The 72,089-nt window shown below is 41.4% G+C and overlaps 1 protein-coding gene and 1 pseudogene across 1 annotated transcript; both read left to right on the top strand.

Moving 5' to 3' along the window:
* Nucleotides 1-19,916: 19,916 nt before the first annotated feature.
* DCT (dopachrome tautomerase) lies at nt 19,917-57,628 on the top strand. The gene is made up of 8 exons (XM_068984639.1): nt 19,917-20,211; nt 29,423-29,722; nt 31,757-31,857; nt 31,986-32,152; nt 34,692-34,871; nt 36,467-36,602; nt 53,200-53,401; nt 57,435-57,628. The coding sequence occupies exons 1-8, from the start codon at nt 19,917-19,919 to the stop codon at nt 57,626-57,628; spliced, it is 1,575 nt and encodes a 524-aa protein (XP_068840740.1).
* Nucleotides 57,629-65,758: 8,130 nt separating this feature from the next.
* Nucleotides 65,759-65,975, top strand: LOC138089318 (protein kish-A pseudogene; annotated as a pseudogene).
* Nucleotides 65,976-72,089: the final 6,114 nt, after the last annotated feature.

Here is a 72,089-nt window from a genome sequence, read left to right as displayed (position 1 = left end):
CCCTTGGGAATGCTTGGGCTTCCCTGGTGGCTTAGATGGTAAAGAATCCTCCTGCAGTGCAGGAGACCCAGGTTCAATCCTTGGGTTGGGAAGATGCCCCGGAGAAGGGAATGGCCACCCCATCCAGTATTCTTGCCTGGAAAATCCCATGGACAGAGGAGCCTGGTGGGCTACAGTCCATGGCGTCTCAGAGAGTCAGGAGTCAGGCACGACTACATGACAGAGCGACTAACACTTTTACTTTTCACTTCCCTATGGTTGGCACACTCTTCCTCCCTCTTTACCCTCCAGTTTGGTTTGGTTTATATTCCCCCCAGTCTTGCCTTTTCTCTGCCTCAGTGTGCGCATGTGCCGTGAGCCTAGGCGCTGTGACTCTTTTCTTCCTCATTAACGTGATGCTCTGCCTCCAGTGCCCAGTGCAGTGCCTGGCACATAGCTGGTGCCTAGCAAACAAGTTTCTCAATGAATAAATCAACAAGGAAGGAAAGAAGCAAGGAAGGGCAGATGGAGGGTAGGAAGGTCAAGTAGGTGTGCTGATTTAGTTTTTCCAACAACCCGATCAGCTAGATCTTATGAACAGCATCTCCCTTCTATAGATGGTGAAAATAGAGGTTCAGAGAGATGTATGTGCCCAACTGCTTTAAAATCTCTCTGGAACAATTACTTAGAAAGAAAGAAGCTAAAAATATCTTGTGCAAGGATGGCCATGGTAGAAAAGTTGGGAAAGACAGCCACCGCGTGTTACTGGGGTTATTTCTGAGTGGTGGATAGTGCTCTTCTGTTTTGTTCTTCTTGTTTATCTGAATGGTTTTTAAAACAAAAATATATTGAAAAAGTGAAGACTGGCTGTGTTTTGGACTGGGCCACAGAGGGGTCTAATCATCCCCTATGGAAAGAGTGAGCGTCTGAAACACAGGATGGGTCAGAGTCGTAAGGGGAGATTAGTTTAATATTCTGCATGTCTTAGAGCTGGGAGTTAAATCCCAGAATCAAGTGATTTCTAACTTCATTTTCTGTTTAGAGTGTAAAATTGGAATGGTGTTTAGCCATTGATGATACATTTTGATTATTTATCCAAGAAGAATTGGAGATGTCCTGTTAGGCACTCTAATTCATGCAGCCAATTTTGCTTTGGAACGTCCTGAAGAGAACAGTATTCTCTCTCTTATATTGCCATCAACAGCCGATGTTTTGTACTTCAGAGGGAAAAAAATCCTTTCTCAATCCTCTTATTTGCTCCTGGAATAAGAACACATGTCTTTATGCTTTTTAGTGTTCTTTATGCTAAATTTTATTGTGAAGAATAAAGGTACAGCCCTCAAAGCTTTTCTGTTCAGCTCTGATTTCTTTATTTGTGTTTCTCTGTGTTCCACTGTCTGAAGGAAGCAGCGTTTGCCTCAAGTTTCTGCAGGGAAGCCAACTCACAGTCTCACAAAATTGAAGGATGCGAAGACTCAGAAGCTGGTCCTCAGCCCTAGGGGTTAAATATTTTCCCGGAATAGCCCAAAGATTGCTTGTGCGTGTGTGCTTAGTCGTGTCCAAGTCTTTGCGACCCCACGGACTGCAGCCTGCCAGGCTCCTCTGTCCGTGGGGAATTCTCCAGGCGAGAATACTGGAGTGGGTTGCCATGACTCCTCCAGGGGATCTTTCTGACCCAGGGATCAAATCCATGTCTCCTGCATTTCAGATGAGTTCTTTACCAGCTGAGCTACTTAGGGAAGCCCCTCTTTCACTATGGATAATCTCAGAATCATAACATCAGAGACTAAAAATGCCACCTCAGCCTGCTCTGAGAAAACAGTGTGTCTGTAATAACTGAATGCCTAATGTATGGGGGAGATACATGTATCCAAGGAAAGAGATATACATTGTTTATTGAGGGCTAGATGCATCACAAGACTGGGATATTATCTGTGAAACTACTAGTGTATTATCTGATCTTCTTAGAAATATGCCACACAATGTGTATCAAAAGCTAAGTCCATAGCTTTTTGCAGAAGAACACATTGTACTTCATAAAGGTAGAGCTCAATGGATTCCATGACTGGGTGTGGGAAGGCAAACTACAGGCATAGCTCAGAGACACCACTGCAAGTGTGGCTCCAGACCATGGCAATACAGTGAATATGCAGTAAAGCCAGTCACATGAATTTTGTGGTTTCCCGGTACATGGAAAATTTTTTCTACATAGCATTATGTCTCTAAAAACCATGCAACATCTTAATTAAAACACTTTATTGCCTTTGCACAGCATAAGAAACCACTGACAAAATGAAAAGAATGGGAGAAAATGGTTGCAAATGACATGACCTGTAAGGGGTCATAATCTATAATCATAATCAAAATCTGCAAACAGTTCAAACAACTCAGTATCAATAAAACAACAAAAATTGAAAAAGAAAACAAAAAAAAATTTTTTTAAATGGGCAGAAGACCTGAATAGATATTTTGCCAAAGAGGATATATGGATGGCCAGCAGGCACCTGAAAATATGCTCAACGTTGATAATCATAAAAAAAATGCAAATCAAAACCACAACGAGGTATCACTTCACACCTGTCAGAATGGCTATTGTCAAAAGACCACAAATAAATGTTGAGGATTTAGAGAAAAAGAAACCTTCGTACACTATTGGTGGGAATGCAAATTGATAAAGCCACTATGGAAAACAGTATGAAGCTTCTTCAGAAAGCAGAAAATGGAGCTACTATGAAAAGTTAAAGTGTTAGTTGCTCAGTCATATCTGACTCTTTGTGACCCCATGGATTGTAGCTCACCAGGCTCCTCTGTCCTTGGAATTTTCCAGGCAAGAACTAGAAGAAGTAGCCATTCCCTTCTCCAGGGGATCTTCCAGACCTAGGGATCAAACCTGGATTTCCTGAATTGCAGATAGATTCTTTACCATCTGAGCCACCCGGGAAGCCCATAGAGCTACCATATGATCCAGTAATTCCTGGAGATATGTATATATACATATTTGAAGAAAACAAAAACACTAATTTGAAATGATATGTGCACCCAATGTTCATTGCAGCATTGTTAGCCAAGATATGGACCAAGCTACTTATTTATTGACAGATGAGTGGATAAAGAAGATATGGTATGTGTGTGTGTGTATATATATATATATATATATATATATATATATGTATGTATGTATATATACACATCCATACATACAATGGAATATTACTCACTTATAAATGAAATTTTGCCATTTACAGCAACATGGATGGACCTAGAAGGTATTACGCTTAGTGAAATAAGTCAAACAGAGAAAGACAAAGCACTGTATGTTTTCCCTTATATATGAAATCTAAAAATTAAAACAAATGAATTAACAATCAGAAGCAGACTTTTAATGACAAGCTAGTTGTTACCAATGGGAAGAGGGAAGAGGTGAGGGGCAAGACAGGAATGGGGTTAAGAGGACCAAACTACTATGTATATAGTAAATAAGCTACAGGGATATACTATACAGCTAATGAATATAGCTGCTGCTGCTGCTGCTGTCGCTTCAGTCGTGTCTGACTCTGTCCGACCCCATAGATGGCAGCCTACCAGGCTCCCCCGTCCCTGGGATCTCCAGGCAAGAACACTGGAGTGGGTTGCCATTTCCTTCTCCAATGCATGAAAGTGAAAAGTGAAAGTGAAGGCGCTTAGTCGTGTCCGACTCTTAGCAACCCCATGGACTGCAGCCTAACAGGCTAATAGTTTTCAATAAAAACACTTTATTGCTAAAAAAATGTTAACCATCATCTGACAAGCAGGGTTTCCACAAACCTTCAATTTGTAGAACACAATACCTGTGAAATGCACTAAAACAAAGTGAGCCTGAGAAGAACCTTGTAAATGGTGGTTTAATTCTAAAGTTAGCCTAAGATATCTGCTTGCCATGGGGGTAAATAAGCATTTCCCCCTGAATTTTCCTGATTCAATATTTCTGACTACTGTTTCAAGTGAAACTTAATGCCACTAATCGGAGGTAGAGACAGGGGTTGGGGGAAAATGGCAAAACATGGGGGGTTGTTCCCTCTTCCCCTGGGCTCCCATCGCCCTCCCCAGGTCCTTCAACTTTAGGATCTTGCTGTCTCACTTTGTACTGTCACGTGCTTTTCTCTCTCATCAGCCCCATCATGGTACCTGGCACGTACCAGACTCTCTGTATGTGTTAGCTGACGGAATAAGTGAGTGAAGAGCTGAAAATAAAGTGTGACCAAGATATAGGATGAAGTTCTGTTGGACTTTAAGAAAGCAGATAGGTATTCCTTGCCTTTCCCTGGCTTGTGCATTGAGGTTGTTTTGATGTCTTGTGACAGGCTGTAATGAACTTCAGCTTTAGTTATGTTTGGGTCTGCCATTTCTCTTCACACATCACTAAGGGAGAAGATGGGTATAGAAAGGAGAAAGTTACTTAGGAAGCATTTCGTTAGAAGGGTATTCAGAAGGAAACATGTGACCGAAAGAAAAACGCAGGCAATGTGAAAGCCCAGCAGTTCCTTTCTTGAGATTTCTCATGCAGGATGATTTTCCGGGGGGCTGGCCTAACTTTGGTTTTTTTCTTCTTTTCTAATCAGATCTTCTGACACCTATGCAAGGTGGAATTCTTCCCAGGCAGCTTGGGAATTTTTATTTGTAAAATTTGGGAATCCAGCCCTGACTATAATCTGAAGGGTCCACCTGAGTTTTGGCAAACAGCATGTCAGCATTTGGCACGGGGGTTTTGAAGTTTGGCTGGCTGTCCCAGGACTCTCGATATCACGGTGATCTGGGATTGCTGGGAAACCATCCTGAGATGGTTTGGCTGGTGTACAGTCAATCGTTCCACTGAATTGATGACCTTTAGAAATCTCTTAGCAATCATAGGGAGCAGTAGGTCTTTGGTTCTGTTTTGATTTCACACAGTGTTTAATCTTAGTGCTTTGGCAGGTAAAAGGGATGCTCAGCATACCAAGTCCAAAACACAACACACATAAATATCTTTTCTCCTTCACTTCTATGCCTTAGCGCATCCCGGTCCTGTACCTTTCGACCAGTCCATACTTGAAGAAGATCGACAAGGTCTGTACCTGCCATTGTAAGATCTCTGAGATGGGTGGGAATGTTGAGGACATGCCAGAATCCGTTCCAAAGACAACTTGTATAGAACACACCTCTTAAGCTCCAAGTTGATTCATCTGGATTGCACTTAAGGGAGTTCAGAAGAAGATCAAAAGATAGAAGTGGGAAAGAGCAACCTGTCATTGAAGATAAAGTGAATGCTGACGATGGAGTGAACAGGGGATGAGAGAGGCATGGAGATGCGTCAGTTGGCAGTGCTCCGAAGCGTGCAGTGTACTGTTCCTGTCTGAGAAGAGCTAGTTGTCTGACTTCTTTTCTACAATAGATTCTCTTTGCCTTGCAGAGTAATCGTTGCATGAATTTTGAGGAGGTGCCATAGTAAGTTATGTATGCATGCTAAGTCGATTCAGTCATGTTCAACTCTTTGCGTTCCCATGGATTGTAGCCCACCAGGCTCCTCTGTCCATAGGATTCTCCAGTCAAGAATACTTGAGTGGGATGCCATGCCGTCCTCCAGGGGATCTTCTCGACCCAGGGATTGAATCCACCTCTCTTACCTTACGTCCCCTGCATTGGCAGGCAGGTTCTTTACCACTGGCGCCACCTGAGAAGCCCAAATGATGTATAACCAGATTTAAAAGAAATTTCTCATAATTGAAATGTGGAATCAAACATGATTAAATCAAATAAAACTTCTTATTACTCTGGAAAGGTTTATACAGTTAAACCATGTTTTCCTCTCCCCTGAGATACTTTCATATTCTCTCTCCTTTACAACTGTGGTGTGATTAATATAATTATTTTTAATTACAATAGTTAACAATGAATGTTTAACAGAAATCTTATGATATTGGTGTTATGAGATATTTCATGACATAAAATATCTCATGTGATATTCTTATTTTCACTTCAAACTTTTGCATCTTGCATTCTGACATGCAATTTCCAGCCCACTAAGATTTAAATTCTGATGATAATGTGTAATACATTTTTTCTTTAAGTTTTGGCCTTCATGATGAATTTATTTCTTGGATACTTCGCACGCTATGCTTTTTGGAAGTGCAAAAGAGTCTCCACTCTCTTTGGTCCACACATGAATTGTTTTTACAATCAGATGCATGAACATTCCAAGCACAATGCCCTTCCCCTGCCCCTTCCCTAACCATCGCTCTCTGTGACTGCTGTGTTTTTAGTATGACTGATGTGGTTTTGATGGAGTGAAGCTTTCAGGTTTTTTTTTTTTCAGCTTTCCTTTCAGCTCTCTGTTTTAACAGTGGCAAATTACAGAAAAGTGTTTTTCAGCATGTAATGAAATGTAGGATAGAAGTAGATTATAAAAATGTGTATTCTATAATTCCAGTTTAAGAAAAGACTGTTGAAGGAATGAATAATTACATTCATCTGGAATGATAAACAGCAAAAGAACAATGAGAATCATTTCTGGATGGTGAAATTATGAGTCATTTAGATTTTCTTCTCTGTACTTTTCTGTATTTTTCAAATTTTCTGCAGTGAATGTGTATATTGTTATCAGAAATAGTGTGAAAAAATTTATATTAAACCCCCAACTGGAGCTTTTGATTTGCAAGAAATTGCCAAGTTATTAGGAATAACTTCCTACCCCCAACTAACTAGAACATTAAGGCAACAATAGTCACTGTTCATCATTCATTATTCAATCATTCACTTAGTCCTTCAGCAACACTTACTATTCAGTTGTTACCTGTTAGGCTCTGTGTTAGATGCTGGATATAAAGATGAACACGATACCAGTCCCCCTCCCTTGGAAAGATTCGTCTTCAGTCCATCAGTTATTCAGGTTAGTTTACTGATTTGAAGAAGTCAGTCAAGGTGGGGGGCAGGGCTGGGTGGTGGTGGTATTGAAGAATTCAACTAGGAAGCCGGTTTTGATAGTAAAGGAGAAGTGTACTGCTCTGGTACCCAAGCGTATGGAATCCATTCTAATGACAAATGTCATTCAGCATGATGGTATTGGTGACTCCATCAGTGAACTGGAAGGGTCATTAAGTACTTGAATGCAGTAGCAACTATGAACATTCTACCAATGTGTTTGCTGATTCCATTAGTCTAGAGATTTTTGACAGTTAACTTCTTATTTTGCAATGATTTTATTCATTTGAAATTTTTAAATTTATATTTTACTGGAGGATAATTGCTTTACAATATTATATTGATTTCTGCCATGCAGCAACATGAATCAGCCACAGTTATACATATATCCCCTCCTTCTTTGCGGTGATTTGATTTGATTTGATTATTATTTTTTTGCAGTGATTTTAGATTCACAGGCAGTAGAGTCAGACACGACTGAGTGACTTCACTTTCACTTTTCACTTCCATGCACTGGAGAAGGAAGTGGCAACCCACTCCAGTGTTCTTGCCTGGAGAATCCCAGGGACGGGGGAGCCTGGTGGGCTGCCGTCTATGGGGTCGCACAGAGTCGGACATGACTGAAGTGACTTAGCAGCAGCAGCAGCAGCAGCAGCAAGAAATAGCACAGAGAAATCCTTGTGCCCTTTACACAATTTCCCCCAATGGTAACATCTTGCAAAACTATAGTACAATATCCTACATTCTAGAGATATTAATACCTAGGAAAATGAAGAAGAGGGAAGAACAACCTCACAACTTTGTATATAGCAGGTTTGTTGTTTAGTTGCTAAGTTGTGTCTGACTTTCTTGTGACCTCATGGAATGGCAGCTTGCCAGGCTCCTCTATCCACGTGATTTCTCAGGCAAGAATACTGGAGTGGGTTGCCATTTTCTTCTCCAGGAGTTCTTCTGGACCCAGGAATCGAACCTGCGTCTTCTGCCTTGGTAGGCAGATTCTTTACCAGTGAGCCACTAACGAAGCCAGATAGCAGGTACCCTACATTTCTTGGTGGGATTCTGCAACGTTGACTTTTTCTCTTATGTTTCTCTTATGTTCTCCCTTAAGGTAGATTTTTCTTATATCTTAAAAATATTCATTCTGTTAAGGATTACTTGGCAATCATCTTAAATTCAGATTATTTTCTTGACTGAAGTTAGTATACAAATGTGAAGGACCAGATTCTAGTCGTCAGGTTTTGGGAACTCTGTGAACAAAAAACTTAGCCTATGATCATTAAGGATGTTTGTAGTGGTGGGAAGGAGACTGATGGAAGGATTATTTCCAAAGGAGACTGCTGAGCAGTGCGCAGTCTCACAGGGGCCTCGACAGGGGCATCTGAAAGTGAATGTAACCTCCAGCCATGGAGCCATAGACAGAGAGGCTTCTATTTCTTCTACAACAAGACAAACAGCCATATTTTATTTACAGACTTAAAATCAAGGGAAAAATCTGAGAGGGGAAGAGATGGAGAGTTTTCCCAGGAGGAGCCTAACATACCTCCCAACCCAGAAGGAAGAAAAGGAGCTTCTTGGATCTTTCCTTAGAGATGGAGAGGTTGGTAAGTCAAAAGACCACCTGGTTATCCAGCTGAAAATTTTATCCTTAAAGGCACAGTGCTTCCCTGTTCTCATTCATAGATTCATTTAATAAATATTATTAGGCACTTTTTGTCTGTCCATCCCTAACTGTTGAGTTGGCAGAAAGATGGGAATTAAGAGTTACTTTTAGGGACTTCCCCGGTGGTCCAGTGGCTAAGACTTCATGCTTCCAGTGCAGGGGCCCAGGTTTGGCCCCTGGTCAGGGAACTAGATCCCACTTGCCTCAAATAAGACCCAGGGCAGCCAAATAAATAAATGAACAAACAAGCAGATTTTTTTTTTTCTAAAGAGTGACTTTTAAATATAAGACACTTGCGACAAAGATGAGAGGGAAAAAAGTATCCATATCAGGAAAGCGATATCTCACGTTTTACTCACCTTGGTTGCCTAGTGTCAGAAAAAAGCACTTTAACCATAAGTCACGAGACTGAGACTCTGTTAGTAACTAGCTCTGTGGTCTTGGGCAAGTTATTTTTGACTCTGGGTGAGCACTGTGTCTGACTCAGTCTTGTCTGACTCTTTGGGACCCCACAAACTGTAGCCCACAGGGCTCCTCTGCCCATGGAATTTTCCAGGCAAGAATACTGGCATGGGTCGCCATTTTCTTCTCCAGGGGATCTTCCTGACCTAGGGATCAAATCCACGTCTCTTGCACTGCCTACACTGGCAGGCAGATTTTTTTTTTGACCACTAGCGCCACCTGGGAAGCCCGTGGGCAGGCATGGTTTTCTCAAATGACTGATCCAGATAATTTTTGAATTTCTCATCAGATGAATAATTTATGAGATAGTGTGGCTCAAAGAGGCCTGTGTAGGACTAACTGTAGAATAATAGGAGCTCCTGGTACTGCCTGACAAATGCGAAGCTTTGCAGAAGTAGGCTGCCTTCACCCAATTTGGAATTCCCCATGAGAGGACACACAATTGTTCATGTCTGTAGAAAGCAGCTAAATCCTATGGCAGCGTCTCCTCAACACCTCTTCAGTGTCTCTCCCCCAACCACATGACCCACACCGATGGTCCTCCTAAAACCAAAAGTTTGAGGATGTGTTGAGGGTGACCTGCTTGTGAAAAGAGATTGAATTTATGAGTTTTGATGTCTAGTTTCAACATTTACCATCTGCTTTGAGTTGAAGCGTGTTCCCTCTGTGTTTCCCAACAAAACATACGCACTGAAGTGCTAATCCTAGTACTTCTGAATGTAAGCCTATTTGGAAATAGGATTGTTGCAAATTTAATCAAATGTAAGATGAGCTCATGGACTTCCCTGGTAGCTCAGATGGTAAAAGAGTCCTGCAATGCAGGAGACCTAGGTTCAATCCCTGGGTCAGGAAGATTTCCTGGAGAAGGAAATGGCTACCCACTCCAGTATTCTTGTTGGAGAATACCATGGACAGAGGAGACTGGTGGGCTATTGTCCATGGGGTCACAAAGAATCGGACATGACTGAGCAACTAACGCTTTGCTGGAAAGATGAGGTCATGCTGGAGTAGGGTGGACCCCTAGCTCAATATACCTGTGACCTTATAGAAAGGGATGTTTGGACGCAGAGGCACACAGACACAGAAGTAAGTAATTAGAGCCATGTGAGGACTGGAGTTGGGTTGCCACAAGTGAAAGTGAAAGTGAAGTCGCTCAGTCGTGTCCGACTCTTTGCGACCCCACGGACTGTAACCCACCAGTCTCCTCTGTCCATGGGATTCTCTAGCAAGAATACTGGAGTGGGTAGCCATTTAAGGAACTAGCTGAAGCTGGGAGAGAGTCTGCAAAACGTCTTTCCCTCTTGCTTTCAGAGGGAGCATGGCCCTACCGACACCCTGATCGTCACTTCAAGAACTGTGAGACAATACATTTCTGCCTCTCAGTTTGTGGTACTTCATATGAAAATACCAAACAAGGAGGCCATTGGTCTGAAGTGGCTCTAATGCTTTGGTCGTCTGTGAAAGCAAATCAAAACCCAAGCCAGGGTGAATTTCTGTAAAAGCCTCAAGGTTAAGGAACAACCAATCACAAAACAGCCAACTAGGCTTCCCCCCACAAACAAAACCACTTAAGCTCTAACCAATCAAGTAATTTCCTTGCTTTGCTTCCACAGCCTCTCTATAAAAACCTTGTTCTCAGCTCCTGTTCGTGGAGTACTCCTTATCACTTCTGGTTTGGGGCTACTCAATTCAAATTGATTTTTGCTTAAATAAACTCTTAAAAGTGTAATATGCTGGGACTTCCCTGCCTGTCCAGTGGTTAAGACTCAGCGCTTTGAATGCAGGAGGTGCAGTTTTGATCCCTGGTTGGAGAATAAGATCTCACACATGGCATGGCCAAAAAAGGAAAAAAAAAGTATTATGCTTTAGTCTATCTTTTAGCAGTTTCTTATGATAACAATAGCAAGCTAATATACCATTTGTGTGATGTTGAGCAACTCAGACAAATTCTATGAGCTCAAATTTCCGCAGCAGAAATTGAAGACATAGAGGGTGGTGTATTATTTTTTTTTAATGTAGATATTTTTTTGAAGTGTGTTTTACTCCCTAATGCTTCACCCTCTCTAGTTCCCAGGCCCCATGTCGCTATGACTTTGCGTGTTCGCTTACAGCTTTGTATTTCCTCAAGTCTTTGGTGAGGACAAACACATTTCCACCGAGAAAATCGTTCACTCCTCTGTTATTTCTGCATCTTCTGCTGACTTCTGACTTGGGCTTCAAATTGTCCTACTCAGGATGAAATTCATTTCTGTGGCATAAATAGACAGTCGGTGTTCATAAATTTCAGTTTAGATTTGTTAGTATAAAAATATGCTATCATAAGCACCTCTTATAATTGAAGTAAACTAAAATCTCCAAGAAATGATCTCGTTTTGCATACTTTTCAGTCTGTGCATCTTATGCTAGAACACTTTTTAGAAATGAAGAATTCACACCAGAAAAATTTACATTTAGTAGGTAGCTGTCTGCCATGATTTGTAAGAACATATTTCTTTTTTATAGCTTATAAAATGAATTGGAAGCTTAGAGTTATTCTTTTGGGCTGTGTGTGTGTCTGCACACACTTGGCCTGTTAAAAGTAACTGCATTAATTTAGATGAGATTAAACAAGAAGGAATCATTTCCAAAGACAGTGTCAAGCACCGTGGTTAGGTACTTTTTGACAGCGGTGATAAAATAATGAGCTTGGTATAAAACATCAGATTCAGGTCAAATATTTTTTTGAAGAAGATTTAATTTTTATTTTATGTTTCTTATTTTTAATGATAGAATTCATCTTTGTCAGCTCTTGAAATTAATGAGTTGCCTCAAATCTGGTTTACCCACAGTCTCCGGGGCTTATTTAACTTTTTGTCCACATTTCTGTTATAATTAAGGATGGAGATTCCTAAGTTCTCAGGCTAAGAAAGAATAGTGTACCTGAAAATACCACATCATCATTTAATTAATTCAGCAGAATCCAGATAAGAACGGTTAACCTCCATTTCTGGGTAGTAATTTGGGCTCCAAAATCACTGCAGATGGTGACTGCAGCCATGAAATTAAAAGACGCTTACTCCTTGGAAGGAAATTTATGACCAACTTAGATAGCATATTCAAAAGACATTACTTTGCCAACAAAGGTCCATTTAGTCAAGGCTATGGTTTTTCCAGTGGTCATGTATGGATGTGGGAGTTGGACTGTGAAGAAAGCTGAACGCTGAAGAATTGATGCTTTTGAACTGTGGTATTGGAGAAGACTCTTGAGAGTCCGTTGAACTGCAAGGAGATCCAACCAGTCCATTCTGAAGGAGATCAGTCCTGGGTCTTCTTTGGAAGGAGTGATGCTAAAGCTGAAACTCCAATACTTTGGTTACCTCATGCGAAGAGCTGACTCATTGGAAAAGATCCTGATGCTGGGAGGGATTAGGGGCAGGAGGAGAAGGGGACGACCGAGGATGAGATGGCTGGATGGCATCACTGACTCGATGGATATGAGTTTGAGTGAACTCCAGGAGTTGGTAATGAACAGGGAGGCCTGGCGTGCTGCGATTCATGGGGTCGCAAAGAGTCGGACACGACTGAGTGACTGAAATGAACTGAATTGAACTGAATGTTACATAAAGGTTAAGAATATTTTCCATGTACTGAAGTTAGAAGTACTGATTTGGTTTCCAGAAAGAAAACTACTTCTAATTAGATTGTTGGATTAGAAGTGTGTATGCGTGTGTGAAAAGGATATCACATTGTTCAAGGCTATTGAACTAGTATATAGCAGGACCAAGACCAAGAAAACAAATCTGAGTTGTGCCAAAATCATATTTTTTTTTAGTACTTACAGGAAGTTCCTTTGTATAATGTCAGTCTCATAAAGTACCCATCATTCTGAATTTTTAACTTAAATTTTTAAATTTATGAATAAAAATGAATACTCTATGTTCTCGGCTCATTGTTCAAGATGTGCAAAAATATAGAATAAAAATAGATCTTCTTTTTCCTCTAGTTCCCCAGATCTTTAGGCCCCCTTCCCAGAGCAGCCCCTCCACCAGTTTCCTGTATATATTCTAAGTGTTTACACATCCAGACAGGCAGGTGTGTGCACGTGTGCTTGCACTCCTTCACTATGTTAGCACAGGGAATTCACTGTCATGTACCTTATGTTTTTCTCTTGACATTACATTTTGGTGATCTTTCTAGACTCCAAACTTTTTAAGTTTATAAATTGCACATTTATAAACTCTGGTGGATCTGTGTGAGCATAGTGAATTCAGTTATGTATCTTGTCTTTCTCCTGACACTGTATTTTGGTGATCTTTCTAGGTGTGAAATTTTCTCTGGTACTTATTTATTTTTTTTAATATTTATTTATTTTTTATTTTTGGCTGTGCCGGGTCTTCGTTGCTGGGAGGGCTTTTCTCTAGTTGCTGCAAGCAGAGGCTGCTCTCGAGCTGCAGTTCACAGCTTCTCATCGCAGTGGCTTGTCTTGTTGTGGAGCGCAGGCTCTAGGCACACGGGCTGCAGTAGTTGTGGCCTGCAGGCTCTCGAGCACGGGCTCAGGAATTGTGCACACGGGCTTAGTCACTCTGTCGCCTATGGGATCTTCCTGGATCAGGGATTGAACCTGTGTCTCCTGCATTGGCAGGTGGACTCTACCACTGAGCCACCAGGGAAGCCCCCAGACGTTCTTAACTGCACAATTTATAAGCTCCGGTGGACTAAAATAGTCTAAAAATTACATTTTCAGGCCATACAACCTCTTTGTAAATGTATAGGTGATATTTACTAGGCTTGATCAGAAGTGGGTGGAGAGGGGAGTGAATTCCTCTCTTCCACAGATCTGTATTTTGACGTAGGAGTAACTATATTGTTTATCCAAGTCAGTCATTAAATTAGAGGGGTATGTATAAAAATTTCAAATTGAATACTCATGATCAGGAAGAAGGATAAAAACCAAAATGATAAAAATAAGAATCAGAAGGCTCAGGTGTGCATAACAAGCAACGAAGATGGATATAAAGCTCAGTGATGAAGAATCTGAAATTAAAATGGCTGTTTGATGTATAAACGCAGCCTTAAGAATAGACTATCAAAAAATGCGTGCAAGATGGAAAAAAATGGATCCAACTGAAATACCAGAAACTACACAACCTGTTCCTAACCCTTGATTCCTCTGAAGAACAATTCACAGCAACAAGAAGAGAAAAGCTCTTAGATGGAGAAAGCAAAACCCTTATCAGGACACATGCCCAGCATTTAGGAAACAATTTGGACACAAGGAAAAAGAATAATCTCTTTTTCCTATGATGTGAGTGCAGAGAATAGATCAAAAAGCATTGGACAGAGGAGTCCAGCAGGGGTAGAAACCAGGAGAGTTTTCACATTCAGAGGTATAGAGAAAAGAGCAGGAATTTGCTGAAAAGCAGAAGCAAGATGCAGATGATTGATTTCTGTGTATTACTTTTAGCAAGGGCTTTAAAATGTTTACCACCCCACTGGATTGCTTACCAGGCTCTGAGCCATCACTTCCTCCTTTGAAGGTAGGGTAGGCATGGCTGGCATCCTGCTTCCAAAGTTTTCCATGTCCACCCGGCATGGTCCCATCACAGATTCTCCAAAGAATTTCACACTGAATCCTTTTTGAAAGCAAGATGATACAAGATGCTGAGATGCAAAATCAAACTATACAGAACATCTCTTTTCATTCAGAATCTTTCCTCAAAGGTAAAAGGACAGGGTAGGATATATTGCTTTCTGATAAGGCACTTTTCTACTCCAGATTATTCTGCTCTGTGATACACATGTGCCTCTCTTTACTGGCTTTCAGAACATTCCTTAGAATAATAATCTTTGACCTTATGACTTCCATTGACAACGGTGGGCTTCCCTGGTGGCTCAGTGGTAAAGAACACGCCTGCCAAAGGAGGAGACGCAAGAGACACAGGCTCGAACCCCTGCGTTGAGAAGATCCATTGGAGGAGGAAATGGCAACACACTCCAGTATTCTTGCCTGGAAAATTCCATGAACAGAGAAGCCTGGTTGGATATAGTACAGGGGGTCTCAAAGAGTCAGACATGATGGAGCACGCATGCGCACACAAACACCCACACCCACACACACACTGACAACAAATGGTATTTCCTCCTGGATTCTGCTATTGGGTTTTTAGCAAAGACTTTCCCTTTCATAAACAAGCCAGTGTTTAATTATAGCCATAGTCATGATCTGAGATCCTCTAGGCTCATGTCTTTAGATTTCTGTTTACGCACACCAGCTTCTCAGAAATTCTTTTTGAATTCTTCTCTAAGCCCCAGCTTGCTTACAAACAATTTGGCTAGAAGTTTATTACTGCTGTACTTATGCAGAAATATATGTGTGCATGTATATATCTCTCTGTCTCCTTTTTCAAAGAATTTGAGATATATAAATACATAAATTCACAAAAGGATAAACTAAGAATTCCCAAATATAGGAACATGTGCTTAGATGCTCAGTCATGTCTGATTCTTTGTGACCCTATGGACAGTAACCAGCCAGGGTCCTCTGTCCATGGATTCTCCAGGAAGAATACTGGAGTGGGTTGCTGTTTCCTCCTCCAGGGAATCTCCTGAACCAGGGACTGGACCCTGGGTTCCTGCTTCTACTATGTTGGAAGGCAAATTCTTTACTGCTCGCGCCACCTGGGAAGCCCATCTAGGAACATTTGTAAGGCAAATATCAAACAAAACAATGTGTGAATCAGTTACTGGACATGGGGCTATGAATTTGGTTCCAAATGTCATAAATGGCCAAGGCCAAGAAAGAGACGCTGTCCTAAGATTCATAATATCTAGATGCTACGGGGGAGCACAGCTTTATGGATATTGAACTCTGAGAGAAATCTCTCCCCTGATTCCTCGTAAAAATGACATTGTGATGTATATTAGATGATATAAAAATGTCCAACAAGTTTCACATGATATTTCTCCATGACGTGCCTTAATGTAGGCTGATGGCTTGATACTAAAAGATAATTCCGTTAGTGTAAGGGGAGGAGGGACCCCAAATTATTACTTTAGCCAGCCTCCTATATCAAGATGGGGATTTCTTAACTCTATTCTGACCTGCTTAGGGCTTCCTCCTAGGGTAGCAATGTTAAAGCACAGAAAGGAGACGGCCACACACTGTGGCAGAGATTGGAATGATGTGGGCTCAAAGAGAGGAAGCTGAGAAATGGCTGCAGCCACTGGAAGCTAGAAGAGGCGAGAAGGTTCTCACCTAGAACCTTCAGAGGGGGCCCGGCCCTACCGATGACACACTGAGCTTGGACTTCTGCTCTTCAGAATAGTGAGAGAATACAAATCACCCAGTTAGTAGAAATTTGTTAAGGCAGCCTGAGGAAAGTGTTAAGTCTCTTTGCGATCCTAAGGACTGTAGCCCACTGGGCTCCTCTGTCCATGGGATTCTTCAGGTAAGAGTACTGGAGTGGGTTGCCATGCCCTCCTCCAGGGGATCTCCCCAACCCAGGGACTGAACCCTCATCTCTTATGTCTCCTGCCTTGGCCAGGTGGGTCCTTTACCACTAGCTGTACCTGGGAAGCCTAAGGAAACAAATACACATGGAATATTTCAGTTGACTTGATGCCAACATTTCCTTTGGATCCATGCTTTATCCTGACCCAGTGATTCTCACTTTGGACTGCCCATTAGAATGGCTTAGAAAGCTTAGAAAAAGGGCTGAAATCTGGGTCACATCCACAGAGATTCCACTTCAATAGGCTTGGGCTGTAGGCTGGCAATGGTGTACAGTCAGAGTTAAGTGCTGCCATTTAATTAGTCACAGCAATTTAATGTCATGAGGGTGACACAGAAATACATGTGGCTGGAACAGCAGCATAAAGAAATTTTTAAGTTAGGAATTTGCGTTGGAGCATAAAATTCTATATCTTTATGCTGAAATAGAAAGCATTCTTAGACACTGCCTGAAGCAGTTTTGCATCATCTATCTGCACTGACCTTATGACACTAAGAGAATCCTGTTTCCACCCTGAGAAAATATGGATGCTCTGACAGGTGAACCACTGTTGCTCATCTGGATATTTCCCAGAAGGACTGGGGAGGCATTGCTCTCTAGATTGAAGTTGGACACTGCTTAACTTTAACGTAAATCAAAAGATGTCACGTGTGGGCCCTCACTCCAAATTGTCCACCGCCTCTCGACAATTACATAATTACAACTTTGAATTCCTGGTGGCATGGTTTGTTGTTGTTGTTCAGTCACTAAGTCGTGTCCAACTCTTTGTGACCTCATGAACTGTAGCATGCCAGGCTCCTCTGTCCTCTACTGTTTTCTGGAGTTTGCTCAAGTTCATGTCCATTGAGTTGGTGGTGCTCTCTAACCATCTAATTTCTCCTTCTGCCCTCAATCTTTCCCATCATCAGGGTCTTTCCCAATGTGTTGGCTCTTCGCATCAGGTGGCTAAAGTATTGGAGCTTCAGCTTTGGCATCAGGCCTTCCAACGAATTGGGAAAAGAATACATCAAAGTTCCAAATTGAGAAAGGCTGTATGTTGTCACCCTGCTTACTTAACTTATATACAGAGTACATCATGCAAAATGCCTGGCTGGATGAAGCACAAGCTGAAATCAAGATTGCTGGGAGAAATATCAATAACCTCAGATAGGTAGATGATACCACCCTTATGGTAGAAAGTGAAGAGGAACTAAAGAGCCCCTTGATGAAAGTGAAAGAGGTGAGAGAAAAAGATCATGGCATCCGGTCCCATCACTTCATGGCAAATAGATGGAGAAACAGTGGAAACAGTGACAGGCTTTATTTTTGGTGGCTCCAAAATCACTGCAGATGGTGATTGCAGCTATGAAATTAAAAGACACTTGCTCCTTGGAAGAAAAGCTGTGACAAAACTAGACAGAATATTAAAAAGCAAAGACATTACTTTGCTGACAAAGGTCTGTCTAGTCAAAGCTATGGCTTTTCCAGTAGTCATGTATGGTTGTGAGAGTTGGACCATAAAGAAAGCTGAGCATCAAAGAACTGATGCTTTTGAACTGTGGTGTTGGAAAAGACTCTTGAGAGTCCCTTGGACTGCAAGGATATCAAACCAGTCAATCCTAAAGAAAGTCAACATTGAATATTCATTGGAAGGAGTGATGCTGAAGCTGAAGCTCCTATACTTTGGCCACTTGATACGAAGAACTGACTCATGAGAAAAGACCCTGTTGCTAAGAAAGATTGAGGTCAGGAGGAGAAGAGGATAACAGGATGAAATGGTTGGATGGCATCACTGACTCAATGGACAGGCTCTGGGAGTTGGTAATGGATGGGGAAGCCTGGTGTGCTTCAATCCATGGGGTTGCAAAGAGTCATACATGACTGAGAGACTGAACTGAACTTCCAGTGAATATTCAGTGTTGATTTGCTTTAGGATTGACTGGTTTTATTTCTGTTTGCAGTCCAAGGGACTCTCAGAAGTCTTCTCCAGCATCTCAGTTGGAAAGCATCAATTCTTTGGCACTCAGCCTTCCTTATATATAGTCTAACTCTCATATCCTCTGAACACTACTGCTGGAAAAACCATAGCTTTGACTATATGGACCTTTGTTGGCAAAGTAATGGCTCTGCTTTTTAGTACGCTGTCTAGGTTTGTCATAGCTTTCCTTCCAAGAAGCATGCGTGACATGGTACTTTATGTATTTAAGAAGAAAAACCTGCTGCAGAGATGCGCTGAATAGAATGGGTGCTAAGTCATTTCAGTCTGTCCAACCCTTTGTGACCCCGTGGACTGTAGCCCACCAGTCTCTTCTGTCCACAGGGTTCTCTAGGCAAGAGTACTGAAGCGGGTTGCCAATTCCTTCTCCAGGGGATCTTCCCAACCCAGGGATCAAACTCACTTCTCTTAAGTCTCCTGCATTGCTGGGCAGTTCTTTACCACTACCACCACCTGGGAAGCCCTGAATAGAATAGGACTTATTCTTTGGAGAGAAGAGGATCCCTCATTGTGAACTGTGAAACAAAGCAATTCCTTGTACGTCAGCCCTCAATAAGTGTCTCTTTATTTGTGAAGTTGTGTGACAGCCTGTAGTGGTCTTTGGAAGTACGTCAGGGAGCAGTCAGGAGTGAACGGCTGTTAGCAGTGGGGTTGATCTCTGAAGGGCTTTTGACGACAAGCTCACTGCATCTATTGACTCCCTAGGAAGTCTGAGGTCACAAGCTTGGCCAGAGCACGTAAGCCCAGATAATGAAGATGATTTTGCCCTCTTGAAACAAAGCCAGAAATTTTATCTACTTCATTGTGCGCTCTGGGTCATGTGCTAACGATGGGGATTTGTCTAATACTAATCCTGCTAATGAAGGCTTCTCCCAGCCCTTACACAAACCCCACCAGGCCCCGTGATTTGGCAAGCCAGGCAGAATAAAGGCAGCATGGCATTTGGCTTTTGAACTGAGTTCAAGGCAATTAAAGTCATGGACTAAGGAGGGAAGGAGGGGGTTCAGAAATACCAGAATAATAAGTAGTATGACTGGAGCGCTCCGTCAATTAACTCAATTAGACAAAGGCTGTTTTAACCGGGGAAGGCGGCGAGAAGCGCTCCCCTCATTAAATCTGGCTGTTAGAGGAGCTTCTGATGGAATGAAATTCGTTTTAGCGGTTTGCATCACATAAAGTCTTCTGTGTGTGTGCATGTACACACGAGCACACATGTGGGCTCTGTAATTTTTGTGGGTCTTTTTTTCAAGAGGGGAGGAATAGAAGGCAGATCCAAAATATACCCCCTAAAACGTAAATTTCCCCCAAATCAAAAAGCGGGTGAATGCTCAAGAGCCCGAGTGGAAGACCAGGAGAAAGCTGGAGAGAAGCAAGGAGTGGAAGGCGAGAGAGAGAGAGTTCTCCCGGTTCTAAAGCCATGAGCCCCCTTGGGTGGGGGCTTCTGCTCGGCTGTCTGGGCTGTGCGCTCCCGTCTGGGGCCCGGGCGCAGTTTCCCCGGGTCTGCATGACGGTGGGCAGCCTGCGGGCCAAGGAATGCTGCCCGCCGCTGGGCGCCGACCCCGCCAACGTCTGCGGCTCCCGGGAGGGCCGGGGCCAGTGCGCGGAGGTGCAGACCGACACCAGGCCCTGGAGCGGTCCTTACGTCCTGCGCAACCAGGACGACCGCGAGCGATGGCCCCGGAAGTTCTTCGACCGGACCTGCAGGTGCACAGGTGAGCAGGCAGGCGGATGTGCGCATGCGCCCAGTTGGGTGGGGCTGGCCCGCTGAGGGAGGAACCCCTTCCACGGCAGAGATGCTCAGCCTAGGCTTTGAAAGGCAACCCAAGTTGGTCCTTGGCATTGAGTAAGGCTGATGTCTGGGTATATTCTGCACACCCTTTAGTAGATCTAGTTATGAGAATTAAATAAATATTCTGTGGGACACGCTGGTTCTATGAACACGTGCCAGCACACCATGGACTTGTCTGTTGGCGAGGGAAGCCAAAGAGCCCCAGAGTCAGCTTTGAAACTCAGAGCAAGTCCTTTCAAGATGGATTCAGTGCCCTCTCCTTCTGAGATGGGTTTGCACTTGTTGAAGAGGGAGGGCGGGTGATTCTTGGCATCGGTAAGACGGACGTGGGGGGGTAGGTGTTCTGAAGTTCGAGTCTCAGCATTTCTGACGATCTGAACAGGTCTCAAGCAGGATATATCTTGCTCGTGAAGGTTATGACTGGCTTGTAACTTTGCCATCCTTGGTGAGGTGGACGGACAAAGCTGAAGAAGGGAGGCTAGTTTTTAGATAACAATGGCTTTTTTCACTCCTGTCTGGGTGTGATGTGAGCATTTCAGAATTTATGCAGTATCCCTCTTTCAGACCTTGGTCTCTCTTCTTACCTGTTTTTTTTTTTTTTTGAAATCTCTGTGCACTTCTTACTTCTTCCGCTCTTCTGAGCCTTCTCAAATCCTCTTTAGTGAGGCTCCCCTCCAGTGTTCAGCAAACATGCACAGCAGTGATAACACTCAAAGGCTGGCAGGGCATGTGAAACACACACACAAACATAGGCAGCAACTTTAGCAAAGTCTTTGGAAACTGTTCCACAGTGTCCAGCTGCCCAAGAGGTTTTCCTTTTAAATTATGTTTTTATTGATGTTATATGATGCTAGAACATGGGAGAATATAGATAACTGAGCTATGTAAGGACACAGAAAGGTAAACTAAGAAAATGTACAAAGAGCTGTGATGTTGATGCAAGAATGAGATCAGATTTCTAACTGAAAATTCTGAAGCTATTTTTTAAATATAGAATGGACAAGCAAGGCCCTTTGTATAGCACAGGGAACTATATTCAATATTGTATAATAAACCATAATGGAAAAGGAAAAAATCTGGCTTTATCATCATTATTTTATAGTCGTATTGTTAATTCTGTAATTCAAAGGACTTGTTAGTTTTGTCTTGGGGTATTAATTGTGACAAAATGTTTGTAATAGCATGTTGAATGTATACTATTCATTTTTTTCTAATCTAATTGAGCACTTGCTTCTGTAGACATTATCTCATAGATTCTCATTGTTTTTCAGTCTAATGAGTTGCAGCAGGTTTCATATTACTTGTGGGATTGGAAACCACACTACACAGTGACTTCTTTGTTGGTGACTAAAAAATTCTTCTAGAAAGCTTATTTCCAGGTCAGTCAATGATGGAGTGCCACAAGTTAGAAACTTTGGGAATCTCCATTTTATGGAATCCTGGCAGCAGAAGACATTAGGAACTCAGGTATAACCGTTAACTCTGCTTATTGCTGCCCATGCCTGGGGTTCCCAGGTGATGCAGTGATGAAGGATCACCTGCCAATGCAGGAGCCCCAGGTTTAATCCCTGGGTCAGGAAGATCCCCTGGAGAAGCAAATGGCAACCCATTCCAGTATTCTTGCCTGGGAAAACCATAGACAGAAGTAGGCTGGTAGGCTACAGTCCATGGGGTCCCAAAGGGTCGGTCAGAACTGAGCAACTGAGTACATGCACACACATCACTATCTGACCTGACTAGGAAGTTTTTTTTTAATTTTTAAAGTGAGATGGAAGGAATCAGGGGTGGCAGAATAGAAGAGATAATTGCAATCTCCTTGTCCCAAGGGAGTACTTACAAATATTCCCTCTAGAAGTGGCAGTAACTTAGGGTCACAGTGACCTACTTTCAAAATGTTCTCAGGAGGATGTGTGTGCTCAATCGCTCATTGGTGTCCAACTCTTTGCTACCCCATGGACTGTAGGAGCCACCAGGCTTCTCTGTCCATGGGATTTTCCAGGCAAGAATACTGGAGTGGGTTGCCATTTCCTACTTCAGGGGATCTTCTTGACCTAGGGATTGAACCCGTGTCTCCTGTGTCTCCTGCAATGACAGGCGGATTCTTTACCACTGTGCCACCTGAGCTTCTTAGGCAAACATACCTAAGAAGGCAGTGGGCCAGAAACAGGGCCTGACCTGTAAGTCCAGAAGGACATGTCATATCTGTAGACCATTCAAAGAAAGCAGGGTGTATGGTCTCCTTCTCCAGCCATAGTCAAGACCAGGACTGTCTCTTAGAACCCCTTGTCTCCCTCCTCCAGGATTTGATCTGTCTAGACTCATTCAGGACCATAGCTCTTTCCATCCCATCTTTGGATTGACTCCACTTATGTTGGCTAGATGGTCTTTTTCTTTGAGTCACAGGACACCAGACTAAGTCCTTAGTGATTGGGCTGGACAGGTATTTCGTATATCCAATAATCACTGTGATATGTCATATGCCCCAAAGCAAGACACATGTTTTTTCAGTTTATTCTCCCTGAAGAGTGAATTGCTTGCTTTCTTAGGCTAATTTCTTCATGATTTAGGAGGCAGTCTTCAGAAGTTAAACCTGATCTTCAGTGCCCAAAGTACACCCCCCACCACCGCCGTAACCTCAAAATTCTTTGGCAAGAGATTCTTCTAGTGTCACCTCAAATTTATTAATGAAATGCAGATTAGCAACAAGACTGTTGATGACCTTGGAATTTTGTTAATTCCATGGAAAGATAAACACACCATTCATCTTTAATGGACATTGAGATTGTTTCTTCATCTTGGTCATTGGGAATAATGCTGAAATCAACATAGGAATCTCAATATCTTTGTGAGATCCTGATTTACATTCTTTTGGATAAATACTCAGAAATTGGATTGCTGGATTGTATGGTAGCTTTATTTTTAATTTTTGAAGAACCTTCATAGTATTTTCCACAGCAGCTGCATCATGTTGCATTTCCATCAGTAGTGTGCAAGGGTTCCAATTTCTTTGCATCCTAGTCAGATGGTATGTATTTGCAATTTAATGCTATTCAACCCTAGAAAAGAAGGAAATTCGGCAGTATGCAACAACATGAATGAACCTTGAGGACATTGTGCTAAGAAGATAAGTCAGCCAGAGAAAGACAAATACTGGATAATTCTACGTATGTGAGGCATCTGAAATAGTCAAATTCATATAATCAAAGAACAGAATGGTAGTTACCAGGAGCTGGGAGGGAGGGGAAATAAAGATTTAGTAATCAGAGGCCATAAAGTTTCAGTTAATCAAGATGAATAAGATCTAGAGTTCTGTACGCTGTACGTAGAGTCAACAGTAATGTTTTAAACAATTAAACATGTGTTAAGAGGGTAGATCTCACGTAAAGTATTCTTAGCACAATTAAAAAAAAAAACAACACCCATAGTCTCCACGATCTTGAAGTTGGTAAAGGATTTTAGCTCAATAAAAATAAATAAATGCAAACTCAGATGGGAAAAAACCCCTAAATTATGTACTCAAATTCTCTAGAGAGAACTTTTGTATTCTCTGTGGGGATAATTTCAAACTGAAAAATTATTGAGCTTAATTTTCAAGAAGAGCTTAATTTCAGGAGATCTTGGCATCAGCGATTCACCTTCCAAATCTCACCTGCCAATTGGCATTCCTGAGAAAAGACTAGTTGCAGCTGTGTCTTTGGACTTTTGAAAAACATGTGCACCAAATGGTTTTTGAACAATTGTCTGAGAATTTCTTGTCGTACAACTAAGTGCCTCCATCTTCCAATCTCTAAAATGGGGATAATGATGAAACCACACTTGTAAAATTCTTTTGAGCTCTGTAGATGAAAGGCCTCATGTGAGTGCAAAGTATTGTTATTAATATAATAGAATCTCTAATTAAAAGGAATAGGCTATTTAGGCTCCTTGTAAATTCACTAATCGGTGGTCTTTAAACTTATTTAGTCTAATAGCCTTTGGAGGTTGAGCTGATGTGGTTCATGTGGGAACATGCACTGTTTCATTGTTCTCATTCTTTTTCCGTTTTTATCCTGGTCCTAGGTAGGTATAAGACTTTGTCTTTTTAAATTTCATTTTTGCTCAAAGACATACTAAATAACAGATAGACTAGTATCTAGGGATCTTTTACTTTTTCTCTCTCCATTCCACAGTGAGATAATGCAATCCTTCCTAAAGGGTCTCCTTTTTTTTTTTTCAGCTGTTGCTATTGGTGGATTAATGGAGAAACTCAACTCATTAAATTAATGTGAGGGACTGCTAGGAAATCTAAGTTAAAGAAATAAACATTTTGTGTGGTAAGGTTTTATGTTACTGCATTTTTCAGTTGTCTTCAATATTTTAACAAATTCTTTAGACCAGGGTTAGAAGCACAAATATGAAAGAGAGCTGACTGCAGAGCTGTGGGGTGTGTTTTCTCTGAGACATGCTGGGAAAGGGATTTTTAAAAAGTCAAATACATTTCTAGGTAATAGGTGAGCTCAAATCCACACAAACGCTTTCTTATTAGCATTTCCGCATTGCTTTTCGGGGGCAACTTTGGCTTTGTGAGAAGAGATGGCTTTGTTCAACACAATTGTGAACCATCTCTGATCTTCTGAGTCAGAATGAATCATTTCATCTTCTGTCATCCACGGTGCTCAGTTATTTCTTGTTTTCACGTTTCCCATCGTTAGGCTGGTGTTGATATTTCATCGCACTCATGTTCCTCATACCATTAGATGAAGGCACCGAGCCTGATTTATATTTATATCCTCTAGCACTTAATGCCTTTTATTCAGTTATTCATGACTCCTTCATCAACCACCTAACCAATGTTTATTTAGCACGAATTACGTTAGGTCCTTCAGATACTAAGGGGAAAACCGCAACGCGATTTTTGATAGTCCAAATGTGCTGCTTGAGTAAGACAGGTATGAAAACAAATACTTAAAGACTATGAGATTTGATCAGTAACTTGTAAAACTAGTAATGGTGATGCTTCATATAGAACTTACTATGTACCAGTACTGCTCTATGTTACCATGACTGCTTCCTGTAAGAACCCTTTATTCCAATAGGACAGGTTTTGAGAGGTCAAGTCCATAGTAATCAAGTGTGGCAGTTGTATGAATGTACATAAATATGTGGGTGCGCAGAGAAGGGACTGTTTAATTTTGACCTTTCTTTAGGTAATAGATGCTAATAAATTATTTCTTGAGTAAATGAATGAGGGAGACAGTTATTGGTAATTTAGTTTCTAGCAACCAAAATGAATATTGGTAGAGAAAATGCAGAGATCTTAAAACTCATGGCCTAGGTCATGAATTACTCAATTTTAATAATGAGATACCAAAATTCAAAGACAAATTTTATTCCTTTAAATCTAAAAATGTATTGAATTTATTATTTCAAAATTTGTGCATGCTATTTCTTAGCATTTAGAAGGAAGCAGTTGCTCTCCTGTTGTAGAGTTGTAACTGCATTTTCACGTCTAATCATCTGGCCTTAGGGAAACAACTGGAAGTTTGGGTATTTAGTATTCTTCACATGCATTTTGTTCAATCACTTCTCAAAAAATACTCTGCTCCTATGCCGCTGCTGTCACTTCAGTCATGTCCAACTCTTTGCAACCCCATGGACTGTAGTCTTTCAGGCTCCTCTGTCCATGGGGATTCTCTAGGCAAGAATACTGGGGTGGGTTGTCATGCCCTCCTCCAGGGGATCTTCCCGACCCAGGTATGGAAACTGCGTCTCCTGCATTGGCAGTCTCCTGCATTGGCAGGCAGGTTTTTTACCACTGACACCACCTGGGAAGTCCCTCTGTTCCATTAGAAACTGCGAAAGTGGAGGGAGGTATTTCAATTAAGATGTTTTAAAAATAGATATTATTCAATTATAGTAGGCACCCCAAGGGAAAATAGATAGACTCCAAGCTCCATGAAGACTGAAGTACCTTGCATAACATCTGATACTGTAGTAGCCATTGAATAAGTATTGATTAAATAATTTATATTTAATAGCTTCACCTAAGTGATCAACACAAATTTTAATGTTTAATGTAAACTGTTCAAAAACTTGATTTGCAGTATTGGGACTAGTAGAATTTTTCCTTTGAACTATTATTTTAAACTTATTTTTTCATTTGGTGTTGAAACAGGAAAATGCAAATAAAGCTAAGTAAGGGTAGGTAAGGGTCTTCCGTGGTGGCGCCAGTGGTAAAGGACCCGCCTGCCAGTGCAGGAGACATAAGAACTGTGGGTTCTGTCCCTGGCTTGGGAAGATCCCCTGGAGAAGGGCATGGCGACCCACTCCAGTATTCTTGCCTGAAGAATCCCATGGACAGAGGAGCCTGGTGGGCTACAGTCCATAGAGTCTCAACGAGTAGGACATGACTGAAGCGACTCAGCACGCACACACAAAAGGGTAGGTAAAATATTTTGTATATTACAAAGACCATCAGACTACCCCCCCTCAAATTCTTCCTACTTATGATATTTTAAAGGACATTTCTTTTAACCATCGAAAAATAGCAGACAGTATTTTTTTAATACAGGACACATGCTCATTTTGTTTTCATGCTGTTGGAAAATTTTCTTTTCCTTTAGAGATCCAAATAACCCTCTTTTCTATATTTTTATATATTTATTTGGCTGCGTTGGGTCTTAGTTGTGACTCTTCGCTGTGTCATGTGGGATCTTTCTTTATGGCAGCACAGACTCTCTAGTTATGCTACCGGAGAAGGCAATGACACCCCACTCCAGTACTCTTGCCTGGAAAATCCCATGGATGGAGGAGCCTGGTAGGCTGTAGTCCATGGGGTCACGAAGAGTTAGACACGACTGAGCAACTTCACTTTCACTTTTCACTTTCATGCATTGGAGAAGAAAATGGCAACCCACTCAGTGTTCTTGCCTGAAGAATCCCAGGGACGGGGGAGCCTTGTGGGCTGCTGTCTATGGGGTCGCACAGAGTTGGACACGACTGAAGCGACTTAGCAGCAGCATTTATGCTACACGGGCTTAGTTGCTCCTCGGTATGTGGGATCCTAGTTCCCCAAATAGGGATTGGACCTGTGTCCCCTGCATAGCAAGGAGGGTTCTGAGCCCTAACCCTCTCTTTACCATGGTCATAGTATATTTTACTTACATCTATTTTGGTCTTGCAATTTATCAAAATTACTTGCAGGGCCTGCTTTTCCTTCTGATTCACAAGGACAGGGAGAGAAAGGAAGAAGAAAATTGAGAATTATTGAATCCATCTGGTACATGCTTTTTATATCCTTTTTTTAATTAAAAAATTTTAAATTTCAACTTTATTGACGTATAAATGGCAAATAAAATTGTAAGATGTTTAAAGTATCCATTGAGATGATTTGGCTTTTTGCTCCTTTCATTCATTAAATGAAGATTCATTCATCCAAGGCCCAGCATAGGCCTAGGCAGCAGGATAATTGCCTTCTAGGTGCCTGTCGCTGAGCCAGTAGATGTGTACAATCGCCACAATTAATTCAATGAAAAAAGAAATAGGAGGTGTCATGGGAGCACAGCTTGGGGGTCATCTGACCCTGATGTGTGGGATCAGGGATGTCCTTGTAGAGAGCTCATTGTGCAGCTTAAAGGAGGAATAGTTAAACTGGGTGAAGAGGAAGGTAGGAAGACTGTGAGGGAAAAGTATTCAAAACGGAAGAGCAAGTAAAAAGATCTGGGAGGAAGAGGAGGAGGAGAAGACAGGGAGCTGATACATTAAATGTTTCCCACAACCCCTAGGAGATAAGTTATTGCTCTCTTTTGTTTCAATACACAAACAATATTTAAGTGTTTACTCTTTAACTTATCACTACCTAAGGAATGAGGTGCTGGTCATACCAAATGCAATGAAAGTGAAAATCAAAGTGTAGTTACTTAGTCATGTCTGACTCTTTGTGGCCCCATGGACTGTAGCCCACCAGGCTCCTCTGTCCACGGGCATTCTCCAGGCAAGAATACTGGAGTGGGTAGTCATTCCCTTCTCCAGGGGATCTTCCCGACCCAGGGGTTGAACTGTGGTCTCTCTGGCATTGCAGGCAGATTCTTTACTGTCTGAACCACCAGGGAAGCCCAAATGCAATAATCAAGGCTAAACAGGGAAAAATCACCCTAAAATAATTTCAATTTTAGATGCTAAACAGAAAGAGCTCTGGAGCTTGGTATGACTAGTACTTGGTCCCTGAGATGATGAAATGGAGGAGCAGTTAGTGCAGAGATGGGCAACCCTGCAGTGATTTGCACTTTCTGACACTAGGGCCACTAATTCACCTTTATGACCTGCCAGCCTCCATTGATTTTGTCTTAACTCTGTCTCCTTCGTAACATAAACCAGCTTTTTAAATGTTGGATTTCACCTAAATTCCTGGAAATCAGTTTATTTATTTTCATTCCCCCTTTAGCTTGGTGTATATTCTCTTCCTTCTGTAGATCAATAACCTTCTGCATGTCCTTCAGGGCAGAGGGGCCCAGCAGTGATGACATTTGAGGCTGCAGCTCCGCCCCAGGAAGGGACACCTGACATGACCCATGAGTGGAACAGATGGCAGCACTTGTCTTAGTCTCCCAGGGCTTCCGTAACAAAGGACCGTAGACTGGGTGGCACACAGAAACTCATTCTCTCTGGAGGACTGACATCCCAGATCAAGGTGTCAGCAGGGTGTACGTCTTGAGGTCTCTCTTGTTGGCTTGTTGTGTCCAGACACCCCTCTCTGTGTCCAAATTTCCTTTTCTTATGAGGACACCAGTCATGTTGGATCAACCACAACCCCCTCCCTGCCCCACCACAGTGTCTTCATTTTAACTTACTTTTTAAAAAGACCCTATCTCCAAAAATAGCCACCGAAGTGCTAGGGGTTAGGACGTCAGCATATGAATTTGGTGGGGATTCAATTCAGCGCATAACACCATGGAATTTGTTTCATGTCCTGTTTCTTTGCTGGGAATATTTCTAGAAACTCTCTGGTGTTCAGTCCCCTTGGAGAGACAAACATTTCAAGCAGAGCGCAAGGAAAGACAACTGACCTTCTGTTCCTTTCTACTCCAGAAATTTCTTCCAAGCTATATAAGCTTACTTCTTCTTCCATCTTTCCCTTAATTTCTCAAATGCACTAGGAAACTTCGCCGGCTATAACTGTGGAGACTGCAGGTTTGGCTGGACCGGCCCCAAATGCGATCAGAAGAAACCATTGGTTGTCCGGCAAGATGTCCATTCCTTGACCCCTCAAGAGAGGGAGCAGTTCTTGGGCGCCTTAGACCTCGCAAAGTACACTCCACACCCCGACTACGTGATCACCACGCAACACTGGCTGGGCCTCCTGGGGCCCAATGGGACCCAACCACAGATCGCCAACTGCAGCATTTACGATTTCTTTGTGTGGCTCCATTATTATTCCGTCAGAGATACATTATTAGGTGAGCTTTCCCCCCTTTACCTTAAGGAATCCTAGGGGCGTCCTAGGTAGCTCGGTGGTAAAGAATCTGCCTGCCAATGCAGGAGCCGCAGGAGACTCAGGCGTTCTGAAATCGTGCTCTATTTGCAATTATCCTCACTTTTGAGACTCCTCGTTGGGGTTAGGGTGAGTGAAGACAGAGAGCTCACTTTGAATAGTAAGATTCTCATTTGGAATCTGTCCTTGTGTTTGGGCTTCCCTGGTGGCTCAGCAGTAAAGAATTCGCTTGTAATGCAGGAGACTTGGGTTCCATCCCTAGGTTGGAAAGATCCCCTGGGGAGAGGATGGCAACCCACTCCAGTATGCTTGCCTGGAGAATTCCATGGACAAAGGAGCCTGGAGGGTTACAGTCCATGGCGTCACAAAGAGTCAGATGCTACTGAGCACAGCACAACCCTTGTGTTTACTGCTCATTCCCCCTCCTCATTTTGTTTTGAGAACTTTAAACTTTGTTCTGCGTTCAAACATTTACAAAGGGCTGCCTAGCCAACAGCAGCGACAGCAGTTTTTCCCCTCAGTGTGGGTCTTTTTAAAACTTGCCTCACAGGTAAGCATCTGTCTTTCTGTATCGACAGATACGGAGGCTCTTCTGGCTATAAACCTTTATAGTTTTCCTGTCATCACTCTGAAGAATTTTTGCTTTATGAGAGGGTAGTCTCTCAAGAGGAAAAGAAAACTATAGTTTCTGGTCGCATCTAGGAATTAAATTTATATTCATGTCTGTTCATCTCTCTGAAGTTATTATGGGGACTTTGAAAAAGAACTAAAGTTAGCTCAAGTTTCTACATAACCATCAAAAGCTGTTATGAGACGGAGAAGAAGGATTGGAAAGGCAGTAAGGAGGTCATTAAATCGCCCAAAGCTTTTCACTAAAATTGGCAGTTCCAGAGGCCAGCCAAATTGGTTTGAATGTATTTTTCCTCTCTTCTGGTCTCGGCAACCATGCTTGTCAGCTAATAGTTGTAACTGATTGATGGCTGAGGCAAAATCCGTGAAAGTTCCTTTTGGTTCCAAATGCTGAATTCAGACTAAGTGTAGTTGAAGTTCCTTTGTTATTCATTAATCCCTCCCTATAAATGCAGGCATTTGTAAGGAATAGGTTAGAAAAAGTCTTTAAAAAATATATTTCATTTAGATCTTAATGATCTGTTCTTTGGGATACTCTTATTTTATCTTCCTGAAGCACTGCTTCTAAATTAAATTTATAACAGGAGCTCTTAAGATAACCTGAGTTTCTCCGAATCTCTGCTGACCATCAGACTTTCAAGAGATGAAGGAGAATTTATCCTGAAAGTGCTATTTGCCTCTGAGATTGTTTTGTTGTGGTTGCTGTTTTCAGAGGAATAAATGACAAAAACAGCTGTTTTCCCTTATGGTTGAAGAAGAAAGGTGGGTGGGGAGATAAATTAGGAATTTGGAATTAACAGACACCCACTGCTGTATATAAAATATGAATAGATATACAATAAGATCCTATTGTATAGCCCAGGGAACTATATTCAATATCTTATAATAAACCACAACGAGAAAGAAGGAAAAAATATATATGTGCTTCCCAGGTGGTGCAGTGGTAAAGAATCTGCCAGTGTAAGAGACGTAGGTGCATTCCCTGAGTCAGGAAGATCCCCTGGAGAAGGAAATGGTAACCCACTCCAGTCTGCTTGCCTGGAGAATCCCATGGACAGAGGAGCCTGGCGGGCTGCAGTCCATGGGGTCCCAAAGAGTTGAATATGACTGAACGTGTGCATGCGTGTGTGCACGTGCACACGCGCGCACACACACACACACACACACGCATTCAGCAAACTGAATCACTTTGCTTTCCCTGAAACATTATAAATCAGCTATTGCTTCAGTAAAAATTAATTAATTAAAAAATCCAGTTGTTTTCCGACTAAAACATCATGGACTTACTGGCTCTCCAGCACATCCCAGGTAAGGTTCACATTAAAAAATTCTATTCTGTGACCTCTAACATGTTTCCCAATTGTTTTAGGACCAGGGCGCCCATACAAGGCTATAGATTTCTCACACCAAGGACCTGCCTTTGTTACCTGGCACCGGTACCACTTGTTATGGCTGGAAAGGGATCTCCAGGTTGGTCAAAAGTTTCTTTTAGTTTTGCTATGTATTTGGGCAAGACCCGTCTAAGTCTTTGCTTCCTTCATTTTGTTGTTGTTTCTGATGACATGAATTGAATGTCTGGTCATGCCCTTTGCTTTTAGCGCCTTACTGGCAATGAGTCCTTCGCTTTGCCCTACTGGAACTTTGCCACCGGCAGGAACGAGTGTGATGTGTGCACAGACCAGCTGCTTGGGGCAGCAAGGCAAGACGATCCGACTCTGATTAGTCAGAACTCTCGATTCTCCAGCTGGGAGATTGTCTGTGATAGGTAATGACATGGGTACCTGCTGTGGAAATCCAAGAGACCATATTTCCTCATGTCTGAGAGATGGACAGTCACTTTACAATTCTGTTTCTAATGTGTGTTGAATTCTGTTTGCATGTTTCTGAAAGTTATTTTCCTGCAGGAGGTAGGATTTTTAAAAATCCTGAGTCCTTTAGTAAAAAAAAAAAATAGAGGTAGGAAATCACACTTATAAAACTGAGCATGCCCCATCACTTTGAGATCCACTGTTTTAAAATGAGAAGTAGTTCCTATATTCAGCCATGTCTTGAGCTCCGATCATATTCTAAGCAGTTTAATAGTGCTGGGAATACATGGATGAATAAAATACAGCCTTCCTTTGGAATATTGTTTTATACTTACAAAGGTAGATGGCTGGTAAACAAATTACAGTAAAACGTGAGAAGTTATTTTAATAGGTGTGTGTGCAAAGCCAAGAAGAAAATCAGGGAAAGTCTTTAGGAGGTGGAGATGATTGTCCTGAGACTTCAAGGAGGCACAAACCTCTCAACCACAGGTGGGGGAGGGTGGTGTGTCCTCGGTTGGGGGAACATTACGTATGAAGCTAGAAAAGCCTCTAGAAGCTGTCTGGTATGGCTGGACCACAGCGTTCTGGGGAGTTGAGGAGAACAGAAAATGGGGTAGGGGTACAGATCTCTAAAGCACTAAAAGTGGGTCGTGTGCAGCTGCTGTAGGAACTTTTTTTCTACCATAAGTTATACCAACAAATGTTGGTTATTAAAAAAGTACAATACTCAAATACACACAAGCAGCCAGCAGCTCATGAAGAATCACTGTCCTCAGTGATTCCTTGAATATGTCTCTTTCTGAACGCACATCTCAGGAACAGATTCCCCAGGCAGCTCTTCTGTCTCTCTGTATGTGTTTGTTTCCTCCACAACCTGCTGTGCTCACGCTCTCGTCCTGTGTCTTTGGACTGCTCCATGGCGCAGAGCACTGCCGTCCACACCCCAGGCTGGGCATGCGCGGGTTTTCGGGGATCCAGCTCACAGGGACCCCATCTTCTCCATCCTGAGCTTTTCCTACAGCCTTCCAGGCAGTGTCCCTGGGGATGTAGTAAGTGCTGTGTATGTGACTCTGAGTCATTCCAGAAGGCTCCATTTCTCATAGTGTCCTGGGCTATTAGTCGGTGGTATGTGAAAAGAGATTTCTCTGATCAGATTAATTTAGAGAATTCTGAACTTAAAATGTCTTTAGAAGTTTTAGAATGTCTCAGAGCTTTTAAGTAACCATATTCTTATTTTTCAAGTGGGGCTTAAACTTACCTGACCCTGACACCCTTAATTTCACAGGCCGTCTCACTGGAATGCTCTGGGAAAGGCAGCTTTTAGAGGCTGTTTCTGCCTAGTTTTTAGGTACCAGCCTATTTCATCTTTCTGTGTGTGCTGATTCTGTTCTCACACACTCAGTAAGATCCCCTCATCCATTAAAATCCACACAGAATCATCTTTAAAAATTAATCTCTACTGAATGAAATACTGCTCTGATGGTGGAATTCCAGGCCACAACAGGCACGTGGGATATAATATTACGGGTAGGGGTCTCCAGCCTCTGGGATCTAATGCCTGATGATCTGAGGTGGAGTTGATGTAATAATAATAGAAATAAAGTGCACAAAAATATAATGCGCTTGAGTCATTCTGAAACCATCCCCCCACCCCCACCCCCCACCCCAGTCTGTAGAAACATTGTCTTCCTCGAAATCGGTCCCTGGTGCCAGAAAGGTTGGGGCCCACCTTCTCAGCCTCCATGTTTGCCAAGTAACCATCCCGACCTTAGAACATTTTCTAACATGGCATTTCTCCTAATTCCTCTCCTCCGTATAGTATCATCTGTTTTGATTCTGACCACCTCCATTTGTCTTCAGTTTGCCTGGAATGCTTTCCTAAGCTTCACTTCTGCCAAACTGGCTTAGTCAAAGTCTCTCAGTCGTGTCTGACTCTTTGTGACCCCAAGGACTATACAGACCATGAAATTCTCCAGGCCAGAACTGGAGTGGGTAGCCTTTCCCTTCTCCAGCGGATCTTTCCAACCCAGGGATCGAACCCACGTCTCCCACATTGTAGGCAGATTCTTTACCAGCTGAGCCACCAAGGAAGCACATGTGTGCTGGATGGTTGAATTTATCAGGTCAAACTGGCTTAGCTCAGTGTTAATACAGTCTACCCTGGTCTCTCTTCAGTTACTCGAGATTTAAATGCATGTACGGTACGATAGGAGTCACCATCTTGCCTAGTAAACCGTCTTACTGCCTTTCCAATGGAATGGTAATTTTCCTCGTTACTTATGTGTTGATTCATATTTCATGCATCTATGTTTTCAAAACTCCTTCATCCATAATTGCTTTTGGAAGCAGTTCTTTTACCACATATGTTTGACCCTTGTAAAGCAACTATAGCAAAGTTTTACCACAACTATGACCTTGATTGGTTTGTTGGGCTCAAAGTTATGATACTATCCGTGAACTAACAAGTATTATTTCTAACCTCCTTACACATTTTAGCTTGAATGACTACAACCGCCGAGTCACCTTGTGTAATGGAACCTATGAAGGTTTGTTGAAAAGAAATCAAATGGGAAGAAACAGTGAGAAGTTGCCAACTTTAAAAGACATACAAAATTGCCTGTCTCTCAATAAGTTTGACAGTCCTCCGTTCTTCCAGAACTCTACCCTCAGCTTCAGGTTGGCGCTCTGATATCTATATTTTACCGTCCTTTTTAGATTTACGTGCTTGTAGTTGTAATGAATGGGAAGGAAAGCTAGATGTTGGGAGACATCAAAGCTCAGTAATAGGGAAGTGCTTTGTAAGAGGATAGATAGCAAGGCATAGTGTTACCTATGTTATTTAGTTGCTCAGTCATGTCTGACTCTTTTCAACCCCATGAACTGCAGCATGCCAGGCTTCCCTGTCCCTCACTATCATTAAGAGCTTAGTTTTTATATCTTCTAACTCAGCTATTCAAAACCACCTTTTTGCATTTCTAATTTCTATACACAAATAAGTACAGTCTTCAGAACCACGGTACCTCACCAGTTAAATAGAGTATTTTAAAAATATTTTCTTGTGTTCTTTCTTATTCTTTTCTGCCTTAAGGAAATATCAGCCATAGACCTTAATGTTTGGTTCTGAGATCTTAGAGGAGTAAAAAATCCACCTGCCAACCCAAGAGACAGGAGATTCGGGTTTGGTCCCTGAGCTGGGGAGATTTCCTGGAGAAGGAAATGGCCACCCACTCCAGTATTGTTGCCTGGGGAATCCCCATGGACAGAGGAGCTTGGTAGACTATAGTCCGTGGGGCCACAAAGAGTTGGACACGACTGAATGGATGAGCACGTGCACACAGACTAAATGCTACTCAGATTACAGCACAGTAATGACATTAGGATACTTGAAACTTAAAGGTCAACTAATAATTTTCTCCCTCTAAAAAGATTGTAAGAATTATGAGAAATAATTATGTAAGAACAAATAAATAATTATGTAAGAATTAAGAGAAATGGCTATGGGCTTCCCTTATAGCTCAGTTGGTAAAGAGTCTGCCTTCAAGGCAGGAGACCAGGGTTTGATCCCTGGGTTGGGAACATACCCTGGAGACAGAAATGGCACTCCACTCCAGTATCCTTGCCTGGAGAATCCCATGGACAAAGAAGCCTGGCAGGTTACAGTCTATGGGGTGGCAAAAGTAGCACCCGACTTAGTGACTAAACCACTATGTGTGGCTGTAAGTAAGATTTAAAAAAATTTTTTTGTTTATTGTTTATTTGGTTGCACTGGGTCTTAGTTTCAGCATGTGGGATCTAGCTCCATGATCAGTAATCGAATCCAGGCCCCCCTGCACTGGGAGCATGACGTCTTAGCCACTGGAGCATCAGAAAAGTCCCTATAAATAAGATTTTAACCAGCATCTTTGAAGATCCAGAAAGGAATGGCAGATAGATTCATGGTTTTCATGACTAAACCTTACAGTAACTGTTCAACTCTGAGCCCCTTGTGTTGCTCAATTGTGTCCAACTCTTTGTGACCCCATGGACTGTAGCCCACCAGGCTCCTCTGTCTATGGAATTTTCCAGGCAAGTAATACTGGAGTGGGTTGCCATTTCCTTCTCTGGGGGATCTTTCTGACCCAGAAATCGAACCCATGTCTCAATGTCTCCTGCATTGGTCCTATTTCCCTACACAATCTGAAATTAGAAGACTATTACCTAGGCTGGAAACAAAAAGAGAGGTTTCTTTGTCAGTTCATGACTCTAGTTGCTGAAATACTGATTTCTCTCAGGAATTCCCTGGAAGGGTTTGGCAAAGCAGATGGGACCCTGGACTCTCAAGTGATGAGTCTTCATAACCTGGTTCATTCCTTCCTGAATGGGACAAGCGCTTTGCCGCATTCTGCTGCCAATGATCCTGTTTTTGTGGTATGTTCAAAGACTCAGACCACATGAAAAATGTCCTAGATAATGTGTTGAACTTATTTGCTTTTCAACAAGATTAAGGTTTGGTGTGTGTTTTATTCTCTGTGTGAACAATGGGATGTATGCATATGTCAATTAATTTTAATCTACACCATACGGATGGTTAGATAGTGCTTAAAGTCCCCTCAGCCATGCTTTAGAGATGGTTGGTTAGCTTTGGGATGACCCTCCCTGCACCAGGCTCCTCTGTCCATGGGATTTTCTAGGCAAGAGTACTGGAGTGGGTTGCCATTTCCTTCTCCAGGGAATCTTCCCAATGCAGGGATCGAACCCAGGTCTCCCTCATTGTAGACAGACGCTTTACCATCTGAGCCACCCTGGTCTCAGCGACCAAACCCAGGTCTTCCACCTTGCAGATGGACTAGAAAGACTGTGCCTATGCCGTGACCCTGGCATGATGCCCACCTACCTGAGGCCCAAAATTCTGTTTAGTGTTTGGTCCTGGCCCCCTTCACTTTGCAAAGGACTGGCTAAAAATGAGCTGCTGTTCTTGCCATCAGAGGATCAGAAATGTGGACTATTGGTCCCCACTTCTAATAAGTTGAGGGGTTATCTGTAAATCCTCCATTGTCATCTTTGCTCTTCTGTAAGATGCCTGCCTTATTCACTGATTGTAATTTGATATCTCACATCACTTTCAGCCTATCATTTCAGCCATCAGCTATGCCAAATATTTTCATATCCACCTACTTTGCTATCTAGCTACTTATCGATACTATATATCTCTAAATTTTTAGTAAAACATACATTTTTAATTTGTACAAAGCAACCCTTATTGATAAGGAAAAATGTTACAGTACTCTTTACGCAGTACTCCAAAATGTTATGAGAATAGCAGTCCTCTGACAAATTGAAGATTAAACCCAAACCTTTCACTCCTACCAAAGGTAATAGTGGGGATGGCTAGTAATTTGATTTTCAGTACTAAGTTTCAAGAATTGCCAAATCTTATCTCCTTACTTCGAGGAAACCCACTAAGTGGGTTTCTCTGGCAGCTCAGTCAGTAAAAAAATCCATCTGCAATGCAGGAGACATGGGTTCGATCCCTGGATCAGGAAGATCCCCTAGGGGAGGAAATGGCAACCAATTCCAATATTCTTGCCTGGAGAATCCCATGGACAGAGGAGCCTGGTGGGCCACAGTCCCGCCTCAGTGGGGTCTCAGAGAGTGGGACATGACTCAGCAGCAGTATTTTGAGGAAACCCTACTAAATCTGCAGGGCTTGACAACATTTTTCTGCCAATGACCACATAGCACTTGTTTTAGGTTTTGCAGACAAGATGGTCTCTGTTGTAGGTGTGCAGCCTTACTGCTGTAGCATGAAAGGAGCCGTAGACAATACATGAACAGTGAGTGTGTTACCCAAAACTGGGGTCATCTCTTGGTGAGTGTTTAGCCAGAAAACACAGCCAAGCCAAAGATCAATTGGGAGAAGGAAGGAACTTGTAGCAAGTACGGAGAAAACCTGGGGTCTTTCCAAAAGCAGCATCTGCTGGAAGAATAGCAAAATTGGGGAAGTTTTAAGCTAAGGGTACATGAATATTCATGAAGGGGCTTGAGCATAGGATAATTCAGCATGAAGTGAAGTGAAGTGAAAGTCACTCAGTCAAGTCTGACTCTTTGTGACCCCATGGACTATACAGGCTAGAATACTGGAGTGGGTAGCCTTTCCCTTCTGCAGGGTATCTTCCCAACCAACCTAGGAATCAAACCCAGGTCTCCCGCATTTCAGGCAGAGTCTTTAGCAGTTGAACCACCAGGGATGCAGCATAGAATTGGAGCAAAGGTCGACAGAGTCCAAGCTTTAGTTGGACTTAGCTTTCAGTTCAGTTCAGTCACTCAGTCGTGTTCGACTCTTTGCGACCCCATGAATCACAGCACGCCAGGCCTCCCTGTCCATCACCATCTCCCGGAGTTCACTCAGATTCACATCCATCGAGTCAGTGATGCCATCCAGCCATCTCATCCTCGGTCGTCCCCTTCTCCTCCTGCCCTCAATCCCTCCCAGCATCAGTCTTTTCCAGTGACTCAACCATTCGCATGAGGTGGCCAAAGTACTGGAGCTTCAGCTTTAGCATCATTCCTTCCAAAGAAATCCCAGGGCTGATCTCCTTCAGAATGGACTGGTTGGATCTCCTTGCAGTCCAAGGGACTCTCGAGAGTCTTCTCCAACACCACAGTTCAAAAGCATCAATTCTTCGGCACTCAGCCTTCTTCACAGTCCAACTCTCACATCCATACATGACTACTGGAAAAACCATAGCCTTGACTAGACGGACTATAGTCGGCAAAGTAATGTCTCTGCTTTTGAATATGCTATCTAGGTTGATCATGACTTTTCTTCCAAGGAGTAAGCATCTTTTAATTTCATGGCTGCAGTCACCATCTGCAGTGATTTTGGAGCCCCCAAAAATAAAGTCTGATGCTGTTTCCACTGTTTCCCCATCTATTTCCCATGAAGTGATGGGACCAGATGCCATGATCTTCATTTTCTGAATGTTGAGCTTTAAGCCAACTTTTTCACTCTCCTCTTTCACTTTCATGAGGAGGTTTTTTAGCTCCTCTTCACTTTCTGCCATAAGGGTGGTGTCATCTGCGTATCTGAGGTTATTGATATTTCTCCTGGCAATCTTGATTCCATTTTGTGTTTCTTCCAGTCCAGCATTTCTCATGATGTACTCTGCATATCAGTTAAATAAGCAGGGTGACAATATATAGCCTTGGCGTACTCCTTTTCCTATTTGGAACCAGTCTGTTGTTCCATGTCCAGTTCTAACTGTTGCTTCCTGACCTGCATACAGATTTCTCAAGAGGCAGGTTAGGTGGTCTGGTATTCCCATCTCTTTCAGAATTTTCCACAGTTTATTGTGATCCACACAGTCAAAGGCTTTGGCATAGTCAATAAAGCAGAAATAGATGTTGTCCTGGAACTCTCTTGCTTTTTCCATGATCCAGCGGATGTTGGCAATTTGATCTCTGGTTCCTCTGCCTTTTCTAAAACCAGCTTGAACATCAGGGAGTTCACGGTTCACGTATTGCTGAAGCCCGGCTTGGAGAATTTTGAGCATTACTTTACTAGCATGTGAGATGAGTGCAATTGTGGGGTATTTTGAACATTCTCTGGCATTGCCTTTCTTTGGGATTGGAATGAAAACTGACCTTTTCCAGTCCTGTGACCACTGCTGAGTTTTCCAAATTTGCTGGCATATTGAGTGCAGCACTTTCACAGCATTATCTTTCAGAATTTGAAATAGCTCAACTGGAATGCCATCACCTCCACTAGCTTTGTTCGTAGTGATGCTTTCTAAGACCCACTTAACTTCACATTCCAGGATGTCTGGCTCTAGATGAGTGATCACACCATCGTGATTATCTGGGTCGTGAAGATCTTTTTGTACAGTTTTTGCCACCTCTTCTTAATATCTTCTGCTTCTGTTAGGTCCATACCATTTCTGTCCTTTATCGAGCCCATCTTTGCATGAAATGTTCCCTTGGTATCTCTAATTTTCTTGAAGAGATCTCTAGTATTTCCCATTCTGTTGTTTTCCTCTATTTCTTTGCATTGATCGCTGAAGAAGGCTTTCTTATCTCTTCTTGCTATTCTTTGGAATTCTGCATTCAGATGCTTATATCTTTCCCTTTCTCCTTTGCTTTTTGCCTCTCTCCTTTTCACAGCTATTTGCAAGGCCTCCCCAGACAGCCATTTTGCTTTTTCGCATTTCTTTTCCATGGGGATGGTCTTGATCCCTGTCTCCTGTACAATGTCATGAACCTCATTCCATAGTTCATCAGGCACTCTATCTATCAGATCTAGTCCCAGCTTAAGTTACAAGTGATAAAAGGTTAACATCATCATCTCCTAGGCTCCACTCATCTAGTGGTTGAGGGCTTTCAGAAGAGGATTTAGATTCTTCAGAACAGCTCAAGAAAGTGCTTCAGGCTAATCGTTAATATTAAAAGAGAAGGGAGAGTCTTTACAACTGATTTGTTACCTTTGCTATTGTTACTTCTCTTGTCTGGTAACAGTCAATTTGTTGTTTTGTTCATTTAAAATCCTCATTACTGAGGCTTGTTCAAGGGCAAACACTGTGGCCAGGCCTAGATGACAAAATGGTATAGGCTTAAAATGGTCTTTTTTATGTCAAAAAGCTATATTTGGTTCTTTCCTTTCAGACCATCCATTTCCTATCTGCCTACAAGTGTGGTGTTCTAATAAAACCTTATTTACAAGAATAGTGAGCCCTGTTTACCCAGCAGGCTTTAGTTTGTCAACCGCATCTGGAAGGGATCTGTGTCTTCTGTGTAGTACAGATATCTCCTTAGTCATCTTTCTCTTCCTGCTCTAGCTGGAAGCCCACATTATGATTTTGTGGACGTGGGATTCTGTGACTTACATTAATTCAAAGACACAAGATGTTTTATCATCCTCGTCTTCATTACTTTTAATACATTTAATATATAAAATTTTGTTTTCCTTGGTATAAGTTATGTACATATAAATAGACAAAAAGCCACAGCCTTTCTTTGAAGGCACAGAAGGAGTAATGTTTTGGCACCAGTTCCAGAACTCACAATTACTTTAGGCTATTGACAAAGAGTTTCATGTTGAAGCCAATTCAGCTTTAACAATATTGAGAGCCAGGTGAAAGCACTTTAGTTTACAGAGTTATGGCTTCTGGAATTTCAAATTTATGCAAACATATTGCATATGATATTTATTAAATTTATTTTTTGTGAAATCTCTTCAAGCAAGAGAAACACACATTTGTATTTGATCGAAATGAATATAAGAAGGCGTGCTGTTAAAATGCAGGAAATACTCTGAACCAATCTCTGAAATTCTAATTTTAAGGTAATTGAAGGAAATGCACACATTTATTGTGGAAAGTAAGATTAGGTCACAGGAATGCTAATTAGTTCTGTTTGAGTATAACCTGGAAAAGAAAAATAAGAGGGAAACCAATAAACTGTAAAGTTAAATAGTTAACTGCCATGAAAGAAACTATTTTAGAGGATTAGTGACTTTGTGGCCAATTCCTAACAAAAATATTCTTAACAATGTATTTGAATGTTATCCTCTTAGAAAAGGTACATTCGGCAAGTTTTAATTCTTGGTGGGGAGATTAATAGGTTGCACAGTTAATATTTACTGAATGGCTCATGTGTCTGTTCTTCACCTGTTACATTAAAATTCTAAATGGAATTAAGACATACTGGCAGCCTTGTTACCATTTATATTTATTTATTTTTTATTGATCTATAGTTGATTTATTTACGTATATTATTGTGTGCATTATGGGCTTCCTTGTGGCTCAGCTGGTAAAGAATCCGCCTGCAATGCGGGAGACCTGGGTTCAGTCTCTGGGCTGGGAAGATCCCCTGGAGAAGGGAAAGGCTGCCCACTTCAGTATTCTTGCCTGGAAAATTCCATGAACTGTATAGTCCTCGGGGTCGCAAAGAGTCAGACACGACTGAGCGACTTTCATTTTCACTTCACGACTGAGCGACTTTCATTTTCACTTTGTGTATATTATATATGTAACTGAATCACTTTACACCTGAAACGAATACAGTATGTGTTATAAGTATATATATATATTCTTTTTAAGATTCTTTCCATTATAGGTTATTAGATTATTACAAGATGTTGAAAATAGTCCCCTATGCTATAAGGTAAATCCTTACTATTTATTTATATTTCTTAATAATGACAATCATTTGGATAAGAAAGAAATTTAAGAATATAAACCAAGAAAAGAGAAAATGAGTTTTTTTGGTGTATTTTGGCCATGCCATGCATCTTGCGGGATCTTAGTTCCCTAGCCTGAGATCCAACTCATGCCCCCTGCAGTGGAATTTCAGAGTCCTACCCACTGGACCACCAGGGAATTCTCAAAAATGAGTTTCTAAAAATGAAGCTCTAATGGACTACACCAGGTTAAACCTGTAAGGCCTCATCCGACTCTATTTTCCTAAACTGCAATAAAATTAATAAGTCACAATAGCAAGTATAAAATATTTCTGAATTATTATGAGTTAGTTGAAATTTTTTTAAAAAAGTATATAGGGCCTTGCTTTTCTCCCCTCAGGAGCACTTAAAAATGGGTCTGCTTTATTTATCTTTTTTAAAAAGAAAAGTAATTAGACAAATACCTTGAGTATTTAAAATAATGTTGTTTTATGTCAATTTAAAATTTTTTAACTGTTTAATGATTTTTAACAATTTATAATTGCAGATATATTGGCAAAAATATTTTAAAGTGTCTATAATTACATTTCAATATTCTTGCTTATTTCCTTTCATATTCTTATATGTTTTACAGTAGCCAATATAGTGCACATATTTTCAGAATGTTATATAGTTTCCTAAATTTTTTAATTTAAAAAATTTATAAAATATATGCACGTAAGAGGTTCAAATGAAAAAGGCATAAAATGAAGTCCCTTTATCAATACCAGCTCCCAGCTATCCATTCTCATTTTTCTTTATTCTTCCAGATATAATTTATAAATATACAAGCACAATATATATTTCTTTATATATTTCATTATCCAAATGAAAGCATACTATAGACACTTCTGTGACTTTTACTCTTTATTTGTTTTACTTATTTTAAACACTTTTCTTTTAAAAGGCTGCATGGTATTCTGCGGGCTTTCCAAGTGGCTCAGTGATAAAGAATTTGCCTGTAATGCAGGAGACAAGGGTTCCATCCTTAGGTCGGGAAGATCCCCTGGAAGAGGAAAAGGCAACCCATTCTAGTATTCTTGCCAAGAAAATTCCATGGCCAGTGGAGCCTGGCAAACTACAGTCCACAGGTTTACAAATAACTTGGGCATGACTGAGCACACACGTATGGTATTCTCTAGCATGAATTCCAGAGAAGGCAATGGCACCCCACTCCAGCACTCTTGCTTGGAAATCCCATGGGCGGAGGAGCCCGGTGGGCCGCAGTCCATGGGGTCGCCGAGGGTCGGACACGACTGAGCGACTTCACTTTCACTTTTCACTTTCATGCATTGGAGAAGGAAATGGCAACCCACTCCAGTGTTCTTGCCTGGAGAATCCCAGGGATGGGGGAGCCTGGTGGGCTGCCATCTATGGGGTCACACAGAGTCGGACACGACTGAAGTGACTTAGCAGCAGCGGCATGAATTCACTGCCAAATTGGTCTCCTACTGATGGATGTTTAGGTGGTTTCTCATCTTTTGGTTTATGAACAATACAGCAATAAATGAACGTATAGGATAAGTGAGACGATAGAATCACTGGCTGAAAAGTTAAATAAATGTGTTTGAAATTTGGTAGATATTGCCAAATTGCCCTGCGGAAGGTTGAATGATTTTTTTCCTCTACCCAGCTATGTAGCAGAGGGACAGCTCCTCCACTCTCTCTCATTAGCCTGGTATATTATCACACTTTTTCCTTTTTGCTAATTGATAGGTGAAAATATTTCAGTGAGTTTAATTTTCATTTCTTTTCTTCTAAATGAAGTTCAGCATCTTTTCACATATTTAAGAAATCTTTTGCATTTTCTTTTCTGTGGTCTGTCTGTTCACATAGGATAATGAGTTCTGGGAAGAGAAAAAAAAATGAAAAGTTCTTAAGAGAATTAGGACTTCCCTGGTGGCTCAGCTGGTAAAGAATCCACCTGTAATGCAGGGGACCTAGGTTCTTTTCCTGAGTTGGGAAGATCGCCTGGAGAAAGGAACAGCTACCCACACCAGTATTATGGCCTGGAGAATTTCATGGACAGAGGAGCCTGACAGGCTGCAGTCCATGGGGTTGCAAAGAGTCACACAACTGAGTGACTTTCACTTTCAAGAGAATTAGCGAAATGCTTTGTTCTCTATGTAGTGAAGTGAAAGTGGCTCAGTGGTGTCTAACTCTTTGTGAACCCATGGACTATACAGTCCATGGAATTTTCCAGGCCAGAATCCTGGAGTGGGTAGCCTTTCCCTTCTCCAGGGGATCTTTCCAACCCAGGGATCAAACCCAGATCTCCTGCATTGCAGGTGGTTTCTTTACCAGCTGAGCCACAAGGGAAGCCAAAGAATACTGGAGTGGGTAGCCTATCCCTTTTCCAGGGGCTCTTCCTGACCCAGGAATCGAACCAGGGTCTCCTGCATTGCAGGCAGATTCTTTACCAACTGACCTATGAAGGAAGCCCCCAATGTTAGCAGCAAATAAAACATCCTCTTTAAATATTTTATTTTTCTTGGAAACCTAATACTCTGTTCATATAAAAATGTATTGTTAGGGGACTTCCCTGGCAGTCTACAGTGGTTAAGACTTAGCCTTCCAATGCAGGGGGTGTGGGTTCCATCCCTGTTGGGGAGCTGAGATCTCACATGCCTCAGGCCCCAAAATCCAGAACATAAAACGGAATATTGTAATAAACTCAATTAAGATTTAAAAAATGGTCCACATAAAAAGAATCTTAAATTTTACTGTGTTTTCTAGGGTTCACTAGCTTAAGGGAAGCTCACATTATAAATAATACCACATCCCACTTTTGCATCAGTGGTTAGGTATGTAGGTTAGTTAGCGGTTAGTACTCGGTTGATGTGCAATAAACTCTTGTGAAGAGAATGTGAGATTATTGAGCACTTATTACTGTGTCACTAGATACCATGCAAACATAATCTTTTAACTTCACAAAACTGTGTGTGGTAAATATGGGGACGATAAAGTTCAGAGAGGCTAAGGGGAGTACAACAGCCTATGTAAGTGGCTGAGCAGAGATTATAAGAAAAGTTTTCTACTCAAAAATTTCCCCATGTTGAATATTCCAGCTGCAATTTTGCCTGTAGACAGTTCTTCATTTGATCCCTTCACAAGTGCTTTCATGACCACTGAGGATATTTTGTCCTGTTCGATCACGTTGATGGGAATTAACACTAATTGGTGAGGAGGCAGGTCTAGATTTTGCTTGACTTTTGAAAAGACAGGGCATTGGTTTTATCATGAGTAAGGATTCATGTTTTTAAAATGTCACATTTATTTTATTGAATCTATGTGTTTTTAAATACCTGAAATAGACAGCTACTAATTCCTACCATCTTGGTGAATTTTGCAAGAGCTGAGGTACCAGCAAGGGTGGCTGGCCACCTCCTTGGGGCAGGATATTCCAGGATGTCAGGGTTTCCATAGGCTCAGTTCTGGGCAGGGGGTGATTTTACTTTTCTTAACAATTGAAAAGCTATAATAATATTTAATTAAGTACAAGAAATACTCTTGACTGAAGTGTATATCACATATTCTATCGTGAAATACTCTTATTTATTTTCTTTATTGAAATATACTTGATGTACACTATTGTATGTTACAAGTATGCAATTTAGTGATGGCTAATTAAATTTTTTAAAATTATACAGAAGTGGGTTTCTTTTAATATCATTTTACTTTTTTAATTATTATTTTTTGTGGAGGCTGTGCCATGTGGCATGTACGATCTTAGTTCCCTGACCAGGGATCAAACCTGTGCCCCCTGCATTGGAAGCTCAGAGTTGTAACCACTGTACCATCAGGGAAGCCCCGATTCACAATCTGTAAGGATTATACTCCACTTACTACTACTACTAAGTCACTTCAGTCGTGTCTGACTCTATGCAACCCCATAGACGGCAGCCCACCAGGCTCTCCTGTCCCTGGGATACTCCACTTAGGGTTATTTAAAAACATTAGCTATAGTCCCTGTGTGTCCTTATAGCTTATTTTATAAATAATAGTTTGTAGGGATGTTTTGATCTTTAACTTGCACATGCTAAATGGTTAAATGGAGCTGAAAGGGTTCTTTTCAATTCTAAATTTTATGAGGATAAACACATACTCTATGGAGAAGAATTAAACCTAAGAGATGAACTGTATACACTTCATTATTGATGAATTATGGAGAAAGAAATGGCAACCCACTCCAGTATTCTTGCCTGGAGAATCCCATGGATGGAAGAGGCTGGTGGGCTATAGTCCATGGGGCTGAAAAGAGTTGGACATGACTGAGCAACTCAGCACATTGATGAATTAAATAATATAATGGCAAACCATAATATATGTACATATCTAAGATGGCTCTGGCCTTGATTGGAGTTCCTCTCTCTTAGAGCTTTGGAGGCTCCTTAGCCTCGAATGGCCTGGGAGTGTCTCAGTTCCTATCTAGAATCTCTTCCAGCATCACCCTGGTCCTCTCTTTTCAATCCGTATTTTTGGCCTATGATGTATGCTGAACTGGTCACATCTTTTAAAGCTGACATATTAACAGCAGAACTCTCCTGTAGTCCTCTGTTTGCATCTGTTCAAAATTTAATGCTTAAACTACAAGCTTTCTTTCTCAGGGACATTGCAGCTGAATTCCTAATGCTCTTGCTATTTCTTTTATATGCATATTATTATATCTTGTATACTATGTATATGGTATAATTATATGTATACATAGGTGTATTTTGTATACAATGCTATCATACAAAGCTATGCAGAAAGGGTGCTTTCCTTAGGTGACTCTTCCAAAATGCCTGAAAAAATGGAAGAATGGAATGGTTCCATTCTGTCTGCTCAAGAGGCAATGAGAGAGTGGGTAGAAAAGGAGAGGAAAAGAAAATTATAGTAAAATGAGAAATACCATCTGGGCTTAGCACTGCCCAGGAGACTCTATTGTTATTCAAATACCCATTTTCTCTGGTGGTTTCTTGTCTCTCATTAAATGTGCTGCCTATGGAGTACTCAACCTCCCAGTGGGGGAGCTTAGTAGTCAGCTAAGTAGAAGTTGGGTGTCATGTAACTATTTCAAGCCTATTACATATGGCTTCTTTAGGTATATAAAACCAATATCTTGGCTATACATTGCTTCAAATCCTTGATAGAAGAAGGCAAGAATAAATAAATATTCCATGGCAATCTTTCTGTAGGCACAAATACTCTTCTTGTGTCAGAGATTCCACGTGGCAGGAATCTGAATTTTCAGTCCCCTAAGTTGAAGGTTGGCGTCCTAGGTGGCTCACTGGTAAAGAATCTGCCTGCCAATACAGGAGACACGAGTTCGATCTCTGAGTTGGCAAGATCTCCTGGAGGAGGAAATGGCAACCCTCTCCAGTATTCTTGCCTGCGGAATCCCACAGACAGAGGAGGCTGACAGGGTACAATCTATGGAGTCGCAAAACAGTTGGACACAACTTAGCAACTAAATGACAACAATGACAAGAGAAGGTTGTTAGTAACTTTATCCTCCAGTGATCTTGAGAAAGATATGCATGTTTTCCCTGTACTTTATTAAATTTCTTTATGCCTCTAAGCACAATATTTGTTGATCAATTGCTTTCTTCTGCAAGGTTGCATTAAAAATTTTTTACCTTGAAAGCCCATGCAATCACATTTTCTTCAATACTGCCTTGCAAATTGAAATTTAGCATTTTCCCCCCCTTCCTATACCTATCTTTACTTTATTGGAATAAGATAGGCTAAGTTTGTGTACCAAAATTTGTAACCTCATTTCTGAGGCACTCAATTATTAATGGTAAAATATAAGTATAAATCTCTATAGCAGATATAAGGCAACAGCAGTTTACTTTTACTTTGCTTTTGCTTTTATTTATGGCCTCGAATTACATTTACAGAGACAGTAGCTTATTTTCAACCCGTGTTCAACAAAGATGGGGCTTCTCTGTCAGTTCAGATGGTGAAGAATCCACCTGCAGTGTAGAAGACCTGGGTTCGATCCCTGGCTTGGAAAGATCCCCTAGAGAAGGGAATGGCTGGGAAATCCCATGGACAGAGGACCCTGGCGGTCTGTAGCTCTTTGGGTCACAAGAGTCAGAGATGACTGAGTGACTAACACTTTTCAACAAAAATACCACTGGTTTATCAAAAGCAATTCAGGTTATTTCATTTAGGAACAATGTTCACAACTTTATCAAAAATACCTAGTCTCCCTGTTGCCCTGCTTCTCTTTCTAGCCTCTGGATACATAGTTGCTCACAGCATTTTGTCTCTTGCCTATTTGACATCTCCTTGGCATATGCCGGACCCCCTTTTTTTAAACTACAGTCTATAAATTGATTCATCTGTATGTAGTTCCTATTAGAGCTTTTATTAGATAATGTTTAACGGCTCATCTGAGACCTATAATCTTCTCCTTATTACTCTTCCCCTGTTCTTTCCCTCCAAATTATGAATTTCTTTAGAGTCTCATCCCCTCCCTAATTGTTTACCCTTCCACACCTGGTGAATTCTGGTGCTTCCGCCCAGTTATTTGCCTCTTACAGCATTGACTCTACATCTTTCTCTGCCCTGAGATTCTCTTATCTCTTTTTTAAAAAAATCAGTTTGATCTCTGACTTCAACTCAGGTGGTTTCTAAAAGTTCAAGAGATACTGTGCGGCCTTTCTTAGAAAGTACATTCTGATACACACCTTTTTCTGTGTATCAGTTAGCACTTGGTTCAACTGCTTAAGATAGAAAACCAAAATTACAGAAGTTGGACACGACTGAGCTACTTCACTTTCACTTTTCACTTTCATGCATTGGAGAAGGAAATGGCAACCCACTCCAGTGTTCTTGCCTGGAGAATCCCAGGGACGGCGGAGCCTGGTGGGCTGCCATCTGTGGGGTCGCACAGAGTCGGACACAACTGAAGCGACTTAGCAGCAGCAGCAACAAATAAAGAGGTTTATTTTTCTCTTTGTGTAAAAGAACTCCAGTGGCGGGTGGTTCAGCTTTGGTATGGTATCTCCATAGTCATCATAAACTCCTTCTGTCTTTCTGCTTAACCATCCTTGGTGAGTGGCTTCTTTTCTTAGCTTTGCTTGTGGGCTGCTAAATAGCTGCCACAGCTTCAGCCATCACACCCATGTTCCAGGAAGCAGTGAGAAGGAACGGAGAGGGAAAAGGGGCCCCTTTTAAGCTGAGAAAACCATCTTTAACAAGATTTTCTAGAAGTCCTATCCAGTGATTTCCAGCTAAATCTCATGGATAACTTGGCACATTGCTTCACCACAAACACCAAAGAGGTTACCGAGAAAGAAGAGGAGAAAGGCTATTGGGTAAGCAATCGATCAGTGCTTGCTACTCTTGGACATTGCACATCTATTTCTTGGGCTCCACACTTGAGGCAGAGCTTCTGTTTGAGGCTGGCAGGCTTCCCAAGGTCAGACCTGGAGCATAGAGCTCTCTCTGGGAAACTTCTAACCTTATCTGGAGCTCCCAGGATTTTACCGCACGTGATATTGTTTTCAGGGACCTACAGCAACAGCTAATGCTCAGCTCCTTTTCCAGGGTTAATGCCCCTTCTCAAAGAGGAACTTCTCCTGAACTCTACTTGGGAGAGACATGATCACTCGAATTATCATGTGTTCCTTCAAAGCTGTTGCTCATTCGATAAACTTGATGCCTTTTATTCCCTCGGGGCTTAAATTCTGTGACTCAAAGCCAAGATTTCAGAACTCAAAAAATATTTTCTCTCTGTGAAGGCCCAGGTCTTACAATTTGATGTTTTGGTTTTTAACATGTATCTTGTATTGACCAAAAAATACACTCACAACCTAAAAGTAGAGAGTTTTTTTATTTCGTGGGAATGTTTAGGACTCCGAGCCCGGGAGACAGTGTCTCAGTAGCTCTGAGAAAACCTCTCCAAGAAGGCAGGAGGGGAAGTCCTGCTATATACAAGTTTGCAACAGAGGGAACAGGCAGTCTTAACAGAAAAGATCAGGTATCAGGTTAAGGAATTTAGCATTCTGTGTATGGGAAGGTGTAAGCCTCTGGGCTCACTGAATTCATTCCTTTCATATGCACCTCAGCTATCTGGGGCCAATCTTGTTTCCTTATTCCTATTGCTTTCTGCATTCTCCCAGCTCCTCAGCAATCACCACGGGGGTGGTGTGTGGCAGCAGTTTCAGGAGCCCTCGTGCCCATTTGGAGGCCAGAAATCGCTGATGGTTGTGACATGTCTTGTTTATTAATATGGCAGGAGATAATTTCATTTCATACTTTCTATGAACTTTAAAAATCCATTCAGGAAAAAAATCCTTTCAATAAATCACTTGATTCTTTTCACTATCATGAATGTAGACACATGAGACAATTTAGGTAGAAAGCTCTCGCTGTTGCCTGAATGGGTTAACTAGCTACAAGGAACCTCGGGTAAAATCTGAAACTATTATCTACTAAATAAGCAGCAGTAGTAAAAACCAGAAAGTGAAATTGTTAATTGCTCAGTCGTGTCTGACTCTGTGCGAGCCCATGGACTGTAGCCTGCCAGGCTCCTCTGTCCACTCTCTAGGCAAAAATACTGGAGTGGGTTGCCTATGCCCTTCTCCAGGGGATCTTCCAAACTGAAGGATTGAACCTGGGTCTCCTGTATTGCAGGTAGATTGTTTACCATCTGAACTACCTGGGAAGCCCTGAGCTTTAGAGGTTAGGAATTAAAGTAGTTAGGAAGTGCAAAAAACTAAGAATTCAGACTAAGGGCAATCAGGGAAGATGCCTTAGTACAGGGACTTTTAAGTTTATCTTGAAACAAGACTCTGAAGCCAGAAAAGAGAAAGAATGGTATTTCAGACAGAGGGAAACAGCGTCTGCTAGAAAGGGGCCTGTTTGGATGAGTTGTTGTTGTTCAGTTGCTCTGTCATGTCCTACTCCTTGTGACCCCATGGACTGCAGCACGCCAGGCTTCCCTCTCCTTCACTCTCTCCTGGGGTTTGCTCAAACTTGTGTCCATTGAGTCGATGATGCCATCCAACCATCTCTCCCTCTGTCACCCTCTTCTCTTCCTGCCCTCAATCTTTTCCAGCTTCAGGGTCTTTTCCAGTGAGTCGGCTCTTCACACCAGGTGGCTGAAGGATTGGAGCTTCAGCTTCAGCATCAGTCGTTTCAGTGAATATTCAGGGTTGGTTTCCTTAAGATTGATTGGTTTGATCTCTTGTTGTCCAAGAGACTCTCAAAAGACTTCTCCAGCACCACGGTTTGAAAGCATTAGTTCTCCAATGATCAGACTTCTTTATGGCAAGAACGCTGGAGTGGGTTACCATGCCCTGCTCCAGGGGATCTTCCCAACCCAGGCATTGAACCTGGGTCTCCTGCATTGCAGATAGATTTGTTGCCATCTGACTCACTAGGGAAGCTCTTGGATGAGTTGTACAAAATATAAAAGTACTTTGCATGGCACTGTCGTCAGCCAACAGAAACTTATTATACATCGGCTCTGTCCAAGTTATAGACTAAGCTTGAAACTCCAAAGGTGAAAAGACCTTCTCTCTGACTTTTAGGAGTTGGGAGTCTCATTATGGAAAATTGATAAACAAATAAGTGATAGTATAACTTCACCAGTGCTATATTGGTGGATGGATAAATGAATTCATTTAACCTGTATTTATTGAAGTAAGTATCTCCTTTCCCCCATATGACAAGCCCTGGTGTGACAGACCCTGCAGACAGAGAGGGAAGGAAAATCAGACGGAGTCCCTGGGCTCCCTGAACTACTAGGAATGAAAGAGACCCTCTAACGGCCTGGTCATGTTTGTGTCCTATTGCAAAATCAGGACTATAAATGTGAAATTTTGCTGTTAATATTTTAAATCACGTAATAATTGCTGTCTTTGAAAAGGACTTTGACAGCTTTCTTGAGAAAATAGAACAGCACTATGCACATTACACCGTTTTTAGACTTTCTGTTGCTGACCTAACACTAAGAATTCAAATGAGAGGCTTATACAGTGAGCACATAGAAAGGTGGGAGAAATTTGAAGACCCATTTTGGATGTTTTCTTTCTTTCTTTTTCTTTTTTTTTAAAAAAAATTATCCATTTGTATTATACCATTGTATACTATCGGTAAACACAATGTCTCCTTTCTTCCTTGTTAAAAGCAAAGCATCTGAATATTGGCTGTAGCATATATCTCATCATACTTGCCTTTTTTCCCTGAATGTAATAATTAACTTGAATTTGTTGAAGGCCTCAAATATTCTTAAACCAGTGCTACATCTGCAACATGAACCTTACTTTGTTCACTTAACAAAGGGGTTTATGGAGTGATATGCCATACAGCCTTGAAAGTGAAAAGCAAAGTGTTAGTCCTGAGTCATGTCCGACTCTGCCCCCATGGACTGCAGTCTGCCAGGCTCCTCTGTCCATGGAATTTTCAGGCAAGAATACTGGAGTGGGTTGTCATTCCCTTCTCCAGGAAATCTTGCCAGTGGGTATGTCACCAACAAGTTCCTGATGTCAAGAAAAACCAACTTCATTTCATTTTAGAGAAAGTTCCAATTAGATTGGTCTGATTAGAATAGACCCATCAATGTTGGCCGGGCTTCCCCAGTGACTCAGTAGTAAAAAATAGGTCTGCTATGGCAGGAGACACTGGTTCTATTCCTGGGTCAGGAAGATCCCCTGGAGAAGGAAATGGCAACCTACTCCAGTATTCTTGCCTGGGAAATCCCACGGACAGAGGAGCCTGGAGGGCTACAGTCCATGGGGTCACAGAGAGTCAGACCCGACTTAGTGACTGAACACACATCCATCAGTGTTAACACTGTGTTCAACTGTCTTGCAGGTCCTTCATTCCTTCACCGATGCCATTTTTGATGAGTGGATGAAAAGATTCAATCCCCCTGTGGATGCCTGGCCTCAGGAGCTGGCACCCATTGGTCATAATCGGATGTATAACATGGTTCCTTTCTTCCCTCCAGTGACTAATGAGGAACTCTTTTTAACCGCAGACCAACTTGGCTACAGTTATGCTATTGATCTGCCAGGTAACTAATGCAACTTTTAAACGTGTGATTCATTGATCTTCTAAAGAGGCTTTCTTTTCTTTTTTCCTTTCTTTTTCTTCTAAATCAAGACCTTGAACTGAAGTGCTCAGATCTAGTTAAGTTTACTGGCAATTTTTTAGAGTATGTATAGTTACAAAATGAGCCTTTAAACTACCAATTAAACATCAGAAAAGGGACTGTTGGATGACTCTTGTTTTAGAAAATTGAAAGTTGTTAAGAGAACTTATTTCAGGGCAAGTATCTACAACTGCACCTGATCTGGCAATTGAAAACCAGCCATGGTTTGAAATGCCTAACCAATAAAATCAAAATGCACTAGCCACAGATGGATGGGGACTAGCAGGACCTCTTAGAGATCTTTACTTAAAAGCAAGGCTGGGTTTAAGGTGAAGCAAATGCAGCACTTGCCTCAGGCACAAAGTTCAAAGGAAAGCCAAAAATTCAGTTATTGAGCTAAGTAAGAATATAATGCAATATTATAAAAAGCCCAAATTAATGCCCACCCCCCCCCCGCCCAAATCCATGTTGAATACAATATCAAAATTTTAAAGCCAGGCTGCTGTTTGTTTTATACCTCTGTGTTAGTTTGTAAGTAGGCCGTTTATTTTTTTCCCCATTAACCCACACCACCCCTACCTGGTGGGTTTGTAAAGATGACAATGACCTGCCAGTAGATTGGGCTGTGTGGGACTTCATGGGTGCACTTTTTTAAATGAATTTTTTGAAATCATGTTTTTATTCCTAAAAAAATTTTTTTTTACTTATTTATTTTTGACTGTGCTGGGTCTTTGTTGCTTTGCAAAAGCTTTCTCTAGTTGCAGTGAGTGATGACCACTCTTGGACGTGGTGTTCAGGCTTCTCACTGCAGGCTTCTTTTGCTGTGGAGCACAGTCTCTTGGTACGTGAGCTTCAGTAGTTGGTAGCACTCTGGCTCAGGAGACATGGCATGTTGCGTCCAGAGTACGGGCTCAGTAATCGTGGTGCACGGGCGTAGTTGCTCAGGCATGTGGAATCTTCCCGGACCATGTATCAAACCCATGTCCCCTGCATTAGCAGGTAGATTCCTAATTACTGTACCACCAGGGAAGTGCTGAAGTCATGTTTTTAAGTTGTAGATTTTTTATTAGCTTTTCCATTTGGTTCAAAATACAGAAAGATATTTTGATAAATGTAAGGGCATACTTTTTTAAAAAAATTTGTCCAGGCCCCAGTATAGCTCCATGTGCCATTTAAAGAACCTTCGGACAGGTTGATAAAGGAAAGGTAAAACAGTTTTTAAAAAAAATCTCTTAATTTGTTAAGAAGCTGAAAAACACACAGCCTATGTGCTGGTGGCATTTTCCCATTAATGGCTATTCTGTCTTTTCTAAATCTCAGCCTGCAAAGTAATCAAGACCATTTCTGAGGTCACATCTCTCTCTCTCCCCCCTTGTCTTACTCCCTCCCCGCCCTCTTCTCTCTCAACTTTAAAAACCCTTTCAGACCCTGGACTCTGTCCCCTGTCTTTCCTTCCATTTCTACATCTACTGCAGCTTATTTTCTTTACTGATTGGAAGTTTCTCTTCTTTGGGCAGCTGAGATGAGAATGCCTCTTTGAAACTTTTCTCATTTCTCTGGGATTGAATAAAATAATAATCAGAAAGTTTGGCATGTGCTTCTGACCATGCTTCCATGGCCTCTGACATCAGTCAATTAACAGATATAACCCGAGAGTCTAAATATGCCCAGAATCCATTAACTCATTAGAAGATACAAATCACATTCTTTTATTGGTTTGACAAAAATTTACATCCTTTCTGAGGAGACATAATGATAACCTAAGATTGAAGAAGGGAGAGAGGGATTTGGGAAAGGAGCTGGGTCCTGAACTGGGTTAAAGAGATGGAGGGACTTCCCTGGGTGTCCAGTGGTTGAGTCCACGCTTCCAATGCAGGGGACTCAGGTTCAATCTCTGGATGGCGAACTAAGATCCCACATGTTGTGCCATGTGGTCAAAAAAAGAAAAAAAGTTTTTTTAAAAAGAGATGGTAGGTTTTAGGTAGGTTGGGGGAAAGTAAGGGGCATTTTAGATTGAAGACAGGCAGGGAACAGGACTGTGAAAGGCACATGTAGTCTGTATAGAGGACCGTGAGAAGAAAGCCTGGTGTAGTGAAAGGCTTGAGTAATTAACTGTGAATTAAGTTGGGATCTGAGAGAAGGCCTGGTTATCAGGGACTGTAAAAGTTGGGCAGAAACCACAATAAGATCCCACTTTATACTCATTAGGATGGCTGCTACTAAGAAAGCAGAAAATAACAAGTGCTGATGGGAATGTGGAGAAAATGGAATCCTCGTGCATTGCTGGTGGGAATGTTAGCATAAGCTCTGTGAAAAACAACATGGTAGCTCCTCAAAAAATTAAACACAGAATTACCATGCGATCGAACAATTCTGCTTCTGGGCATAGACCCCAAAGAATTATAAGCAAGTACTCCTACAGATATTTGTACACCTCTATTCATAGCAGCATTATTCATAACAGGCAAAAGGTGGAAGAAATAGGAGGGAGCTATAGCAGGGAGGGGACATATGTGTGCCTATGGCTTACTCATATTGATGTGTGGCAGAAATCAACACACGATTGCAAAGCAGTTATCCTCCAATTAAAAATAAATTATTTTTTAAAAAGGTGGGGGCAACCCAAGTACCTACTGACAGATAAGCCAAAAGACAACAGATAAAACATGGTCCATACATACAATGGAATATTATTCAGCCTTAAAAAGGAAGGAAGTCCTGACACATGCTGTAACATGGGTGAATCTTGAAGACACACTAAGTTAAATAAACCAGTCTCAAAAGGATAAAACCTATATGATTCCACTACTTGGGGCACCTATAGTAGTCAGATTCATAGAGACGGAAAGAGTGGTTGCTTGTTGCTAGAGAGTGGGAATGGATGGAGGCCTAGAGAATTATTATTTCAATTTTGCGGGGAAAAAGTTGTATGGATGAATAGTGGTGATGAATGTACAACAATGTGAATGTATTTAATGTCACAGAGCTTAAAAATGGTTAAGGTGATAAAATATATGTCATATATGTTTTCCTACAATTAAAAAAACTAAGTAATTTTTTTTAAAAGCTAGGCAGAAGAGTTTGGACAATAACAAAAGGCGATCATTTTTGGCTCCTGAACAAAGAAATGACAGAGATGAGGATGGCAATTGTTGCAGGAAAAGACAAATTAAAATCCTTTTGGAGAAACCCCATCAGGATGAGTCAGGGTCCTCTGTGGGACTGGAGAGAAAGGACTAGAAGGACAGTCTTACATTTAGAGAAGTGTAGAGTACAGAACAAGAACCCACTTCAGAAAAACTGATTTTAAGAACTGACCAAGGATAATTTTTAAGGAAACGACAAATAGGCATAAATACAAATGAAATGAAGAAAAGAAAAAAAGAAATGAAATCCATTAATTTTTTGTAAAAGTGCTTATAAAATATATTTGAATAGAGGATTGCATTTATCATGTGATGATCCTGATTTTATTCACAACTATTTAAATGGGTCCAAATTTCTTCTACTCTTGCTCTTGAATGACCCCTGTTATAATCTCCAGTCTCATCTGTCTTACTCACTGATCACTCCATAAAAATGTAGAGACAACAGCAGAATTTCTAGACCTGGCTGTTGTATATTTTGTTCTCCAGATACCATTTGAACATGCACTTTTACAAATGAGTTTCTAACTCACAAAACTAGTTATATACTTCCTTGAAGGGTTTATTCTGTATAAGTATTTATTGTAGGGAATTTTAAAAATACAATAAGCTATATTAAACAATGGAATGTCATTTTCCACTTCCACCAAAAAAGTTATGGATATGATAAATAGTTCATAAGGAAGGAGAAAAAATTTTATTCCAGTCAGTGTAGTTTTGCTTTATCAACAAAAGCACACATGAAAGACAAATTGGTTTATTCTTCCCTTTTCTAAGAGTATTCAGCCGATGAAAATCCCAATTGTAAGACTCTTCTGCTTTAATTTCAGTTGAAGGAACTCCAGATTGGACCACAGTGCTCTCAGTGGTTACAGGGATGCTCGCGGTTTTGGTTGTCCTTTTCGCGTTGCTGCTTTTCCTTCAATATAGACGACTTCGAAAAGGGTATACACCCTTAACGGAGACACAGCTAAGCAACAGAAGATACACCGAAGAAGCCTAGATGCTCACGTGGTCCTGACCGACAATCTGCAGATGAACCCTCACTGTTCCTCCTTTCGTTGAAGAGCCTTGGCATAGCCCCTCCTGTTACATGGATGATCCCAAGTACGAAAGATGCTTCACTCTAGATTCTGGTTTGCTTGTTTATTTAACAAACAAGTTAAAGTGCTTGAGGGTATCTCTACCATCAAACAAGGGAGAGCTGATGACAACTGGTGGTATCTGATAATAATTCCCCATACTGATAGATTAAGCCTCCTCGTGTTCTGACCGCTCAAAATCAATAGAGTGGACTCACCGAACTATGCAGGTCAGTGTAATTTGAGAACTGGACCAGATCATGGTTGCATGTTTCTTATCTCATGTGTCTTCTCTGTAAAGGAGGGCAGGAAGGTGGCAGGTGCTACATGAGTCTCCAAGGTCTCTTTTAGGCCTAAACATCTGTGCTTTTAGGTGGATTCCTGATCATCTTCCCGAGGCTTCTTTTTTCTTTTTCTTTCCAGTCTTTAAAATGGCCTTGAAGATGAAAATAGGCCTTATTTTCCATATGAGTAGAAGGATGAATGAATGAATGATCAGTTTGTTTCTCTTTTATAAATTAGATGTTACAGAGTTTATAAAGGGTCTGCAGTTCTTAACAGCAGAGCTCTCACAAGAATCAATAGCTGAATAAACATTGATCTTATAGTGGTAAGTGAACAGATGAGGATTAAATTAGTTTAAATTAATCTAGTTGATTAATATACTGTTTTGAACTTATTAACAAGTACAGCATCACTCTTTCTTGGAAAGTCTGACTGGAGAATGCTGGTGAGCCTCTAAGCCTGAACAGGAAACAATTTGATTAGCATTCCATTGCCCTGAAGTCTCATTTGGCTGAAAGTGAAAGTCCCTAAGTCCCTCAGTCGTGTGCGTGTCTGACTTTATGCGACCCTCAGTCGTGTGCGTGTCAGAGTCTGACACGACTGAAGCGACTTAGCAGCAGCAGCAGCATGGACTATATAGTTCATGGAATTCTCCAGGCCAGAATACTGGAGAGGGGAGCCTTTCCTTTCTCCAGGGCATCTTCCCAACCCAGGGATCAAACCCAGGTCTCCCGCACTGCAGGCAGATTCTTTACCAGCTAAGCCATGACCCCGAACCAGTTCCTTTGCTGGGTAACCTCAGATGAAAAATTGTTCAAGCATTTGACTTATTTTAAAGAGTTGACTTTAAATTTATTAATGTTGCACTGTACTAATGGTTACTTACAAATGCTAATTGGTTAAGTCTTAGCATTTAAAAGCGAACCATCCATACAAAATGTAACAATTCAGAATTAAATGTAAGTAATCATCAGATTATGAGAGATAAGAATGAGGCAATCTTTACGAAGATGCTTAGACTCACCAAGATGATCCCCACCTCTGAGATGTTAATGGCTTTTGAGATTTTTAAGGCAATTTCATCTGTTTATATCTGGTATCCATGCAGTAGGAGTGAAGCCGTAGGAGTGGCCCTTGTCCACTCATTTCAGCCCCTCTCTACTGGAATGGATGTGTGTGAGTGGGATTAAGAGGTCTCTGTAGCCTTCTCCACATGGGAGCGCTAGAGGGGCAAGGTTCACTAAGACCCTGTGTTACCCCCTGGAATAAGACTTCAGAAGTGAGAGAAAAGGACAAAGCTCAGTCTGAACTGAATGAATTTGAGTGGGTCTCATAAAGTCTATCTGAGAGTAAGCTCAGCAGGTGAGAATTAAAACAGCCCAGGCTCCTGAACGGGGTGAAACCTTGCCTGGACCTCTGACCAGTGCCGCATGCATAGATCTCAATGGCTCCCTTTAACAGAGTTCATGGAAAACTCATCAATGAGTTATCAACATGGTCCACTCTGGAAAATTTATGCTCTGACCTCAGAGTTGTTGGGGGACTAAGTTTTACATCCAGTTTGTAAACCAAAAAAGAAATATGTTAAGATGAAGATATAAATGTGCATGGTAGGTACGTTCCTGAAAAGTTGTGTATAAATCAATTATACATTAAAAGCACCAGGGGAAATTACTTTTTATGGATGAACTATTATGAATAATTCTATAAAGCACATAACCACCTCTAGCTTATCTTTCCAGTATATCAGAATTTTCATACATCGTATTCTCATAAGATTTGTTTAAAAGCAAGATCTATCTGCAGTAGAAATAAAGACTAACCACTTATACTTAGCTCCTTTTAAGTACAGTGTGTGCAACTTTTCATAAATATTATGTTTTATGATGCATTCCTAAGAGAAATAGTTTCCTAGTTTTGTAGTTCATATCACAAGAGTAAAATTTTCTAGCATTTTCTAACATTACAATAAATCAATGATGACTGCCTTTCAGCAAATCTAAAGGTAGAATAAACCTGCAGAGTAAAAAGTTGCTATTTACTTGTAGTGAATACTATGCAAATGAACTTAGAAAATATCATTAAGCATTTTATGGCAATACATCTCAATGATGGGGGGAAAAAATTCAACCTTGAAGAAAATGAATAGATTGGTTTATATGCTTCTCTCTGCATGATTTTAAAAGAAATGCTTTTTTGAAGCTAACATTCAAAAGTGAAATCCAATAACATCTTTCCTTTGTAAATTAAATTCTCTTCTAATTCTAAAATTCATTGACATAAATTTGTGATTTGCTTAGGATTTAACATTATTAATTATAATAATCCTAGTGAAAAATTCTAATCTCACATTAAGAAGAAGTAGAAAGCTATTAAAAAGGAAAATAAAAATAAATGTTTTGCAGATTATTGTTTGTTGGTGGCTATTGTTTTTCAATTTGTGAACATCAACTCACATGTTTTTGGCACTCAATATATACATAATATTTTATGTATATACATAAAATATATGAGTAACTACTTCACTTTGGAAAATAAGTCCTTAAACTTGGAGGGTATTATGCTAAGTGAAATAAATCAGGCAGAGAAAGACAAATACTGTATGATTTCACTTACATGTGGAGATATATATATTCATTTACAGTGAAAGTAACAAAAAAGAAACAGACTCCCAGATAATCAAGAACAAACTAGTTACCAGTGGGAGAGGGAAGGAGGGAGGGGTAGTATAGAGGTGGGGATTAAGAGGTACAAACTGTCAGGCATAAAATAAGCTACCAGGGTGTATTGTACAGCACAAGGAATATAGCCAGTATTTTATAATATCTATAAATGAGTATAATAATCCAGTATAATTCTGAATCACTATATTGTACACTTGTAACTTATATGATATTATACATCAATTATACTTCAGTTTTTAGAAACAAAGAAAAGAAGTCTTTAAATCAACTGATGTTTCTACTTTCTATTGAGTTTCTATTGAGCTCCTACTTCCTAGCTCTCTATTTTGCAAGCAGGAAAATGAGCTACTACCCTTTTCCCCAGGTAAAGAGTTACCTCTGATGTCCCCATAGTCTAAAGAATGATATTGGATAGGGAGGTGAGTAGGGAGGCCACTTGCAGTCATTGCCCAGGGAGGCAGGCTCCTTCTAGAGAGGCTATTAGCTCAGTCAACTTGTTGCTGCTGCTGCTGCTGCTAAGTCACTTCAGTTGTGTCCAACTCTTCGTGACCTCATGGACTGCAGCCCACCAGACTCCTCCACCCATGGGATTTTCCAGGCAAGAGTACTGGAGTGGGATGCCATTGCCTTCTCCGCAGTCAACTTGTTGGAGACGCCCAAAAGAAGGAAAGTAGAGCCAATGAGGTCACGGTGACATGGTGTTCACTTCTACTAGAAGACCTGAAGCTTCTAGAGGTCAGCTTGTACAGCTCTCCATACAGCTCCAATGCTATTATATCAAAGCACTTTAAGTACTTAGGAAATGTGTGTGTGCATCTGTGCTACGTCGCTTCAGTCATGTCCCACTCTTTGCGACCCCACTGACTGCAACCTGCTAGGCTCCTCTGTCCATGGACTTCGCCAGAAAAGTATTCTGGAGTGGGTTGCCATGCCCTCCTCCAAGAGGATCTTCCCAACCCAGGGATTGAACCTAGGTCTCCTGAATTGCAGGCGAATTCTTTACCGAGCCACCAGGGAAGCCCATGCTCACCCTGAGTACTCTGTAAATATTCTTTGAATGAATAAACTAGTCTCAAAGTAAAACTTTTCATTTAGGGCCCCTGGCCTGTGTTTGAACATGTACTGGATAAAACATAAGATAATAGGGTCATGTATCCCTGTCGTGAAATGAATAGCAGCCTATCTTTCAGATTGTGAGTTGTACATCTGCCAGACAGAATTTCACCCCATACAACCTAGTACAGGGGGACACTTCTCAGCTACATTTTCTTCTTGGGTGTGCTTTTTCTCCACCATTTGTTGTTGTTGTTTAGTCGCATAATTGTGTCCAATTCTTTTGCGACCCCATGGACTGTAGCCCACCAGGCTCCTCTGTCCATGGAATTCTCTAGGCAAGAATACTGGAGTGGGTAGCCATTTCATTCCCAAGGGATCTTCCTGACCCAGGTTTCAAACTTGGGTCTCCTGCATTGCAGGAAGATTCTTCACCGTCTGAGCCTCCAGGGAAGCCCTCCCCACTACTGGTAGGCCTTAATTCTACCATTTATACAGACAAGGGTGGAAAGTGTAGACTTCACCATATCATTATTCCATCATCTGATTTCTTAAAAGCCTTGTTTCTGCAGAAGGAGTTAATGGGCAAAATACTTAGCCAGGCAAAATCAGTGCCTTTCTTACATAGGTGGATCCATCGGTGAAGTTAAAGAACCTCTCAAAGATGACATGATACTTTACTTATAATGGCAGTTCAAGATGAAAATAACTCCTGTGAATTTAATTATGCTTTGGCAGGTAGTTTAATGAAATCTTGAAAAAAAAAATAAGAGAATTGTGAGCAGTAGAATAAAATCTTTGAAAACTAAAAAAAAAAACAAACAAAAATACAAGCTTCCCATTCAAGGACTGAATACTTGGTATATTATCACTAACACTTTGTATTAGGCAGAAACTGTTAACTATTTGGCAACTTCCCAGGTGGCGCTAGTGGTAAAGAATCCACCTGTCGGTGCAGGAGACACAGAAGACATGGGTTTGACCCCTAGGTCAAGAAGATCCTCTGGAGTAGGAAATAGCACCACACTCCAATATTCTTGCTTGGAAAATTCCAAGGAGCCTAATGGGTTACAGCCCATGGGGTTGCAAAGAGTCAGACAAGACTGGGTTAGCGCGTGCGTGTGTGGGCACTCACACACACACATATTAACCTACTTGCGTTATTAGCCACATTAATGCAAGCCATAGTTCTTGGACGTCATATGACTAAATTTGATCATTTCTTCTTCAAGCCATTCTCTGCTCCTTTGGTGATTCATAACAAAGCTTAAATTATTACAGTGTCTCCCAGATATAACTGTTCTCTGTGTTTCAAATAATGCCACACACAGAGGATTAAGCTTGTCCTTCTTTATTAAAATACTAGAGATTTCACTGCCATGGTAGACATTCTGATTGCTCATTCACTTTGTATGTTATTGAATGTTCCTGAATTTGTAATGAGCACAGCAACCAGCCTGATTAATGAGTGGAATTAGGCTCACAATAAAGCAAAACCTGCCCTCTTGTGTTTTAACAGAAAACTGCACAGTTTTGGTAAAGTTTTCCTCTACTGTGGTTAATTGCCTGGAGTCAGAGGAAAACACAAATGCTGGAAGATTTGCCATGAATTCAGAAATCAGAACAGTTAAAGTATGATATTTAGAAGAAAATGACTTCCTGTGCAGGCAAGGTGATCATATAATTGAAAGTCTTAGACTTTCCTTTCTAATATGCTTTGAAATGTTAAATGTTCCCCAGCAAGGCATAAAAATCTAGGGGAATATTTCAGGCCACTGGGCAAAACTCTTTTATATGCTTGTCAAATACACAGAGGATATAATTTAGTTAAACAGATTTATATCAGCATACTGCCGTTGGAGACTGGGGAGATTTCTTTTTCAATTAAAAACTTATTGATGAGGGGATAGGAGGGAGGTTCAAGAGAGAGGGCATATATATATGTATTAGCAGAAACTAACACAACACTGTAATTATACTTCAACTTTTAAAAATAATTTATTGAGAAGCTGATAAATTCCAGAAAAGCTTTTTTTTTTTTTTTTTTTTAGACAAAATATTGGATCAGTGAATTGTAACCAGATATAAATATCTGAATTTGGGTTTGGGTGTGAGCAGTGCCCAAGACTGGATTATTGGTGTGATGGAGCCAAAAGGAAATGTTTACCTGGGTGCCTGCAGTGGCTTCTCTTACACTGCGTGTGTGCATGCTAAGTTGCTTCAGTAATGTCTGACTCCTTGTGACCCCATGGACTATAGTCTGCCAGGCTCCTCTGTCCACGGAATTTTCCAGGCATGAATACTGGAGTGGGTTGCCATGCCCTCCTCCAGGGAACTGTCCCGACTCAGGGATCAAACCTGCAACTCCTAGGTTTCTTGCACTGGCAGGCAGTTCTTTACCACTGGGACCATCTGGGAAGTCCTCTCTTATATTAGGTAACTGAAAAGAGACTCATATAGAAAAGAAAACATGGTCTCTTATCAAGTTTGTGTGAAGCTTTTTCTTCTAGAGTGTGTACCCAGGGCAAGATTAGAGTAGGGGAAATGGGCAGGGCATTTGTTTACTTATTCTGAGAAAGTCTATTTTATTTTAATTTTTTGGCCATGGCATGCAGCATGTAGGATCTTAGTTCCCTGACCAGGGATTGAACCTGTGCACCTTGCAGAGGAAGCATGGAGTCTTAGCCACTGGACTGCCACGGAAGTCCCCTTATTCTGAGAAGGTTTTTTTAAGTGAAAAAATTCAAATTTTCCAGCTGGCTCTATCTATTACGCATTCTCCTTCTTTGGTAGTTCTCTCTGAATGGAGTTTCAGACCCAGTGACAGGGGCTGTTTTTAGAGACAGTAGGGAAAAGGAAAAAAAAAACCAAAAACCCACACACCTCAAAGCAAAAATGGGATCAGATTCAAGACACTTAGATTGCCACAGTCTTCCCCAGAGGAAAATCATTCATTTATTCCCTACTATTAAATATATTTTATGTGGCACACTTTTCCTAAAACTTAATTTCCAATGCAGCAAATTTATTATTAACATTTCTACTTAAAGTCTCATTTCCAATATGTTTATTTGCTTCTTTGTCTTGACTGTTGCCATTAATCAGCTTCAGTTCAGTTCAGTCGCTCAGTTGTGTCCCACTCTCTGCAACCCCATGGACTGTATCACGCCAGTCCTCCCTGTCCATCACCAAATCCTAGAGCCTACTCAAACTCATGTCCATTGAGTCAGTGATGCCATCCAACCATTTCATCCTCTGTCGTCCCCTTTTCCTTCTGCCTTCAATCTTTCCCAACATCAGGGTCTTTTCTAATGAATCAGTTCTTTGCATCAGGTGGCCAAAGTATTGGAGTTTCAGCTTCAGTATCAGTCCTTCCAATGAATGTTCAGGACTGATTTCCTTTAGGATGGACTGGTTTGATCTCCTTGCAGTCGAAGGGACTCTCGAGAGTCTTCTCCAACACCACAGTTCAAAAGCATCAATTCTTTGGTGCTCAGATTTCTTTATAGTCCAACTCTCACATCCATACATGACTACTGGAAAAACCATAGCCTTAGCTAGATGGACCTTTGTTGACAAAGTAATGTCTCGGCTTTTGAATATGCTGTCTAAGTTGGTCATAGCTTTTCTTTCAAGGAGCAAGCGTCTTTTAATTTCATGGCTCCAGTCAGCATCTGCAGTGACTTTGGAGCCCCCCAAAATAAAGTCAGCCACTGTTTCCACTGTTTCCTCATCTATTTGCCATGAATTGATGGGACCAGATGCTTTGATCTTCGTTTTCTGAATGTTGAGCTTTAAGCTAACTTTTTCACTCTCCTCTTTCACTTTCATCAAGAGGCTCTTTAGTTCTTCTTCACTTGCTGCCATCGGGGTGATATCATCTGCATGTCTGAGGTTATTGATACTTCTCCTGGCAATCTTGATTCCAGCTTGTGCTTATTCCTTCTTAAAATATTTGTCTTTCAAAAATCTCGCAGTTCAGTGCTGGGCCCAGAAGGGTGATGTGGCTGGGGCTTCAACGGCCTCACAATGTCTGCCATTTTCAATTTTCAGTCTGTTGACTGTAATCTTGCTGCTTTTATGTGCCTGTGTTTATGTCCAATCCTTGGCATCCAGCCTCCTGGACAGAAATAAAACTGGGTTGTTGGGTATATTTTGGAAGTGTGCCAGAACTGGTGAACGGAAGAGTCCTTATGTTGCACTGTGCCGTATTGCAATGGCCTTCAGCATCCTTTTCATACAGTAGCTTGGAAAAGGGCCAGAATTCAGTTGCCATCACGTTTAAATATGACAAAAAAGGACTTATCTGCAGAAAATAATGGAAAGAATGGTTAACCCTTTTATTTCTGAACATTGAATGAGCTATACTTTCAGCTGCTGTTCTCTATTTTTGTTATTGGACCAATGTTCTATATAATCAGGATGCAACATTTAATACTCAGAGTTTAAATAAGTCTGTACCAATCATTACTGTCACTACAATATTACATTCTGCATATGTCATTCTGTTGCGCCAGATTCCAGTTTTACTAGTGAGGTATCTTTAAGGCACATAGTAGAAAACAAAATTGGTGAATTAGTCAAGTTCCTTTCACTGTGATTTGGAAATGGTAAATCTTTATCGAATGGAAAAAAAAAAGTCTTGCAGTTTACACCAAGGAGAAGTGCTCAGTTAAACCCCAGGTGTTGATGCTTTGTCTCAGATCTGCTTATTCAAACCAATGATCAGCCTTGGAAACAGAAATGTAATCTGAATCGCAGACTACGCAGTTCTTTCTTGTACCACTTTTTGTTCTTCAGTTGTGGCCAACACATCACTTTCAGCCTTCTCAGCTCTGAAACTTTGATTTGAGCTTCACACCTTCTTTTCCTTTCAGGCGGAGTTTTACAATTCTGAGGCTCATTAACATTTTATAAGTTCAAGGTTTCCTTCCTTTCTGTGCCTTTCTCTCCTCTTATCAAGACACGGGCTCCTTTGTGTTTTTAACACTCTTTCTTGAGATAGTCCCAACTCTTTGATCCTGGGCTGACTTGAAATTGTTCGCTGTCAGCCACCCAGAGCAGACATCTGGTGCGTCCCGGGGCTGTTGTCTGCTGGCTCCTGACAGCATTGTCGAGCCTCCCTGACAATCAAAGAGCTCTTCCAACCCAGTGACATGCAAACTCGTCCCTTCTCTGCTCCAGTTTGTCACAGCCCACATTTCTCAACTTAGCTGCACAAAGGCAGGCAGGGATAAAATCATTCTGAGGTTGACGCTGGCCGCAATGGATTGAAATTCACTGTTTTTGAAACAACAGCTACTCAGAACATCAAATTACTGTTAACCTGCCTTGCAGCTAGATGGCAGGAAACTACCTGCTTTTCAGGGCTTTCCAGGTTGAGCTAGTGGTTAAGAACCCGCCTGCCAATGCAGGCAGATGTAAGAGGCAATGCCTAGGAGTTCCTGGAGGAGGGCATGGCAATTCACTCCCGTGTTCTTGTCTGGAGAAGCGCATGGACAGAGGGGCCTGGTGGGCTACAATCTATAGGGCCGAAAAGAGTCGGACATGACTGGAGCGACTTAGCACGCACACACCTGCTTTTTTGCTTGCTGGAGAAAGGATGCTGCCTAGTGGCTTGTATCACATGTACTCATTTGTGTTGGAGGTCTCAGAGGGTAAGCACTGTGTGTCTGGAACTTCTGGGTATGGACCTAACTACACAGAGTCAAAGGAGAAAGGACAGACTCTACAGCTCATTTCCTGCTTTATCTGTCATCTTCCCCCCAGTAGAACTTGTTCCCTTCACACAAAAATATGCTACTTAAAAAGCCCACTACAGTATTTTTTTCCCCATTCAAACCACCAGTAAGTGATCTGACCTTAATTATGTCCCTGCATGAAATCTCTGGCAGTTGAAGATAAGGGTTCTTAGCTCCCATGAGCAGCACCGTGTTTCCTGAGCCCGGTCACAAGTCAGCATTCAGTACAATCTGAACATAATTCTGTCTCTTGACCCTTGGCAGGTACTTTTTCATGCCTGTTGGCCTTGACACTGGCTCGGTGGTTAGAGAGGGCTCTCAGGGGCTATTTTCAATGGCAAAAGGGCACTTTGGGGAGGAAATGCAAACTGGCCTTGGCTGGCATGGAATTGAAATGCGTTAAGAAAGTTATTTTATTTTTATTAAAACTACTTTTTGTGGAAATATATATATAACATAAAAGCTGCTATTTAACCATTTTTAAGGGTACAATGGGCTTCCTGAGTGGCTCAGCAGTAAAGAAGCCATCTGCCAATGTAAGGAGATGTAGGAAACGTAGGTTTGATCCCCGGAGAAGGAAATGGCAACCCACTCCAGTATTCTTGCCTGGAGAATCCCATGGACAGAGGTGCTTGGCCGGCTACAGTCCATGAGGTCACAAAGAGTTGGACGTGACTGAGCATGACAAACACAGAATACAGTGGCATAAATACACTCACAATGTTGCACAAACATCACCCCTTCTATTTCCAGAATTTTTCATCATCCCAAACAGAAACCCATACCCACAAAATAATAACTCCCCAAACCTTCCTTTTCCCTTCCCCTAGAAAATTTAACAAGACTTTGGGAAGTCTCCATTACCTCTCTCCTAAGAACCTCAGCTCTGTTATTTGGGTGGAAACCTAATTACCTTAAACCAATTACTCTGTTCCATGCCTTTGGCTTCAGTGTTTCAGCCACGAATGCAAACTGAAAGTGGAGACATCAGAAAGGGATCTTTACTGAGGATTTTAGGAAATAAAGCCAAAAGTTATGGTCTCATCCCTAAGTGGTTTAGTGTGAAGATGTGAGGCCTGGAATTGAGCAGCTATTTTATCTCCTTGAGGGGGAATTTGAAGCAGTCAGGGAGTACCCCAATTTTTTCCTTAATTTGGGCCACTTTGAGTTGGGTTTTCTTACAATATGAGAAATCTTAACTGATAAACTCACCTTCAAGGAATTTAAAAATAAAGTGAGGAAATAGAGAAGTTTATTTATTTTCAGACACCATAATCCATGCTTCCAACTGGGTAAAAAGAAATTCTTTGTTCTTTTAAGACTGTAACAGAAACATATTAATGCATAAAGAAGGGCTCGTCTGAGGATAAAGGGACAGTAGAATGTAGTCATTTAGATTATATATGGCATTTAAATTCCAGCTCAATCACTTGTCACCTAATCTTTTTTAACATTTGTTTTTTCAACTGCTCTGGGCTCTAGTTTTCTCCTCTGCAAAAGGACATCAATAATACTCCTGCTCTGTACACACAGAGCTTGTTGTAAGAATGAATTGAGTTCGTTTATGTAACTTAGTCAGAATACTGCCTGTGACTTAGACTAGGTGGTTAAAAAACAGAAGTTTATTTTTTCGGTTGTGGAGGCTGGAAGGCCAAGATCAAGGTTGTGGCAGAGCTGGTTTCCTCTGAGAAAAGGTCTTTCTCCTTGGCTTGCAGACGGCCACTTTCTTGATGCCTCTTCAAGCAGTCTTTCCTCTTTGTACATGCAGTCTTTCCTCTGTGTACATGCAGTCTTTCCTCTGTGTACATGCATTCCTAGTGTCTCTTTGTGTGTCTAAATTTCCTCTTCTAATAAGAATACCAATCAGATTGGATTGGGGGCCACCCTACCCGCCTCACTTTAACTTACCACTTGAAAGAACTTATCTCCAAATACTGTCACATTCTGAGGTGCGTGCATGCATGCATGCATGCTTAGTTGGTCAGTCATGTCCAACTCTTTGCCATCCCATGGACTGTAGCCTGCCAGGTTCATCTATATCTGGAATTTTCCAGGCAAGAATATTGGAGTAGGTTGCCGTTTCCTACTCCAGGGGATCTTCCTCACCCAGGGATCTAACCTGTGTCTCCTGAATTGCAGGCAGATTCTTTACCCATTGAGCCATCAGGGAAATCCCTGAGGTTTTGGGGGGTTGAAACTTCAACATATGAATCTGAGGGACATAATTCAACCTAAAACAGCCTGGAACGAAGAAGTCACTGAATAAATGTTGATGTTATTTGTCAAATCTGTTCAGAACCCCGGAAGTGTGAAAGCAGTGCTGCAGGGTTTAGTTTCATTGATCAGAGAGGAAATTGTAGCTCCCAGCTCAAAAGTAGGCTCTGCAGAGTATGCACAGATAGCTGAAAACTAAGCAGTGCTCTGCAGGAGGATGGCTGCTCTTCCACTCATGATGGAAGGACTCGTGTGATTTCTTGGTGGTCAGGTGGGGGTGGGAGTGTCACTGAGCCACAGATGGTTTCCTTGTGCATGAAGACCTCTCTGCTCTGGAGAGGAAGAAGTGGAAGAGGGGACGCACACAGAGAGAGGAGCACTTCAAGGAGAGCCGGCCTGCCTGCTCAGCCCCAGAGGACACCACTGCCTTTTTCACTTGGTGGAGAGAGAACAGGACTGTAAATGGGGTGTGAAATGTTAAATGTGAGTGAACGTTAAGCAATTGACATGGCGTTTCTGCTTCATTACCAAATTTCATTTTTTTTCTGCTGTGAAGCCAGAGAAAATGTTCCTGGTTTCCAGGTTTTTCTAAGAGCTGAAGAGATTTAAGAATGGACTCAGGTTGGATTTACCACAGTTATTCCTTGGATCCTGTCCTGTCTTTGGTTTGGCTTTGAAGTGGAAGAGAATCAGAGAGTCAGGAGGGGAAGTGCTGACTCCCCGTCTTTGGCTGGAGCTTGAGCTGGTCCCTGCCTCACAGAACAGACAGGAGAAAAGAAGAGATTCTGCACCTGCTCAGCCACATGTGCCACACCCCAGCTGCTTAGCACAGGCCTGGAAACTTGAAGGTTTCTATTTGTCATTTTAACCATCCCGAGGTCATTTCTTTCATCTTTGCATATTTTGCTTGTCTTTTCCATATTTGGGCATTGTAGGACATATTCTTCCAAAAATTATGCATTGATAATCTTAGTCTGACTTGGGAATTGCACTTTGGAGTTGCATATCTCAGCAAACCAATGAAAACTGTGAGCCACTCTCACCGGGGACTGCCTGCCAGGCCACAGTTCAATTTCAAGGGTTGTTAGGTTTTTCCTCCCTGCAGAGTTTGTGCACTTTTCTGAGTATTTAATCTCATGCTTACTCCTTAATATTTTACAAAAATGAATAAAAAAAATGAAGCAAAAAATGGCAGGGCAGTTCAAGAAGTTGGGTACATATGTATACCTATGGCTGATTCATGTTGAGGTTTGACAGAAAGCAACAAAATTCTGTAGAGCAATTATCCTTCAATTAAAAAATAAATTAATTAGTAAAAAAAAAGCAAAAAGCCTTGCAGATTAGTGCTATGATAAATTTCACAAATTTAATACATTGAGGACAAAAATGGAAATTTGTTGAGGGTTGATGTAGCCTCGATGGAATGTAAGTGGCTCATCTCTGGGGTTAATTGTGAAGGAAAAGAACAGAAAAAATAATAAAAATTCTGGAAATTATATCATCAAAGATTGTGTGGGAATGGTGAGGTGTCATTAAAAATTTGAGTGTTTCGCTGTCTGGGAATCTGTATCTGCTGTTGGTTCTTTAACGTCTTTGGAGATTGATTATCATTGGAATTAGAGTCAGCTGCTGTCAGGTAATGGCAAGAGGCTAATTTTAATTGCAACCCCAAACAGACTATTCTTTTTCATCAAGCCATTAACCAGGTCCAAATAAGATCTATTTATCTAAACTGTGGTGTTGGAGAAGACTCTTGAGACTCCCTTGGACTGCAAGGAGATCCAATCAGTCCATCCTAAAGGAGATCAGTCCTGGGTGTTCATTGGAGGGACTGGTGTTGAAGCTGAAAGTCCAATACTTTGGCCACTTGATGCAGAGAGCTGACTCATTTGAAAAGACCCTGATGCTGGGAAAGATGAAGGCAGAAGGAGAAGGGGATGACAGAGGATGAGATTGTTGGATAGCATCACTGACTCAATGGACGTGGGTTTGGGTGAACTCCGGGAACTGGTGATGGACAGGGAGGCCTGGCGTGCTGCAGTTCTTGGGGTCACAAAGAGTTGGACACGACTGAGTGACTGAACTGAACTGATCTAAACTGTTAAATCTAAGGAAGACAACTGCTACATCCCCTACCCTGACCCTGGAGATTGTATGTTTACTGAACAAATTTTAAGGAAATAAAGGCAAACATAATTAGGCCTTTTTATCACTTATCACTGTTCCCAATTCAACTGACAGAAATTTGCATCCTTCTGTTCAGTTCAGTCGCTCAGTTGACTCTTTGTGACCCCATGCATCGCACAGCATGTCAGGCCTCCCTGTCCATCACCAACTCCCGGAGTTTACCCAAACTCATGTCCATCGAGTCAGTGATGCCATCCAGCCATCTCATCCTCTGTCGT

The sequence above is a fragment of the Capricornis sumatraensis genome, chromosome 12 (genome assembly GCF_032405125.1).
Source record: "Capricornis sumatraensis isolate serow.1 chromosome 12, serow.2, whole genome shotgun sequence".
NCBI classification, from domain to species: Eukaryota; Metazoa; Chordata; class Mammalia; order Artiodactyla; family Bovidae; genus Capricornis; species Capricornis sumatraensis.
The sequence above is the reverse complement of the archived record's forward strand: the minus strand, read 5'-3'. Positions and strand labels throughout refer to the sequence as shown.

Bases quoted from the DNA above. Each gene is read 5' to 3' on its own strand.
- DCT (XM_068984639.1), top strand. From the start codon at position 19,917: ATGAGCCCCCTTGGGTGGGGGCTTCTGCTCGGCTGTCTGGGCTGTGCG. The intron at 20,212-29,422 runs GTGAGCAGGCAG...CAAATGCACTAG, and splicing joins CCGGACCTGCAGGTGCACAG to GAAACTTCGCCGGCTATAAC. The intron at 31,858-31,985 runs GTTGGTCAAAAG...CTTTGCTTTTAG, and splicing joins GGCTGGAAAGGGATCTCCAG to CGCCTTACTGGCAATGAGTC.